The sequence below is a fragment of the Canis lupus genome, chromosome 6, assembly GCF_003254725.2.
Source record: "Canis lupus dingo isolate Sandy chromosome 6, ASM325472v2, whole genome shotgun sequence".
In the NCBI taxonomy this organism is placed as follows: Eukaryota; Metazoa; Chordata; class Mammalia; order Carnivora; family Canidae; genus Canis; species Canis lupus.
The window spans coordinates 40,964,339-41,036,427 of NC_064248.1; the positions used below are offsets into that span (position 1 = coordinate 40,964,339).

The 72,089-nt window shown below is 40.0% G+C and overlaps 2 protein-coding genes across 2 annotated transcripts; one reads left to right on the forward strand and one right to left on the reverse strand.

The window, feature by feature from the left end:
• Nucleotides 1-1,522: 1,522 nt before the first annotated feature.
• On the reverse strand, nt 1,523-55,090 carry LOC112640675 (olfactory receptor 11A1-like). Its single transcript, XM_025417281.3, has 3 exons — nt 54,602-55,090; nt 6,238-6,342; nt 1,523-4,246 (listed from the first exon to the last, which is right to left on the reverse strand). The coding sequence occupies exon 3, from the start codon at nt 4,081-4,083 to the stop codon at nt 3,130-3,132; it is 954 nt and encodes a 317-aa protein (XP_025273066.1). The 5' UTR covers nt 4,084-4,246; nt 6,238-6,342; nt 54,602-55,090; the 3' UTR covers nt 1,523-3,129.
• On the forward strand, nt 18,435-20,054 carry LOC112640676 (mediator of RNA polymerase II transcription subunit 4-like). The gene has a single exon (XM_035718182.2). It carries the CDS (start codon nt 18,441-18,443, stop codon nt 19,338-19,340), a length of 900 nt encoding a protein of 299 aa, XP_035574075.2. The 5' UTR covers nt 18,435-18,440; the 3' UTR covers nt 19,341-20,054.
• Nucleotides 55,091-72,089: the final 16,999 nt, after the last annotated feature.

Below are 72,089 nucleotides of genomic sequence, written 5' to 3' on the forward strand. Positions count from 1 at the left end.
TATGTTTGGTGGGTTCCTGAGTGGCTCAGTCAGTTGAGCATCCAATTCCTGAGCTTAGGTCCGGTCTTGATCTCAGGGTCATGATTTCAAGCCCCGAATTGGGCTCCATCCTGGGTATGGAGCCTACTTAAAAAAAAAAAAAAAAGCCATGCTTGGTGGAGCAGTCTATTCATACTGGACTCCTAGAAGACAATGAACTTAAACACCTTGCAACCTGGAGATTTCATCTGTTGGAAAAGATACCTCCAGAAAGATTCTTCAACTTCACTGGACGTGGTCCTTACCAGGAACTGCTAACCAACCCTTGTGCCACCAAACTCCAAGAAATAGAATCATGGATCACTGTGATGCATATAAAGAAAGCACCAAAGCCTGACTGGAACTTCATGCCATCTGGTGATCTGGAAGTAAAGATTCCTAGGAATTGAAGCAGGCATCTGATGAGAGCTTTTCCAAGGTGTCCAGACCAGGCTTGTATACCTTTTCTTCCTATGCTTCCTCTCTCTTCTTTATGAGAAGACAGTGCCCTGTCTGCATTTCCCAAGCCCTTGCAAAGGGGGGAAACCTTTTATTTTGATTATAGCCTTTTGGAAATAGCCTCATGATCCTGGGACTAATTAACCTTTCACTTGCTTTCTCTGAAGGGTTAGCAAGTTAACAGTTCACAAAAGTTTTCTTTCATCTGAACTATTAACTGACTTAAAAGTCTTTTCCATACTCATGGTCTCTGGATTTTCAACTTTACTGACTGTATTTATTGATAATATATTTGGTCCTAAACAGTTCTTTTGAGATAACATCATTCTTTAAAATGTCTTTGAAGTTTTCAAAAAGGCTCATCAGCTGCTGCTTTACACCTATACTGTGTCTTCCCAAATGCCCTTGGTTAATTCTTTCAGTGTGTTTTCACAATACTTACTATTCTGCTTTTGTGACTTTCAGGATGCATACTATGGGAATTTGCCTTTATAAGGAGAACCTTTTCTCCCATAAGTCAGAATAAGTGCCAATAAATATTTCAGTTGGCTACTTTTCAAATTTAGACTCCTGGTTTAGAACCATCACACAGTTTGGAATTGTTACGTTATGTCTCTTATTTTTCATAATTATTTTACATTTTATATTTTTTTGCCGTCAAACTCTCTAAAAAATGATGTACCCAATAAGCTATCTCAGAGCTCTGAGATGATCTCCAAAACATATGACCTTGACAAGATACAGGCTTTAAGTTGGAGTACCTGAGTTCTTCCCTCCTAATTTTCCTTGTTACTCAAATGTGGCCTTATGTGGTTTCCAACTGCTGTGCACTTTTCCTCTGATGTAGGACGTGACAACCAGGAAAGGTCATTCCTGACACTGAGGGACAAAACCACTAAATATGGAAAACCTGACTCTTGATCAGCAATGCTTTCAAAGAAAGATCTTGATCAAAAGGGGGAAAGGTGAAAATTAACAAAAGAAAATATGATTTAGAATGGAGTTGGGAAACCAGCAGAGAGAGCACTCATGCCCTACCACTCATCAATTGGTGACCCAACAGGGAGAGATGGATCTTGCATATGGATACTACTTTACTACTTCAGCAGGAGGAAAGAAGCTTCTCTTCCTCTCCTGCAACAGTCCAGCTAATGAAAAGCCTCTATACTTTGAGCTCCCAGTTTACTGTCATGGACATTTTGTTTTTCACAACCTTCCCAACTTCCCCCTTTCCTCTGTAAAAAAGCATTCCTCTCCTGTTCTGCACACTTGCCTACAGTTCTGCCATAGCTTGGTTGATCTAGACTGCAATTCTCTGCTATTCTCAAATAAACCCATTTTTGCTGGTAAGATAACTGGCAGTGTTAGTTTTCAGGTAATACCCCACATTTGCAGTCTCCCCCCATTATCAACATTTCCCACCAGAGTGGCACGTTTGTTACAATCAGTGAACCTACACGGATACATCATTATCACCCAAAGTCCATAATTTACTTTTGAGTGCACTCTTGGTGTTGTATACTCTGTTGGTTCTGCCAAGTGTATAATGACAAGTGTCCACTTTGTAGTATCATACAGAATAGTTTCATTGCCCTAAAGTGCTGTGCTCTCTATTCATCCCTCCCCTGACCCTAACCTCTGACAACTACTGATCTTTTTACTGACTCCATAGTTTTGCCTTTTTTCAAAAATCATATAGTTGCAATCATATGATGTCTATGATTGACTTCTTTCACTTAAAAATGTCTATTTCAGGTTTCCTCCATGTCTTTCAGATCTTGATAGCTCATTACTTTTTAACTTTAAATAATATTCCACTGTCTGAATGTACTACAGTTTATTTTTCCATTCATCCATTGAAGAACATCTCAGCTGCTTCCAAGTTTGGGCAATTATGAATAAAGCTGCTATAAATATCCATGTGAAGTTTTTTGTGTGGACATAACTTTTAAACCCATTTGGGTAAATATCAAGGAGTGTGATAACTGGATTGTACGTTAAAAGTCCATGTAGTTGTAAGAAACTTCCAAACTGTCCTTTAAAAGTGGTTGTACTGTTTTACATTCCTGCCAGCAATGAATGAGAGTTCCTGTGGCTCCATGTCTTCCCCAGTATTTGGTGTTATCAGTGTTCTATATTCTGGCCATTCTTTTAGATAAGTACTAGTCGTCTTATCATTTTTGATTTTGAAACACAAGTGTAGTTTTATATTTTATATGTAGTTTTATGTTAGTTATTTGATTAATGTTTGTCATCCCCCTATAGACTGTGGGTTCAGTGAAAGCAGGGACTCTGTTTTTTGTCTGTTTTATCAGCTATCTATAGTACAGTGCCTTGGACATAGTAGACCTTGATGAATATTTGAGTAAATGAGCAACCAGCCTTAGCAGCTCATTTTGCAGGTGAGCTTTTACACAAGGATCCAGATCTACTAAAGATTATGGATCAGACTTTGACCCACTGAGGCCATTCCTGGGATGCTAGTTCACCCAAGGCTGTCAGAACTCGGCAGCATTCACAGCCATGCTCAAAGACATCTGGTGATCTGGCTTTAAAATAACTCCTGATGACAGGTAGTACTTTCGCACAGAATCTAAATTACTCAATCCAGTTCGTCATCCTTGAACAAATATCGAACTTTTCCTTTTTGTATCATCTAAGGAGGAATCCTGGCTTCTTACTCAAGCACATCTTCAGGGCTTCATGGATGTCTCTGTTTCTTAGGCTGTAGATGATGGGGTTGAACATGGGTGTCAGGATGGTATAGAGAAGAGAGAATCCTTTGCGCAAGAGTTGTGAAGAATTGGCTGAAGGCACAAGATACGTGGCAATCAGTGTCCCATAAAACACTGTGACCACGGTGAGGTGGGAGGAGCAGGTGGAGAAGGCCTTTCTCCGACCTGTGCCAGGTGGAATTCTTAGGATAGCAATAAGAATGCAGGAGTAGGAGGCTGCGATGAGGAGAAACGGAACCAGAGTTACTGCCGAAGAGGTGGCAAAGGCGATGGTCTCCGTCAGTGAGGTGTCTGTGCAGGAGAGGTGGACGAGAGGGGTGAAGTCACAGAAGAAGTGATCAATTTCATTAGGTCCACAGAAGGTCAATCTAGATAGTAAGACCATAGTGATTGCTGTAAGAAGGAAGCAGCAGAGCCAAGAGCTGGCAGCTAGCCTAATGCAAAGGGGGCCAGTCATGAGGATGGGATAGTGGAGAGGTTGGCAGATGGCCAGGTATCGGTCATAGGACATCACAGCCAGCAGAAGACACTCTGTTGCAGCCAGAGATCCAAAGAAGTAGAACTGTGCCATGCACCCAGCAACAGAGATAGTCCTCTGTTCAGCTATGGTGATCAGTAACATCTTGGGGACAATATTGGAGGTATAGCAGATCTCTAGAAAGGACAAGTTCACCAGGAAGAAGTACATGGGGGTGTGGAGGTGATGGATGAACAAAACTAGCAGAACAATGAGGATGTTGCCAGAAATGACTAAGACATAGAAAACTAAAAACATTATAAAGAGAAAGATATTTAGCTGTCGGATAGAGGAGAATCCTTGAAGCATAAATTCCACTATGGTTGTTTGGTTTTCCCAGGGCAGGATCACCATGCCTTGGCTTCCTTAGGACACCCAGTGATCAGAAGTGCTAAATGCAGAAAGTCCTAGCTTACCCATCAATGGGCAGCTGACAGTGGGTGATTTTCATTCCCAACTCATGTTTTTGGAAGGTTTTTTTATTTGGGTAGAGGAGTATCATCTTTTCTTCCAAAGCCTGAAATGGGAAAGAAAAGAATTTGCGGTAAGAACTTGTGACCATCCCAATCCTCCTTCTCCTTCCTGTATTTTCATCTTATCAGGAGCAGTGTCAGGCTTTGGGGAAAGCAGGAAATTGAAGAAAGAGGAAAAAGAATACAAACTGGGAGGAAGGACAAAGGAAAAGGAAAGGGAAGGAGAATCATCTGCTCTGTGCTCATCCTGTGGTAGCTTGAGGACTTACAGAATGAAAAGAAGATCTGAAAGGGAGATAGGCACATTCCAAAGAGTATGAACTCTTAGAACCTAGACCATCAAGGGCCAAGACAAAGAACCCTCCCCTCCCTCCTTAAACACTGGTTACGTGCAGGGATATGGTCCCTATCATATCTACTATGAATTTTTCTCCTTTCAGCTTCTCAGTGATTTGAGAAGTGAGTTTCTTACTTCTGTTACAGTTTCCAGAACAATAGCAAGAGAAAATCATGTGAGTGCTCATGCTGGTGTAATTCAGAGGTAGGAGTGCATTCTCACAATCTTAAAAATCAGGTCATCAGGCTTGGGTGGCTCAGCAGTTAGTTGAGTGTCTGCCTTCAGCTCAGGTCATGATCCCAGGATCCAGGATCCAGTCCTTCATCGGGTTCTCTGCATAGAGCCTGCTTCTCCCTCTACCTATGTCTCTGCCTATCTCTGTGTGTCTCTCATAAATAAATAAATAAAATATTTTTAAAAAATCAGGTCATTAAAAAAATTTTATGTTGAGGGGCACCTGGGTGGCTCAGTTGGTTATAAGCATCTGCCTTCAGCTCAGATCATGATCCCAGGGTCCTAGGATGGTGCCCCTAGTGGGACTCCCTGCTCAGCTGGGAGTCTGCTGCTTCTTCTGCCCCTCCTCCTGCTTGTGCTCATATTCAAGCTCTTTATCTCTCTCTCAAATAAATAAATAAAATCTTTTTTAAAAAACTATTTAATGTTAGGCAGCAGTAAATGGAAGAAGATTCAGACCCAAGTGGCCTAAGGCACTGTGTGCAACCAGCCAACTGAGTATAAGGTAGCTTCAGATTCTTTTGAATGAAATAAGAAGACCCAGGCCTCCTCCTCAGTTCCATCCAAGGTCCAAGCCATAGGCCTACCCTGAAATTCAGGACAGATAGAGAACCTGCCCAAAAAATACTGCTATCCTCCGACAGGGCAGAGGCTGAAACCATTTGACTATTCTCAACCACCTTGTACTGGATCCATTCATTACCTTCTTAGATAGTTGTGGAGGGAGCATACTGCTGCAGGTGGAGATGGGAAACCCCAGGTGCAGGTACAGAAAGCACCGGGCCAGGGTAATAATGAGGTAGTTAGCAGGGCATAGCCAGAGAGCCCTATACAAAGCCTAGGGTGTGGCCTTATAAGGGTCAGACTTTGAACAAGTTGTTTAACATCTTTGAGACACAGTTTCTCATCCATAAAATAGGATACCAGGAGGGAGAAGAATTTAACATGTGCCTAGATTATGCAAAAACATAAACACAAAGATCGTGAGATGGCTGGCTTTCCCAGGCTGCCGACGTTATGTAAATTTACCAAGAAATTGCCTTTCCTTTGAAGGGGGCGTTGGCAATGAGTCCCCCAGTTCGTTTTGCCACATCCTGCCAGTGTTTGTGGATGTAACTGTGTGAGTCATTAAGCTCTTCCACCGATCTCTTTTTTTTTTAATTTTATTTATTTATTCATGAGAGACACAGAGAAAGAGAGAGAGAGAGGCAGAGACACAGGTAGAGGGAGAAGCAGGCTCCATGCAGGCAGCTGTTGGACTCGATTCCAGGTCTCCAGGATCACACCCTGGGCTGAAAGCGGCGCTAAACCGCTGAGCAACCCGGGCTGCCCTCCACGGATCTCTTAATCATACTAAGAGCTTTTGGCAGTACATTAATCCCATTTTCAAACGGACTCAGTGTCCTGGGTATCATTCTGTGGGGCCCTAGTTCTGGCTTTCCAAGTGGTTTTCAGAGAACTAACCTGGAATTTGTGCTGAGAGTCCTGGTGCCCAGGGAACACTTGGCAACTGGTGATTTCAGATTCTGAGCCCATGGAGTAGAGCATGGAGAGAACTTCTCTCCATCCCTGAAAAACACAAATGAGGATCTGAGATCTCAGAGGGATGGCTTTGGTTCTGACAGATCACAGCCAGACTCCTGGTTCCTGCCGCTATTCCTGCCAGTGATGAGGATATTATTTGATCCCAGGCATGTCGTAAGTGCTGAAAAAAATGTCACTCCATCGTCACAACAACCCTCTGGTAGGTTAGTACCCTTACTTCTTATCCTTCCTTCCCAAATGAAGTCACAGAGAAGTTAAATGACTTACCCATGGTCATCATCTAGAAAGTGGCAGAGATGAGATTCAGATTTGCCCTCAATCCTTCACTCCTAAGCATGGACACTGCTTTTCATGGGCCCTGAGTACATAAGCTAGTTTGCATAGTCTCACAGAGGCTGGAAGAGGAAAGCTTCTACAACGCAGCCTATCATGAGAGAGGTCTATCTACATTGTTGGCTGTTGAAGGAGCCATCCCTTACAGGGATAGAATAATCTTCTCTACCTGTCACCTGGACTTGCTTTCACACTACTACTTTTGTTTTTTCTTTATAATCTTAAAATATATATATATCAGGTCAGCCTATTGCCTCAAGAAAACAATCCAAGAACACTTTTGAACGTGTGCACTGGGAATTACCACTTCCCTTCTACCACGCCATTACATTTCTGCCGCCAGGATGCTGCACCAGTCGATGCAGTGCAGAGACATGAGGAAGAATGGAAAGCCAGACAAGGGGATGCCTGGGTGGCTCAGTAGTTGAGCATCTGCCTTGGGCTCAGGGCATGATCCTGGAGTCCTGGCATCTAGTCCTGCATCTGGCACCCCACAGGGATCCTGCTTCTCCTTCTGCCTGTGTCTCTGCCTCTCCCTCTGTCTCTCATGAATAAGTAAATAAAATCCTGAAAGAAAGAAAGAAAGAAAGAAAGAAAGAAAGAAAGAAAGAAAGAAAGAAAGAAAGAAAACTAGGCAAAGGTAGGACAGAACTAGCTAGTGATGTCTTACTAAACTCACAGGCTCTAACACTAAACAGGCCTGGATTCCAATCCCTGCCAACCACAGAGACATCTAAGCAAAGGCATTTTATAACCTTTAAGGGAAGAGAAACTCTTCTCTTATGCTCCTCAGGGGGTGCAAATGAGGATTCATAGGGCAGCAGAGAGGTCTGTGATCCTGGCCTCCCCACCCTAGCATGCGGCCAATATCTCTTGCTCTGTCTCCTTAGCAGAAGTGAGGAAATCATGCTCCTCTGTTAACTCTGCTCCTATATACTGATTGACTCTAGAGCCACAAGCCCAAACAACACAATATACCTGTAATTCATTTTGGCATAGGGCTGGGGTTGGAGTCAATGCTCAGTAAGTGGTAGAGCTTTCTCCCTCCCGCCTTCCCTTCCCTCCTCTTCCTCTCTTTCTCTGCTCTTCCCTCTTTTCTCCCCAGTTATGTAAGCACAATTAGTGCTATCTAAATGTAGATTAACTCTTTTAGGAAGATATCTGCTTCCCTTCACTGGAGATGTTCAAGTTATGAAGACAATTAAACAAGACTTAAGGAGACTTATTGTGATTTGATGATTTTTCCGTCCCTTCCAGAGTTGAGGTCCCCCCCACACAACTGGGAAACATTCCATTCCCCCAAGATACACACAAAGCAAATTTGTAGGAAAGCGGGTTCTCATAAAGCAAAAACACTCAGTAAGGAATCTACAAACAAAAAAGCAAGGGGAACAGGAAATGACTCAGATGCTATCTGAATGGGATCCTTTCTCTTAGCTGAATTAAGTGCAACTAACCAATCAATTCAGCCAACATTTGGCTTTTTGATAAGGGTGTTGACTATTGCCAGCTGCTGGTGAATTCAGGAGATCAGTTGGTCAACCAGACAGACAGTTTGATTTTGTTACTAAACTGATAATGGATTTAGTGTGCTAGGGGATTGTACCCCTGGCCTCATATAGCAAAGAAGAGACCAAAACAGGAAACACGGAAGTGTATACCAGCAGAATAGATGAGCTTTACCTGTGCCTCAGAGGGGTCCACTCCTACTTTGGGGAGCCAGGCCACAGAGACAATGGCATACCCACCTCCCCTGGATTCAGAGAATTGGGCTACACAACTGAAATCTTTCTTTTATCCAGAGAGCTACCTCCCTTGACAAAAACTAAATTGGGGCTGTCTTTCCACATGAACCTAGGAGGCCGCTTAAATTTTGCTCCCATCTCAACATTTCTCTGTGTAAACTTGAGTTCCTCTGTGGGCAAAGCCATCACCTCCCCTGATATTGGTGCTCATGGGCATTTCCCAAATGACTCTAGTGGGGAATTGCTGTTTACTTTGCAAATTGTGTGAAACCAGTTTACCTTTACCTTAAAGGAAATCTTTTTTCCTTTGCTTTAAGCTTCTATTTTAATAATGACTATTTGTATTAATATTAGTTGTATAAAGAGCTTTAATTTAGTGATTAAAATGCATAATTATGCTTTGGAGAATGGGTTAAAACAATATTTTGAAAGAAGTATTTAATTTTTTTCTATCCTCTGGAAAAAATTGCTGGGCATGTCCTCATTATGTAGATTTGGTAGAGAACTGAGACATACCTACGATAGCAAACATTTATTGTCAAAACCAGTAATTATGATTCTAAAGAACTTGTGTCATCTTGGATACTTGTTATTTATTAAAAGTTGTAACTAAGGTTAGCCTTGTTCTGGGAAATGTAAGTTTGTGATTGACAACCTTATGGAATTAAAATTATCATCTACTGACAGGCATCACAAACTGAAGAGAGATTTGCTCCAGCTAACAAATTAATACAGCTATCTGATAAGTATAACAAATGAAATGATAAAACAATCAATGAATTGAAATGATCTCATTTGTTCTTTAGAACTGAAGTATTTTTTCTATGGACTACTACCCAGATTTCCTGAAACCTTGGCATTTGCCACTATTTGAACTCATGAATGAACACATATTTGATTATATGAGGCTTTTGGCTAGGATGTCCTCATAGAAATCTACTGCCTAGAAATCTATAGCCTACCAATATATGCCAGGTTTTCAGCTAAGCCTGTACTCCCTATAATCCTTACAACCTTTGTGTTTATTACCCATCTTACAAATGAGGAAATCCAGGCTTTGAGAGATGAAATTACTTGTTCAAAATTACCCAAGCAGAAGAATATGAGGAGGCTGTGATTGGACTGAACGCTCCATGAAAGCAGTGGAGTCTTCACTTTTCTATATACCTCAGAACCTAACATATACTAAGATTTATAAAAACTATATTAATATTTATAAATTTTAATATAAAATATAGATAATATTTATAAACAAACTGAATAAATATGTGAGCAAATGTCTGCCTTCAAATGTAATGTTCTTTCTATTTTAGGAAGCCCCTTCCTCCAGACTGTGCAATGGTGCTGTTACTCCCTCAAGTTTAAAAGGGCAGTCTCTCCCTTGCTGTCCTTCCCGCTGCCCCCTGGTGGTGTATTCGATAAATTTTTATCTTAAAGAAAGGATGGGGATGGAGGGTGCTCTAGTACCTGAATTGAGACTGTGAATAGGTTATGGAAGTAGTTCTTGATGCTAAAAATGTGTGTGGGGGGGGGGTGGTATTTTTTTTTTATTGGAGTTTGATTGTTTTTAAATGGCAAATTATACCTAAAAAAGTAAAAGGCCACTGATTAAAAACAGCAAAGATAACTTTATTTAGAATGAGGTCATTTAGAAGAAGCTTGCTTCAGTATTTAAGCCAATTAGTTATATTGCAGGAAGCCAGGAAGCCTACTTTACAGTTTCTAAGAGGTTTTTTTCCCAAAGATTATTTATTTAGTTTTTTATTTGAGAGGGGGGGGAGAGAGAGAGAGAGAGAGAGAGAGAGAGAACGAGCAGGGGGGAAGGGTAGAGAGGAAGGGAGAAGCAGGCTCCTCTCCGCTAAGCAGGGAGCCCCTGGTAGTGCTCCAGTCCAGGACTCTGGGATCATGACCTGAGTCTTAACCGACTGAGCCTCCCAGTCATCCCTAAGGGATTTTTTAATTCCCTAATGGGATTTTGAACCCATTTTCTACTCTTGAAAAGATACTTATTTTTTGGCAATCAAGCCACTGATCCAAAAATATTCAAGAATACAAGCTTTATAATAAATTATTTCAGTAAAGTTGCAGGACACAAAATTAATACACAGAAATTAGTTGTGTTTTTATACATTAATAGTGAAGTAAAAAAAGGTGAACATTAACAAGACAGGAAACAACGAATGTTGGAGAGAATGTGGAGGAAGGGGAACCCTCTTGCACTGTTGGTGAGAATGTGAACTGGTACAACCACTCTGGAAAACTGTGTGGGGGTTCCTCAAAGAGTTAAAAATAGAACTACCCTATGACCCAGCAATTGCACTGCTGTGGATTTGCCCCAAAGATACAGATGCAGTGAAATGCCGGGACACCTACACCCCAATGTTTATAGCAGCAATGTCAATGTCCACAATAACCAAACTGTGGAAGTAGCCTTGGTGTCCATCGAAAGATGAATGGATAAAGAAGATGTGGTCAATATATACAATGGAATATTACTCAACCATTAGAAACGACGAATACCCACCATTTGCTTCGATGTGGATGGAATGGAGGGTATTATGCTGAGTGAAGTAGGTCAATTGGAGAAGGACAAACATTATATGGTTTCACTCATACAGGGAATATAAAAAATAATGAAAGGGATTATAGGGGAAGGAAGGGAAAATGAGTGGGAAAAATCAGAAAGGGAAACAAAACATAAGACTCCTAACTGTGGGAAATGAGCAATGGGTAGTGGAAGGGGAGGTGGGCAGGGGATGGGGTGACTGGGTGACAGGCACTGAGGGGGGCACTTGAAGGGATGAGCACTGGATGTTATAATATATGTTGGCAAATTGAACCTCAATAAAAAAATACCTCAATTGAGGTATTTTATTGAACATAAATAAATAAATAAATAAATAAATAAATTAATAAATGCAAAAGAGAAATTAAGAAAACAATTCCATTTACAATTGTACCAAAAAGAATAAAATACTTAGGAATAGAAATAAACGTAACCCAAGAGGGTGAAAGATCTATAATCTAAACATTGGATTATAGAAAGATCTATAATCTTAACACCAATAATATAAACATTGGTGAAAGAAATTGAGGATGACACAAAAAATGGAAATAAAAAAACATTGAAATAAAGCATTCTTGAGCCTACTGTATTCACTTTACTTATATAATCAACATATTTGGGAATGTAACTTTTGGCTATAATATAAAATTACCTGCATGTTTGGCTGCCTTTTATTTTTTACTTTTTCTGCTTTGTCCCCATCCTTAGGAACCCCATGCCCCATTCTATCTCAGAGGCTTTGTAATTATTAACTCTGCCTAGAGTCTACACTGTTTTTATGTCGATGTGTTGTGTATCTTTATTTGAATTCAATTTATTTGCTTACTTCTTTATTGACCGTCTCCCCCACAGAACTGTAGGAAACTCTTTCTTGTTTGCAGCTGGATCCAAGTGCAGATGACTGTGTATATCTCCATTAAGTAGATAATAACTAGCACATAGTAAATAATAACTATTTACAGTATAAAGAAAAAAAAAACAGACCCTGAATGGAGTCACTTGTGCTAAGCCCTACCAAGACCTATTATCTAACTCAATTTCAGTTTCAGCTTCTCCCAGGAGTGGAATTTTAAACCAATCATCCTGAATTTCCTTATCAGCACTATTAGATCATCTGTATAATGAGACTCCCTGCTTTTTCCCTACAGAAAGATGACCTTGCCTGAAACAATTCTTTATTTTGCTAATAACCTCCTTGCCCTGCCCAGTTTCTGCTTATAAAATCCTTCCATTTTATACAGCTCATCAAAGGTGCCTTTTATTTGCTAGATGGGATTCCACCTGACTCAGGAATTGTTGAATAAAACGAACTAGATGTTTAAATTTACTTACTTGAAATTTTGTTGTTTAACAATTGGTAGCAGTGAGAGGCGGGGCAAGATGGCGGAAGAGTAGGGTCCCCAAGTCACGTGTCCCCACCAAATTACCTAGATAACTTGAAATCATCCTGAAAACCTATGAATTCAGCTTGAGATTTAAAGAGAGAACAGCTGGAATGCTACAGTGAAAAGAGTTCACACTTATATCAAGGTAGGAAGACGGGGAAAAAGAAACAAAAAGCATCCAAGGGGGAGGAGCCCCCGAGGAGCTGGGCTAAGGCCGTGGCGAATATCCCCAGGACAGGAGAGCCCCGCCTGGAGAAGCAGGAGCTTCACCAACCTTTCCGGACGGAAAGGCGCTCGCAGGGAGGTGGAGCAGGACCCCAGGAGGGCAGGGATGCCCTCAGGCTCCCTGGGACGCTAACAGACATCTGCGCCCCATGGCGAGTGTGCCACACCCCACAGCCGAACTCCCTAAAGGGCTGCAGCCCATGCCCGGCTGGACCCGGGAGCAGCTCGGAGGCGGCTCCAAGTGGAGGGAGCTGCGCGGGCCTGGGAGCAGCTGCGTCTGGCTCCGGCAGAGGCTCTAGGCAGAGACGCCGGGCAGAGACTCCGGCAGAGGGAGCTGCGGGCCATGAGTGTGATTCCAACAGCACAGGCCCGGGAGCACAGGGCACCGGAGACACACAGCCCAGGATCCCTCGTTTCTCCAAGGACGGGCAGAAGCCAGGAGGGCCCAGGACAGCAAGAACGCTCCAGCCTCCGGGCAGCCCGGAGCTGAGCAGATCAGCAGCCCCGCCCCGGAGCATCCAGGCCCCTGCAAACTGAGAGCTCTGTAGTTACTGCAGGAGCTGACTCTAGAGCTGGAGAGCTGGCCACCTCTACTGTTGTTGTTTGTCCTGGGGCCTCACAGGATAAAAAAAACCCCACTGAGCTACACAGTGGCCTCACCAGATAAACAGGTTAAACAACTTTCACCGAGCCCTGCACCAGGCAGGGGGCTGAGCAGCTCCCCCAAGTGCTAACACCTGAAAATCACCACAGCAGGCCCCTCCCCCAGAAGACCAGCTAGACGGATAGGGGAAAAACAAATTATTGACCTTGATTGAGGAAAATGTCACCTCAAAAGAAAGAACCAGAAACAGTCCTCTCTCCCACAGAGTTACAAAATTTAGATTACAATTCAATGTCAGAAAGCCAATTCAGAAGCACTATTATAAAGCTACTGATGGCTCTAGAAAAAAGCATAAAAGACTCAAAAGACTTCATGACAGAAGAATTTAGATCTAATCAGGCAGAAATTAAAAATCAATTAAATGAGATTCAATCCAAACTAGAGGTCCTAACGACGAGGGTTAACGAGGTAGAAGAACGAGTGAGTGACATAGAAGACAAGTTGATGGCAAAGAGGGAAACTGAGGAAAAAAGAGACAAACAATTAAAGGATCATGAGGATAGATTAAGGGAAATAAGTGAGAGCCAGAGGAAGAAAAATCTATGTTTAATTGGGGTTCCCGAAGGCACCAAAAGGGACAGAGGGCCAGAATATGTATTTGAACAAATCATAGCTGAAAACTTTCCTAATCTGGGAAGGGAAACAGGCATTCAGATCCAGGAAATAGAGAGATCCCCCCCTAAAACCAATAAAAACCATTCAACACCTCGACATTTAATAGTGAAGCTTGCAAATTTCAAAGATAAAGAGAAGATCCTTAAAGCAGCAAGAGACAAGAAATCCCTAACTTATATGGGGAGAAATATCAGATTAACAGCAGACCTCTCCACAGAGACCTGCAGGCCAGAAAGGGCTGGCAGGATATATTCAGGATCCTAAATGAGAATAACATGCAGCCAAGAATACTTTATCCAGCAAGGCTCTCATTCAGAATAGAGGGACAGATAAAGAGCTTCCCAGATAGGCAGGAACTGAAAGAATATGTGACTACCAAACCAACTCTGTGAGAAAGTTAAGGGGGACTTTTTTTAAAAAAAAGATTTTATTTATTTATTCATAGACACAGAGAGAGAGACAGAAACACTGGCAGAGGGAGAGGGAGACACAGGCTCCATGCAGGGAGCCCGATGTGGGACTTGATCCTGCGTCTCCAGGATCACACCCCAGGCTGCAGGCGGCGCCAAACCACTAGGCCACCGGGGCTGCCCAAGGGGGACTCTTAAAATTCCTCTTTAATAGGAAGTCCAATGGAAAAATCCACAAAAACAGGGACTGAATAGGTATCATGATGACACTAAACTCATATCTTTTAATAGTAACTCTGAATGTGAATGGGCTTAATGACCCCATCAAAAGGTGCAGGGTTTCAGACTGGATAAAAAAGCAGGACCCACTTATTTGCTGTCTACAAGAGACTCATTTTAGACATAAAGACACCTACAGCCTGAAAATAAAAGGTTGGAGAACCAACTACCATTCAAATGGTCCTCAAAAGAAAGCAGGGGTAGCCATCCTCATATCAGATAAAGTAAAATTTATCCCGAAGACTGTAGTGAGAGATGAGGAGGGACACGATATCATACTTAAAGGATCTATCCAAGAAGAGGACTTAACAATCATCAATATATATGCCCCGAATGTGGGAGCTGCCAAATATATCAATCAATTAATACCCAAAGTTAAGACATACTTAGATAATAATACACTTATACTTGGTGACTTCAATTTAGTGTTTTCTACACTCGATAGGTCTTCTAAGCACAACATCTCCAAAGAAACAAGAGCTTTAAATGTTACACTGGACCAGGTGGATTTCATAGATATCTACAGAACTTTATGTCCAAACAAAACTGAATACACATTCTTCTCAAGTGCACATGGAACTTTCTCCAGAATAGACCACATACTGGGTCACAAATCGGGTCTGAACCGATACCAAAAGATTGGGATCGTCCCCTGCGTATTCTCAGACCATAATGCCTTGAAATTAGAACTAAATCACAACAAGAAGTTTGGAAGGACTTCAAACATGTGGAGTTAAGGACCATCCTGCTAAAAGATGAAAGGGTCAACCAGGAAATTAAGGAAGAATTATAAAGATTCATGGAGACTAATGAGAATGAAGATATAATCGTTCAAAATCTTTGGGATACAGCACAAGCAGTCCTGAGTGGGAAATACATTGCAATACAAGCATCCATCCAAAAACTGGAAAGAACTCAAATACAAAAGCTAACCTTACACGTAAAGGAGCTAGAGAAAAAACTGCAAATAGATCCTACACCCAGCAGAAGAAGAGAGTTAATAAAGATCCAAGCAGAACTCAACGAAATCGAGACCAGAAGAACTGTGGAGAAGATCAACAAAACCAGGAGTTGGTTCTTTGAAAGAATTAATAAGATAGATAAACCATTAGCCAGCCTTACTAAAAAGAAGAGAGAGAAGACTCAAATTAATAAAATCATGAATGAGAAAGGAGAGATCACTACCAACACCAGGGAAATACAAACTATTTTAAAAACATATTATGAGCAGCTATACGCCAATAAGTTAGGCAATCTAGAAGAAATGGACATATTTCTGGAAAACCATAAACTACCAAAACTGGAACTGGAAGAAATAGAAAACCTGAACAGGCCAAAGAGCAGGGAGGAAATTGAAGCAGTCATCAAAAACCTCCCAAGACACAAAAGTCCAGGGCCAGATGGCTTCCCAGGGGAATTCTATCAAATGTTAAAAGAAGAAACCATACCTATTCTACTAAAGCTGTTCAGAAAGATAGAAAGACATGGAATTCTTCCAAACTCGTTCTATGAGGCCAGCATCACCTTAATTCCAAAACCAGACATAGACCCCACCAAAAAGGAGAATTATAGACCAATATCCCTGATGAACATGGATGCAAAAATTCTCAGCAAGATACTAGCCGATAGGATACAACAATACATTAAGAAGATTATTCACCATGACCAAGTAGGATTTATCCCCAGCAAGGCTGGTTCAACACTCATAAAACAATCAATGTGATTCATCACATCAGCAAGAGAGAAAACAAGAACCATATGATCCTCTCAATAGATGCAGAGAAAGCATTTGACAAAATACAGCATCCACTCCTGATCAAAACTCTTCAGAGTAGGGATAGAGGGAACATTACTCAGCATCTTAAAATCCATCTATGAAAAGCCCACAGCAAATATCATTCTCAATGGGAAGCACTGGGAGCCTTTCCCCTAAGATCAGGAACAAGACAGGGATGTCCACTTTCACCACTGCTATTCAACATAGTACTAGAAGTCCTAGCCTCAACAATCAGACAACAAAAAGACATAAAAGGCAAATTGGCAAAGAAGAACTCAAACTCTCCCTCTTCACCGATGACATGATACTCTACATAGAAAACCCAAAAGACTCCACCCCAAGATTGCTAGAACTCATAGAGCAATTTGGCAGTGTGGCAGGATACAAAATCAATGCCCAGAAGTCAGTGGCATTTCTATAAAGTAACAATGAGACTGAAGAAAGAGAAATTAAGGAGTCAATCCCATTTACAATTGCACCCAAAAGCATAAGATACCTAGGAATAAACCTAACCAAAGAGGTAAAGGATCTATACCCAAAAACTATAGAACACTCTGTAAGAAATTGAGGAATACACGAAGAGATGGAAAAATATTCCATGCTCATGGATTGGCAGAATTAATATTGTGAAAATGTCAATGCTACCCAGGGCAATTTACACATTTAATGCAATCCCTATCAAAATACCATGGACTTTCTTCCGAGGGTTGGAACAAATCATCTTAAGATTTGTGTGGAATCAGGGATCCCTGGGTGGCGCAGCGGTTTAGCGCCTGCCTTTGGCCCAGGGCGCGATCCTGGAGACCCGGGATCGAATCCCACGTCGGGCTCCCGGTGCATGGAGCCTGCTTCTCCCTCTGCCTGTGTCTCTGCCTCTCTCTCTCTCTCTCTGTGACTATCATAAGTAAATAAAATTAAAAAAAAATAGCCCAAAGCTACTGTAATATAAAAAAAAAAAAAGATTTGTGTGGAATCAGAAAAGACCCCGAATAGCCAGGGGAATTTTAAAAAAAGAAAACCATACCTGGGGGCATCACAATGCCAGATTTCAGGTTGTACTACAAAGCTGTGGTCATCAAAACAGTGCGGTACTGGCACAAAAACAGACACATAGATCCATGGAACAAAATAGAGAATCCAGAAGTGGACCCTCAATTTATGGCCAACTAATATTCGACACAGGAGGAAAGACTATCCACTGGAAAAATGACAGTCTCTTCAATAAATGGTGCTGGGAAAATTGGACATCCACATGCAGAAGAATGAAACTAGACCACTCTCTTTCACCATACACAAAGATAAACTCAAAATGGATGAAAGATCTAAAAGTGAGACAAGAATCCATCAAAATCCTATAGGAGAACACAGGCAACACCCTTTTTGGACTTGGCCACAGTAACTTCTTGCAAGAAAGGACTTGGCCACAGTAACTTCTTGCAAGATACATCCATGAAGGCAAGAGAAACAAAAGCAAAAATGAACTATTGGGACTTCATCAAGATAAGAAGCTTCTGCACAGCAAAGGATACAGTCAACAAAACTAAAAGACAACCTACAGAATGGGAGAAGATATTTGCAAATGAAGTATCAGATAAAGGGCCAGTATCCGATCTATAAAGAACTTATTAAACTCAGCAGCAAAGAAACAAACAATCCAATCATGAAATGGGCAAAAGACATGACCAGTAATCTCACAGAAGACATAGATATGGTCAACAAGCACATGAGGAAATCTCTGCATCACTTGCCATCAGGGAAATACAAATCAAAACCCCAATGAGATACACCTCACACCAGTGAGAATGGGGGAAATTAACAAGGCAGGAAACCATAAATGTTGGAGAGAATGTGGAGCAAGGGGAACCCTCCTGCACTGTTGGTGGGAATGTGAACTGGTGTAGCCACTCTGGAAAACTGTGTGGAGGTTCCTCAAAGAGTTAAAAATAGATCTTCTGCACCACCCAGCAATTGCACTGCTGGGGATTTACCCCAAAGATACAGATGCAGTGAAACGCCGGGACATCTGCACCCCGATGTTTGTAGCAGCGATGTCCACAATAGCCAAACTGTGAAGGGAGCCTCAGTGTCCATGAAAAGATGAATGGATAAAGAAGATGTGGTCTATGTATACAATGGAATATTACTCAGCCATTAGAAACGACAAATACGGCTTCCGGCCCGCGAGCAGCATGGCGGCGGCCTCAGGTGCAGAGAAGGAGAAGGAGCGGCCCGGGGTGGGGGGTGGGGGGTGGGGGAGCGGCGCGGGCGCGGCGGGCGGGAACAGCACGCGGGAGCGGCTGCTGTCTGCGCTGGAGGACCTGGAGGTCTTGTCGAGAGAACTTATAGAAATGCTGGCAATTTCAAGAAACCAAAAGTTGTTGCCGCCTGATGAGGAAAACCAGGTCCTGGAGTTGTTAATTCATAGAGATGGGGAATTTCAAGAACTGATGAAGTTGGCACTTAATCAGGGAAAAATCCATCATGAAATGCACGTTTTAGAAAAGGAAGTGGAGAAGAGGGACAGTGATATTCAGCAACTACAGAAACAGCTAAAGGAAGCAGAGCAAATACTGGCAACAGCTGTTTACCAAGCAAAAGAAAAACTCAAATCAATAGAAAAGGCAAGAAAAGGTGCCATCTCCTCTGAAGAAATAATTAAATATGCACATAGAATAAGTGCAAGTAATGCTGTGTGTGCTCCACTGACCTGGGTTCCAGGGGACCCACGGAGACCATACCCAACTGATTTAGAGATGAGAAGTGGATTATTGGGTCAAATGAACAATCCTTCCACGAATGGTGTAAATGGTCATTTACCAGGGGATGCACTTGCAGCAGGCAGATTGCCAGATGTCCTTGCCTCGCAGTACCCATGGCAGTCAAATGACATGTCAATGAATATGTTACCACCAAATCACAGTAATGACTTCTTGTTGGAACCTCCGGGGCATAATAAAGAAAATGAAGATGATGTAGAAGTTATGTCAACAGACTCCTCGAGCAGTAGCAGTGACTCTGATTAAAAACATAAAAGACATAATTCATACAGAATTGAATACCATGGGGAGCACTTGGGTGGCTCGGCTGAGTGTCAGACTCTTGATTTTGGCTCAGGTCTTGATCTCAGGGTTGTGAGGTTGAGCCCCGTATCTGGCTCTGTGCTGGGCATGGAGTCTGCTGAAGATTCTCTGAAGATTCCCCCTGCCTCTCTCCCTCTCTAAAAACCAAACAAAACAGAATTGAATGCTGTGGAATTCTGTTTTCTAAAACTATTGTAAACCTGTAAAAAATAGCCGGGTAATACTGGCTATAGCGGAATGGTGCGGCCCATCAAGAATCACTGGACTTTTCTTTTAAAAGCCAGAAATCATGGTTTCAGTTCTAAACCACTAAATGAATATTTAAAGAATAATCAAAATTTATTGTTGGGAAAAAAATTACTCAGTGCTGTTCTATGCCATTATATTCCAGTTATGTTGGACTTGTACATAGTAGGTCTGGAAATACACGCTGAGGGAAGTGACCGCTGTACATACACTAATCAGCCCCTGGAATTAGTTAGAAAAGCATTTTAAATAAGGGCAGTGGATCACTGAATGTCTTTTGTATCTCAGAATAACAAAACCCTCATTTTAAAGTGAAGGCTGGTAGCTTCGGTCACAGTAACGGGGGAAATTGTCTCAATTTGTACTATCTGTAATTATTGTAAGTTTTGTAAATAAACTCTCTTGTTTGTACTCCGAAAAAAAAAAAAAAAAGAAATGACAAATACCCACCATTTGCTTCGACGTGGATGGAACTGGAGGGTATTATGCTTGATGAAATAAGTCAATTGGAGAAGGACAAACATTATATGGTCTCATTAATTTGCATAATATAAAAAATAGTGAAAGGGATTAAAGAGGAAAGGAGAAAACATGAGTGGGAAATATCAGAAAGGGAAACAGAACTTGAGAGACTCCTAACTCTGGGAAACGAACCAGGGGTGGTGGAAGGGGAGGTGGGCGGGTGGTGGGGGTGACTGGGTGATGGGCACTGAGGGGGGCACTTGATGGGATGAGCACAGGGTGTTATTCTATATGTTGGTTAACTGAACACCAATAAAATATAAAGTTATTAAAAAAAAACAATTGGTAGCAGCAACAACATCCAAGCAAAATTTTGACGGCATTTGAAGACAATGAGAAACATAGATGTGGCACCCTGTCAACCCTTTGAATTCACTGTCTTTCTCACTATTTCTGAGGGTCATGGGTGAGTTCTCTAGGTTCTGAGCTCTGTTTTCTTTGCATCAAGCTCCTGATCTAATTGGCTTTCCAGTCAGTGCCCCATTTGATGGGAAACCCTTAGCCCTTGGCTTTGTCCCCAGAGCCCCAGATTCCATATTGGAACTGCTAGTGGTAGCTTCAATTTCCCATTTGTTTGGAATCAGTTCACAGTCCCATTTGTTGAAATCTGCTGATTCAATGGTTTTTCCCAGTCCAGAGGTGTATAGAACTTCATGGTGGTTGCAGGTTAGAGTCAGACTGCGTCTGACTAGGTCCGAGGTTGGACTGGGTTTGACTCCAGCTGGACTGAGTCTAGTAAAGGCTCTTGTCAACAGGGATCTCAGAAGCCAGAAAGCTGCAAAAAAATTGATGGGGAGGGATCCCTGGGTGGCGCAGCGGTTTGGCGCCTGCCTTTGGCCCAGGGCGCAATCCTGGAGACCTGGGATCGAATCCCACATCGGGCTTCCAGTGCATGAAGCCTGCTTCTCCCTCTGCCTATGTCTCTGCCTCTCTCTCTTTCTCTCTCTGTGACTATCATAAATAAATAAAAAATTTTAAAAAATTAAAAAAAAAAGAAAAAAATTGATGGGGAAGTATCAAACATTTAAAGGCTGCTAGAGCACTTGCTACCTCAGGAACACTCCCATAGTAGGATAAGTTGGTCCTATAACTGGTCAGATTAGGTTTCCTGCCATCATCAAGAAAATTTCCATGCAATGAGTATAAAACACCCCACAACTCCATTCCCCACAGCACATCTCACTTACGTCTGAGTTTGCTAAGAGAAACCCAAAAGCCTATCTTAAAACAAATGCGTTTCTTTCTATCCAAAGAGTTGAGTGTGCCACCCTTTAGGTATAAAAACTATGGTCCTGGAGGCTATAGATAATTATGAAAATGAAAAAAAAATCTTACTAAACAGAACCTAGAATTACAGCGCCCATTACAAGGAATCTCCTAATTAAATTAGATACAACCATTTAAGATGTATATTTGAAAGTAAACATTCCCAAATTAAACAGAATGGGATATCTCTTAAATTGTCATGCAGAAGCCTCCAAGAGTTTTCAATATTCCAAAATGGTTTCATTGAAAGTTTCATTGCAAACGGTTAATGAAAAAGAGATAAAAGGTACTGAAAATGAAAGACAGTAAGACTATAAGGAGTAACCCCTACCGTTCCCCTCTACCTTCTTTTGTTTGAGTACTCCTTCTAGGAATCCTCTAAGTTGCTTTTCAATTCTGAAGAAACTATGAAAAAGTTACCCTTTAAAATAAGACCACCCTAGGCTACAGGCAGACCTCTTCAGGTATCTTTTACTCCTTGGTCAAATACCAAACTAAGGGCTTTAGTTAAAGAACTTTTTTCAACCCATGGAGGATCCTCAAATTTTTTTATAAATAGATTACCTCCTAAACCGCATTAAGAGAAGAAAATAAAATTTCACATTTGGCTTTTCTTTCCAAATCCAGACCAATTGATTGTTGATCCTTCTCTCCCAGGATAGCTATTGCCTTCTTGCTTGTCTGATTTTTATGTTCTAAGAACCTGCCTTGGATTTCTGCCTTGGATTTCTGGGCATGTAGGTTGTAGGTTCTGTCTTTGACTCTCTTTGGGAGTGGCTCTAGATCTTGTGAAGATAGTATCTTTTGCACCCTCTTTGAGGATGCCTCTTGGTTCCATACGGTTGTTTTATACAGCCAGGAATATTTCTGTTTGTCTGGGTGAAACCTGACACAGTATTTGAAAGGATTTAAGAACTTTATGATTAAAATTTTTACCAATTTTGAAGCTGGTATTCAGAATCTGATAGAAATATTTTCAGGTCTTCTCTCCTAAGCTAACTACACTGAGGGAAAGAGAAATATACCAACATAGGTGGATGGTGTGTCAGTCCAACTTAGGCAGCATCTCCATGCTTTCAAGAACAATTGTTTTTGTTTTGCAATCTGGTCTATAGAACCAGTGATGTTGCTCCAGAAACAATCCAAAGTCATCAATCACTTTTACCAATCTCCAAACCTTCCCTACTTTTCTCAAAAGACTTGTTAGTATTGTAAAAATTCTGGCCTTTAAGGAGCAAAACTTCTTAGAGAAGCTTGCATTCTTTTCCTGTGCCTTTGATGTGTTAATGTTCTATGTAGTCTCAAAGATTCTCATGAAGACCATCTTTGTTAAGAAAATTTCAAGGAGGTAATTCTTATCAAGAAAAAAAAAAGAGGGCGGGAGGGGTCACTTGAAACTTGATTTGTCAAGAACAAACACATGTCTTGTGTCCATATACATCTGTCTGTGTTAGATTCGAATCCTATTGTCTTTGAGGTCTTCTTACATGCGTATACACTGGACCAGATCCTGAATCCTAGTTTGCTCAACTATCTGGCTAATAACCATCTCCAAAATAGCATTTCCAGTTTTCTCCCAATATGTGACCTTTGGGTCTGGCTTCTTTCACTTAGCATTACATATTTTAAGGATTCATACATATTGTAGCACATATCAGTACTTTATTATTTTTTATGGTCAATTAATATTGTATTATATCGCTATATCATAATTTGTTTATCCATTTGCCAGTTGATGAAAACTTGAGTAACTTTAATATTTCTATCTTAATTCTTTGGCTGTCATAAGTACTGCTATAAACATTTGTGTACACATTTCTGTTTTGTCTTCAAATCTCTGGAATTGCTGGGTATTATGGTAATTCTATTTTTACATTTTGAGGAACTGCTAATGCATTTTGACAACGTTTGTACCATTTTATATTTTCACTAGCAATGTATGAAATTTCCAATTTCTTCACATCTTTGTCAACACTTACTATTTTTTTCTTATCATTAGAGCTATCCCTGTGAGAGTGATATAGTATATCATTGTGGTTTTTATCTGCAATTCTCTAATGACGAATAATGTTGAACATCTTTTCATGTGTTTATTTTTTTATTTTATTTACTATTTATTTATTTATTTATTTATTTATTTATTTATTTATTTATTTAATTTATTCATGAGATACACAAAGAGAGAGAGCCAGAGACATGTACAGAAGGAGAAGCAGGCTTCACACAGGGAACCTGATCTGGGACTTGATTCCCAGACCTAGGATCATGCCCTGAACTAAAGGCAGATGCTCAACCACTGAGCCACCCAGGCGTCCCTTTTCATGTGCTTAATGGCTATTTGTATATATTCTTTGGAGAAATGTTTATTCGAGTCCTTTGTTAATTTTTCAATCAGGTTATTTTTTGGTTGTTGAGTTGTAAGACTTTCTTATATATCCTATATACTAGATTATCAGGTAAATAATTTGCAAGTATTTTATTTTATTTTTTAAAATATTTTATTTATTCATTTATGATGGACATAGAAAGGGTGGGGGGCAGAGACAGAGGCGGAAGGAGAAGCAGGCTCCATGCTGGGAGCCCGATGTGGGACTTGATCCCAGGGCTCCAGGATCACGCCCCGGGCCAAAGGCAGGTGCTAAACTGCTGAGCCACCCAGGGATCCCCTGCAAGTATTTTTAATATGCTTTGCAAATTTCTCTAATTCTGTGGGTTGTATCACTTTCTTGGTGATGTGTTTTGATGCAGAAACATTCTACTTTCATTAAACCCAATTTATCTTAAAAAAATATTTTGCTTTTGCTGTTGTATCTAAGAATCCATTGCTTATCCAAGGTCATGGAGATGCATCCCTATGTTTTCTTCAAAGAGTTTCTATTGTTTACCTCTTACATTTAGCTCTTTGAACCATTTTGAGTTAAATTTTATCTGTGGTGTGAGGTAAGGATGCAACCTCATTCTTTTGTTTGTAAATATCTAATTATTCCATCATCAATTATGGAAAAGTTTATTTCTTTGCTCCATTGAATGGCCTTTGCATGATTCTCAAAAACCAATTGACCATTGATGTAAGGGTTTCTGTCTGCACTCTATATTTTATTTTATTGGCCTGTATATTCATCCTCTTTTATCAAAATAGGCTTTATTTTTTAATTATTTTTAATTAGAATTTTTATTTAAATTTTTAAACCTAATTTTAAATTGTATTTTATTAATTTATTTAAATACCGAATTTATTTAATGAAGTTAATTAAAATAATCTTATATACTAATTTTTAATTAAATAAAAAACTAATTTTTTTCTTTTTAAGTTTTTATTTAAATTCTAGTTAGTTAACAATTAACTAGATAAAGTATAATGTGATATTGGTCTCAGGAGTAGAATTTAGTGATTCATCACTTACATATAACACCCAGTGCTCATCATAACAAGTGCTCTCCTTAATACCCATCACTCATACCCTACCACATCCCACCATCAACCCTCAGTTTGTTCTCTATTATTAATAGTCTGTTATGGTTTGTTTCCATTCTCTTTTCTTCCCCTCTTCTCATATGTTCATCTGTTCTGGTTCCTACATGCCACATGTGACTGAAATCATATGGTATTTGTCTTTCTCTGACTACCTTGCTTGTCATAACATATCCTATCTCCATCCACGTCATTGGAATTGGCAAGAATTCATTCTTTTTGATGTCTGAGTAGTATATTCCATTATATATATATGTGATCTCTCCTTTTTCATGTGTGTTTTTATTAGTTTATTAGTTTCAGTCCTTTCTCTTCCTTTTTGATGAGTCTGGCTAGAGGTTTATCAACTTTATTAGTTCTTTCAAAGAACCAACTCTTAGTTTCATTGATCTGTTATACCGGGTCTTTTTCATTTCTATACAATTTATTTCTGCGCTAATCTTTATGATCTCCCTTCTTCTTCTGGCTTTAGGCTTTATTTGCTGTTCCTTTTCTAGCTCCTGTAGGTGTAAAGTTAGTTTGTGTACTTGAGACTTCTCTTGCTTATTGAGGTAGGCCTTTATTTTTATGCTTTCCTCTTAGGACTGCATTTACTACATACCAAAGGTTTTGGACTGTTGTGTTTTCATTATCATTTGCTTCCATGTATTTTTTTACTTAATTTTCTGGCTAACCCATTCATTCTTTAGTAGGATGTTCTTTAATCTCCATGTGTTTGTGGTGTCTCCAATTGTTTTCCTTTGGTAACTTCTACTTTGAAAGCATTGTGGTCTGAAAATATGCATGATATTCTGTCTTGCTATACTTGATTGGTGACCCAGTATGTGAACTGTTCTGGAGAATGTTCCATGTGCACTTGAAAAGAATGTGTATTCTGCTGCTTTAGGATGAATATTCTGAATATATCTATTAAGTCCATCTGGCCCAGTGTATTTTTCAAACCCATTGCTTTGTTGATTTTCTGTTTATATCATCTGTCCATTGATTTATGTAGGGTGTTAAGGTCCTCTACTGTTATTGTATGTTTATCAGTGAGTTTCTTTATGCTTGTTGATTTATATATTTGGATGCTCCCATTATGGGGGGCATAAATATTTATAATTGTTAGATCTTTCTATTGGATTTTCTCCTTTATTATAGTATAGTGTTATAATAATAGTATAGTATAGTATAGTATAGTATAGTGCTCTTCTGCATCTCTTATTACAGTGTTTGGTTTAAAATGTAGTTTGTGTAGTGATGTGATGCAAGTATAGCTACTCCTGCTTTCTTCTGATGTCCATTAGCATCCCCTCACTTTGATTCTGCAAATGTCTTTAGGTGTAAAATGAGTCTCTTGTAGGCAGCATATAGACAGGTCTTGTTTTTTAATCCATTCTGATACCCTATATTTTTTGACTGGAGCATTTAGTCCATTTACTTTTAGAGTGATTGTTGATAGTTATGAATTTAGTGCCATTGTGTTACCTGTAAGGGTGGTGTTTCTGGTGATGTTCTCTGTTCCATTCTAGTCTTTATAGTTTGGTATTTCTTTTCCCTTCCCCTTTAAGACTTCTTGCAGGGCTGGTTTAGAGGTCATGCACTCCTTTAGCTTTTGTTTCTCAGGAAACTCTTTATCTGTCTATTCTGAATGGCATCTTTGCTGGATAAAGTATTCTTGGCTGCATATTTTTCCTATTTAGCACATTAAATATATCATCCCACTGCCTTCTACGCTGACAAGTTTCTGTGGATGAATCTGTGGTGAATATGATATCTTCCCTGTGAGGTTAAGGACTTTTTTTCCCTTTGTTGCTTTCAGGATTCTTTCCTTGTCTGTGCATTTTGTGAATTTGACTATGATAGGCTGGCTTCTGTTGAATTTAATGGGAGTTCTCTTTGGTTCTTGGATTTCAATGTCTGTTTCCTTCCCCACATTAGGGAAGTTTTCAGCTATAATTTGCTTAAATAAAACTTCTTCCCATTTTCCTTTCTTTTCTTCTTGAGGAACTCCTATGATATGAATGTTATTATACTTTAAGGAGTCATTGAGTTCCCTAAGTCTACATTCGTGATCCAATACCTTTTTCTCTTCGGCTTCATTATCTTTAATAATTTATCTTCTATTTCACTGATTCATTCCTTTGCTTCATCTCTATACTCATTGCCATTGCATCCATTCAGTTTTGCATCTCAGTTATAGCATTTTTTATTTTGGCCTGGCTAGCTTTCAGTTATTTATCTCTGCAGTATGGGATTCTCTAGTGTCTTCTGTGCTTTTCTCAAGCCCAGCTAGTATTTTTATGATATTGTTTTAAATTCTGGTTCAGTCATCTTACTTGTATCTGTATTAATTAAATCCCTGGCAGTGACTTCCTGTTCATTCTTTTGGGATGAATTCCTCCATATTGTCATTTTATATGGGTTGTTTTGTTTTGGTATTATAGTTAAGAAACCATTTTGTATTCCTGCTCCTGAGAGTAATTGCTATACTAAGAAGAGATTTTTTTTTAAAGGAAGCTAGAACCCAGGTGTCCTAGGTATGTTTTGATCTGTTTGTGAAAAGAAGCTAGATCTGGGGTGCCTGGGTGGCTCAGTTAAGTGCCCAACTCTTGATTTCTGCTTACATCATGATCTTAGGGCCAGGCTCCAAGCTGGGTGTCAAGCCTGCTTAAGATTCTCTCTCTCTCTCTCTTCCTCTGCCCCTCCCCTCCAACTTGTGTGCTTTCTCTCTATCTCTAAAAAAAAAAAAAAAAAGCTAGATCCAAAAAAATAAGAAAAAATTTTAAATTAAAAAAAATTTAAAGGAAGCTAGATTCTAGCTGTGTTTTGATCTGCTTGTTAAAAGAAGCTTGATCTAAGAAATTAAAAAATAAAAAATAATACAAAAAAAAAAGAGAAAGAAAGCTAGAGCCTAGGTGTGCTTTGGTCTACTTGTTAAAAGAAACTAGATCTAAAATTTGAAAATTAAAAAAAAAATAAAAAAAAACAAAGGAAGTTAGATCCTATTTCCACTAGAGCTGAAGTTTGGCAGCATTCTGTGAGCAATAGATTTGGCGGCATGGGAGGCGTTTGTGCTGGTCTTCTGGGGTAGGGGCCTGCTATGCTGATTCTCAGGCCAACTTGCTCTAATGGAGATACACCTGCAGGGCACAGCCCAGAAGGGCTTTATGTAAGAGGTTCTGGCCTCCACTTGGTGGCACTGTTTTGTTCACTGAAATTGGTCAATGTCGATGGGCATGGGGAAAAATGAAAACACCTCCCGGGAGTGGGGAGCTCACAGCTGCCACTCCTTAGGAAGCCCTCACAGAAGAGCAAGCAATCACCCCTCCTGTGTCCCCACCTTCTGTCATGGCCCTACCTACACCCTGCCTCTGTCTGAGCCATCCACCTGCCAGGTAGTACAGCCTTCCTGTGTTTTATCTCAGACATGTGGGTGGCTTTCAAAACTCCAAATCCTATTGATCTGCCCAGGGTGGATCCTCTGAGGGAGGGTTTTGCCACACTGTGGCCAGCTTGTCACAGAAAACGGTCTTGTGAGTATGCAGCAGCTCAGAATTGAAGGTAAATCTCAGCAGCGAGTTGCATCAAGGTTCACTACCCTCAGCTGGTGTCCCCCTTCCTGTTACTGAATGGGGCAGCTCAATGGTGCCACGAGGCACTTTGTCCCTAAAATGGCTGTGCCACCTTTCCCAAATGCACTTCAAAAAGGGAAATGTTTCTCCCATTGTGATGCAGGGGATCCTCAGAACATGATGCCTGTTCCTGGGTCTCTGCCCTCCTTTTCCACTGGTGCACTGCTAAACCCACCAGGTGACACTCTTGTGATGGTGTGGACCTCTAAAACTTCAGACTTTGCACTCCATTGCTTATTAAGGCTTACAGTATTCAGACCCTCTTCTTTTCCCAGTGAATGGTTTTAGAAAAGAGTTTTTCTCATGCATTCCTCTGCACGTTTTCTCTCTCCTCTCTCCATGAACAGGGCTCCCTCCCCTCCACAGCACTTGTAGCTCTTTTCTCCCCCAGATCAACTCTGTAGCTCCTACCTTCCACAATGTGGCAGGGTTTTTATTTGACTTGATTTTTAATCTCTAGTTGTGCAGTTTGTTCTCTCAGACCTCAGATCAATTTCATGTGTGTTCAGAATGATTTGCTATTTATCTAGTTGTGTTTAAGGGAGGAGGCAAGCCCAGAGCCCCACTAACTCCTTTACCATTTGTCCTTATGCTAGTGCCACAATATTTTTGATTTACTATGCTTTGGAATAATTTTTGAAATTGGGGGTTGTGTGTCCTTCAATGTTATTATTCTTTTAAAAATTGTTTTGAGTATTCTGAGTCTCTTGTGATTTTATATGAATTTTAGGATCATCTTTCCATTTCTGCAAAAACACGATTAGAGATTTGATAGGGATTGTTATGAATCTGTATATTTCTTTGGGGAGTGTTGTCTTAACAATATCTTAACAATATTAAGTCTTCTGGGACCCCTGGGTATCTCTGTAGTTCAGCGTCTGCCCTCAGTTCAGGGCGTGATCCCAAGGTCTGGAGTTGAATCCTGCATCAGACTCCTGGTGGGGAGCTCTGCCTGTGTCTGCCTCTTTCTCTGTGTCTTTCATGAATAAATAAAATCCTTAAAAAAATAGTCTTCTAACCCATGAATGTAGATAAATTTTCATTTATTAAGTCTTTATTTATTTTTTTAGATTGTATTTATTTATTCATGAGAAACAGAGAGAGAGAGAGAGAGGCAGAGACACAGGCAGAAGGAGAAGCAGGCTCCATGCAGGGAACCCAATGTGGGACTCAACCCTGGGTCTCCAGGATCATGCCCTGGGCTGAAGGTGGTGCTAAACCACTAAGCCACCCGGGCTGCCCTTATTTAGTTCTTTAATTCTTTCAGCCATGTTTTGTAGTTTCCAATTCACAAATCTTATACTTTTGTGGTTAAATTTATTTCTAAGTTTATTATTTTCGATCATATTGTAAATGAATTTTTTCTTAATTTTATTTTCAGATTTCATTGCTTATGCTTAGACATTGATTTTTGTATGTTAATTTCATATCCTGAACCCTGCTAAGTTTCTTCATTAACTCTTAACAGTTATTTTGTGTATGGATATGTTAGGATTTTCTCTATGTAACGTCATTTGCTTATAATAATTTTAGTTCCTCCTTTCCAGTATTGATGCCTTTTATTTCTTTCTCTTGCCTAACTGTGCTGGCCACAACTTTGAGTACAATATTGAATTGAAGAGGCAAGGGTGGACATTCTTTTCTTGTTACTGATCTTTGAGGAAATTTTTCAGATTTCATCATTGAATATAATGATAGGAATGAATTTTTCATATATGGCCTTTATCATGTTGAGAAAGTTCCCTTCAATTCCTGGTCTGTTGTGGGTTTCCTTTATCATTAAGAGTTGTTAGATTTTTTCAAGTGCTTTTTTCCACATAACTTAAGACAACCATTTGATGTTTTTCCTTCATTCCATTGATATATTACATTACATTGATTTTCTTTTTTTTGTTCTTATTTAAATTCATTAGTTAAAATACAGTTATCATAGTAGTTTCAGGTGTACAATATAGTGATTCAACACTTCCATACAACACCAGGTGCTCATCATGACATGTGCACTCATTAATCCCCATCACCTATTTCACCCATCCTCCCAACCACCTCCACTCTGCTAATCATCAGTTTGTTCTCTATAGTTAAGAGTCTGTTTCTTAGTTTGCTTCTCTCTCTTTTTCCCCTGTTGTTTTATGTTTTGTTTCTTAAATTCCATGAATGAAATCATATGGTATTTGTCTTTATCTGACTGACATGGTGGGATTTCATTCTTTTTATGGCTAAGTAATGTTCCATCGTATATATACACCACTTCTTTATCCGTTCATTAGCTGATGGACACTAGAGCAATCCATAATTTGGATTGCTGACAATGCTCCTATAAACATTGGGTATGTCAATCCCTTTGAATTAGCATTTTTCTGTTCTTTGGGTAAATACTTAATAGTGCAATTTCTGGATCACAGAGTGGTTCTATTTTTAACTTTTTTTTTATTTTTTTATTTTTAACTTTTTGAGGAATCTTCTTCCTGCTTTCCACAGTGGCTTCACAAATTTGCATTCCCCAAAACAGCACTATAGTGTTTCCCTTTCTCCACATCCTTGCCAACACCAGTTGTTTTTTGTGTTGTTGATTTTAGCTATCTTGCCAGGTCTGAGGTGATATCTCATTTGAGTTTTGATTCATATTTCTCTGATTATAACTGACATTAAGTATCTTTTCATGTGTCTGTAGGCCATCTGTATATCTTTGGGAAAATGTCTATTTGTATCTTCTGCCCATTATTAAGTTGGAATATTCATTTTTTGGGTGTTGAGTTTTATAAATTCTTTTTTGTAATAAATTTATTTTTTATTGGTGTTCAATTTGTCAACATACAGAATAACACCCAGTACTCATCGCATCAAGTGCCCACCTCAGTACCTGCCACCCAGTCACCCCCACGCCCCGCTTACCTCCCCTTCCACCACCCCTAGTTCATTTCCCAGAGTTAGGAGTCTTTCATGTTCTGTTTCCCTTTCTGATATTTCCCACTCATTTTTTCTCCTTTCCCCTTTATTCCCTTTCACTATTTTTTATATTCTGCAAATGAATGAGACCATATAATTTTGGTCATTCTCCGATTGACTTATTTCACTCAGCATAGTACCCTCCAGTTCCATCCACATCGAAGCAAATGGTGGGTATTAGTCATTTCTAATGGCTGAGTAATATTCCATTGTATACATAAACCACATCTTCTTTACCCATTCATCTTTCGATGGATACCGAGGCTCCTTCCACAGTTTGGCTATTGTGGACATCGCTGCTACAAACATCGGGATGCAGGTGTCCCGCTGTTTCATTGCATCTGCATCTTTGGGGTAAATCCCCAGCAGTGCAATTGCTGGGTCGTATGGCAGGTCTATTTTTAACTCTTTGAGGAACCTCCACGCAGTTTTCCAGAGTGGGTGCACCAGTTCACATTCCCACCAACAGTGCAGGAGGGTTCCCCTCGCTCCATATTCTCTCCAACATTTGTGGTTTCCTGCCTTGTTAATTTTCCCCATTCTCACTGGTGTGAGGTGGTATCTCATTGTGGTTCTGATTTTTTTTCCCTGATGGCAAGTGATGCAGAGCATTTTCTCCTGCGCTTGTTGGCCATGTCTATGTCTTCGTCAGTGAGATTTCTGTTTATATCTTTTGCCCATTTCATGATTGGATTGTTTGTTTCTTGGCTGTTGAGTTTAAGAAGTTCTTTATAAGATCTTGGAAACTCATACAACAAATTTGAAAGTACACCATGTCTTTCTATCTTTCTGAACAGCTTTAGTAGAATAGGTATGGTTTCTTCTTTTAACATTTGATAGAATTCCCCTGGGAAGCCATCTGGCCCTGGACTTTTGTGTCTTGGGAGGTTTTTGATGACTGCTTCAATTTCCTCCCTGCTCTTTGGCCTGTTCAGGTTTTCTATTTCTTCCAGTTCCAGTTTTGGTAGTTTATGGTTTTCCAGAAATATGTCCATTTCTTCTAGATTGCCTAACTTATTGGCGTATAGCTGCTCATAATATGTTTTTAAAATAGTTTGTATTTCCCTGGTGTTGGTAGTGATCTCTCCTTTCTCATTCATGATTTTATTAATTTGAGTCTTCTCTCTCTTCTTTTTAGTAAGGCTGGCTAATGGTTTATCTATCTTATTAATTCTTTCAAAGAACCAACTCCTGGTTTTGTTGATCTTCTCCACAGTTCTTCTGGTCTCGATTTCGTTGAGTTCTGCTTGGATCTTTATTAACTCTCTTCTTCTGCTGGGTGTAGGATCTATTTGCAGTTTTTTCTCTAGCTCCTTTACGTGTAAGGTTAGCTTTTGTATTTGAGTTCTTTCCAGTTTTTGGATGGATGCTTGTATTGCAATGTATTTCCCACTCAGGACTGCTTGTGCTGTATCCCAAAGATTTTGAACGATTATATCTTCATTCTCATTAGTCTCCATGAATCTTTATAATTCTTCCTTAATTTCCTGGTTGACCCTTTCATCTTTTAGCAGGATGGTCCTTAACTCCACATGTTTGAAGTCCTTCCAAACTTCTTGTTGTGATTTAGTTCTAATTTCAAGGCATTATGGTCTGAGAATACGCAGGGGACGATCCCAATCTTTTGGTATCGGTTCAGACCCGATTTGTGACCCAGTATGTGGTCTATTCTGGAGAAAGTTCCATGTGCACTTGAGAAGAATGTGTATTCAGTTTTGTTTGGACATAAAGTTCTGTAGATATCTGTGAAATCCACCTGGTCCAGTGTAACATTTAAAGCTCTTGTTTCTTTGGAGATGTTGTGCTTAGAAGACCTATCGAGTGTAGAAAACACTAAATTGAAGTCACCAAGTATAAGTGTATTATTATCTAAGTATGTCTTAACTTTGGGTATTAATTGATTGATATATTTGGCAGCTCCCACATTCGGGGCATATATATTGATGATTGTTAAGTCCTCTTCTTGGATAGATCCTTTAAGTATGATATCGTGTCCCTCCTCATCTCTCACTACAGTCTTCGGGATAAATTTTACTTTATCTGATATGAAGATGGCTACCCCTGCTTTCTTTTGAGGACCATTTGAATGGTAGTTGGTTCTCCAACCTTTTATTTTCAGGCTGTAGGTGTCTTTATGTCTAAAATGAGTCTCTTGTAGACAGCAAATAGATGGGTCCTGCTTTTTTATCCAGTCTGAAACCCTGCGCCTTTTGATGGAGTCATTAAGCCCATTCACGTTCAGAGTTACTATTGAAAGATCTGAGTTTAGTGTCATCATGATACCTATCCAGTCCCTGTTTTGTGGATTGTTCCATTGGACTTCTTCTTAAAGAGGAATTTTAAGAGTCCCCCTTAAAATTTCTTGCAGAGCTGGTTTGGTGGTCACATATTCTTTCAGTTCCTGCCTATCTTGGAACCTCTTTATCTCTCCTTCTATTCTGAATGAGAGCCTTGCTGGATAAAGTATTCTTGGCTGCGTGTTCTTCTCATTTAGGACCCTGAATATATCCTGCCAGCCCTTTCTGGCCTGTCAGGTCTCTGTGGAGAGATCTGCTGTTAATCTAATATTTCTCCCCATAAAAGAGATTTCTTGTCTCTTGCTGCTTTAAGGATCTTCTCTTTATCTTTGGAATTTGCAAGCAACTATTAAATGTCGAGGTGTTGAATGGTTTTTATTGATTTTAGGGGGGATCTCTGTATTTCTTGGATCTGAATGCCTGTGTCCCTTCCCAGATTAGGAAAGTTTTCAGCTATGATTCGTTCAAATACATATTCTGGCCCTCTCTCCCTTTCGGCGTCCTCGGGAACCCCAATTAAACATAGATTTTTCTTCCTCTGGCTGTCATATATTTCTCGTAATGTATCCTCATGGTTTTTTAATTGTTTGTCTCTTTTTTCCTCAGTTTCCCTCTTTGCCATCAACTTGTCTTCTATGTCACTCATTCGTTCTTCCACCTCATTAACCCTCACCGTTAGGACTTCTAGTTTGGATTGCATCTCATTTAATTTATTTTTAATTTCTGCCTGATTAGATCTAAATTTTGCAGTCATGAAGTCTCTTGAGTCCTTTATGCTTTTTTCTAGAGCTACCAGTAGCTTTATAATAGTGCTTCTGAATTGGCTTTCTGACATTGAATGGTAATCCAAATTTTGTAACTCTGTGGGAGAGAGGACTGTTTCTGATTCTTTCTTTTGAGGTGAGGTTTTCCTTCTAGTCATTTTTCTCAGTGGAGAGTGGCCAAAAACAAGTTGTATTGGGAAAAGGAGAAAAAGAGATAAGAGAAAGAAGAAAAGAAAAAAAAAGAAGAAAATAAAAGAGAAAAAAAGAAAATAAAAGAGAAAAAAAGAAAAAAAGGGGGTGGGAGCAAACAGGAAAAAAAAAACAAAACAAGGGGGAGTATCCTCTGATTCTGTATATTGTAAATCCCTCGACTTCCCCCTGGAAATTTCCAGTGCTGCTTGGTCAATAATTTCTTTTTCCCCTGTTGGTCTAGCTGGTCTTCTGGGGGAGGGGCCTGCTGTGCTGATTTTCAGGTGTTAGCACTTGGGGGAGCTGCTCAGCCCCCTGCCTGGTGCAGGGCTCGGTGAAAGATGTTTCAGCTGTTTATGCGGTGAGGCCACTGTGAGGCTCAGTGGGGGTTGTTTACCCTGTGAGGCCCCAGGAGGAACAAGAACAGTGGCGGCGGCCAGCTCTGGAGCCCGGGATTCAGCTCCCGCAGTAACTACAGAGCTCTCCATCTGCAGGGCCTGAATGCTCCGGGGGCGGGGCCGCCGATCTGCTCAGCTTGGGGCAGGAGCGTCCTTGCTGTCCTGTGCCCTCCTGGCCTCTGCCTGTCCTGGTGAGAGGCGGGATCCTGGGCTGTGTCCCCAGGGCCCTGTGCTCCCGGGCCTGCGCTGCTGGAATGGTGCTCCTGGCTGCACAGCCCCCCGAGCTGCTCCCAGGGCCTCGCTGCGGGAGCTGCAGCCCTTTAGGGAGCTCGGCCAGGGGTGTGGCACACTCTCCTCCGGGCGCAGGTGGTCTGTTAATGCCCCCAGGAGCCTGAGGGCAACCCCGCTCTCCTGGGATCCTGCTCCATCTCCCTCTTTAGCGACTTTCCGTCAGAGATGATTGGTGAAGCTCCTGCTTCTCCTGGATGGGCTTTCCTGTCCTGGGGGCACTCGCCAGCAGCTTTAGCCCGGCTCCTCGGGGCCCCTCCCCCCGATGCCTTTTGTTTATTTCTTTTTTTCCCCGTCTTCCTACCTTGATAGAAGCCTGAACTCTCTCACTGTAGCATTCCAGCTGTTCTCTCTTTAAATCTCAGGCCGAATTCGTAATTTTCAGGATGGTTTGAAGGTTATCTAGGTAATTTGGTGGGGACAGGAGACTAGGGGACCCTACTCTTCCGCCATCTTGCCCCCCTCTGAGTATTATAAATTCTTAATATAATTTGTATACTAACCTTTTATCAGATATATTATTTGAAAATATCTCCTTCCATTCTGCAACCTACCTTTTAGTTTTTTGTTTTTTCACTGTGCAGGAGCTTTTTATCTTGATGTATTTCCAATAATTTATTTTTGCTTTTGTTTCCCCTCCCTCCCATACACACATCTAGAAAGAAGTTGCTGTAGCTGATGTTTAAGAAGTTACTATCTGCGTTGTTTTCTAGGATTTTTACATTTTATGTCTCACATTTAGGTCTGTACCCAGTTTCTTTCGCGTGTTAGTGTCCGGTTTTCACAATACCATATGTTGAACAGATAGTCTTTTCTGCATTGGATATTCTTCTCTGCTTTGTTAAAGATTAATTGGCTGTACAGTTATACTTTCATTTCTGGATTTTCTATTCTGTATCATTGATCTGTGTATCTGTTTTTGTGCCAGTACTATACTGTGTTGATTGCCACAGCTTGGTGATATTACTTGAAGTCCAGAATTGTGATGCCTCCAGGTTTGCTTTTCTTTTCCAAAATTGCTTTGACTATTTGGAGACTTCTATGTTTCCATACAAATTTTAGGATTGTTTGTTCTAGCTCTGTAAAAAATGCTTTTGGCATTTTGATAGGAATTGCATTAAATATGTAGATGGCTTTGGGTAGTATAGAAATTTTAACAATATTCCTTCATCTAGTCCATGAACATGGGATGTCTTTCCATTTATTTGTATCATCTTCTTTCATCAGTGTTTTGTAGTTTTCAAAGTACAGGTCTTTCACCTCTCTGGTTAGATTTATTCCTAGGTATCTTATAGTTTTTGGCACAATTGTAAATGGGATTGATTCCTTAATTTCTCTTCCTGCCATTTCATTATTGGTGTATAGAAACACAACAGATTTCTGTGTTTTGATTTTGTGTCCTGTGACTTTACTGAATTCACTTATCAGTTCTTGTAGTTTGTTTGGTGGAGCCTTTTGGGTTTTCTATATAGTGTCATGTCATCTGCAAATAATGAAAGTTTTACTTCTTCCTTGCTGACTTGGATTCTTTTATTTCTCTTTGTTGTCCGATTGCTTGGCTAAGACTTCTAGTACTATGTTAAGTAACAGGGTTGGGGGGGCATCCCTGTCTTATTCCTGACCATAGAGAAGCACTCAGTTTTTCCCCATTGAAAGTAATTTTAGCTGTGGGGTTTTCAAATATACCCTTTATTTATGTTGAGGTATGTTTCCTCTAAACCTACTTTGTTATGAAAGTTTTTATTATGAATGGATGTTGTACTTTGCCAAATGCTTTTTCTGCATCTTATTGAAATGATCATGTGGTTCTTATCCTTTCTTTTATTAATGTGATATATCACATTGATTGATTAGTGAATATTGAAACACCATTGCAATCCAGGAATAAATCCCACTTAATCATGAGGAACGATTCTTTTTAATGTATTATTGAATTCAGGTTGTTAGTATTTTGTGGAGGATTTTTGCATTTATGTCCAACAGCAATACTGGCCTGTACTTCTATTTTTTTTTTGTCATGTAATTATCTGGCTTTGGTATCAGGGTAATACTGACCTCATAGAATGTGGAACTTTCCTTTTCTATTTTTTGTAATAGTTTGAGAAGATAGCTCTTAACTTTTCTGTAAATGTTTGGTAGAATTTGCCTGTGAAGCCATCTGGTCATGGACTTTTGTTTCTTCAGAAATTTTTAAAATTTCTTTTAATTGGAATTCAGTTTGCCAACATATAGCATAACACCCAGAGCTCATCCCATCAAGTGCCCCGCTCAGTGCCCGTCACTCAGTCACCCCAACCCGCCGCCCACCTCTCTTTCCACCACCCCTTGTTCATTTCCCAGAGTTAGGAGTCTCTCATGTTCTGTACCCTCTCTGATATTTCCCACTCATTTTTTCTCCTTTCCCCTTTATTCCCTTTCACTATATTTTATATTCTGCAAATGAATGAGACCATATAATGTTTGTCCATCTCTGATTGACTTATTTCACTCAGCAGAGTACCCTCCAGGTCCCTCCACGTCAAAGAAAATTGTGGGTATTAGTCGTTTCTAATGGCTGAGTAATATTCCATTGTATACATAGACCACATCTTCTTTATCCATTCATCTTTCGATGGACACCGAGGCTCCTTCCACAGTTTGGCTATTGTGGACATCGCTGCTACAAACATTGGGGTGCAGGTGTCCCGGCGTTTCACTGCATCTGTATCTTTGGGGTAAATCCCCAGCAGAGCAATTGCTGGTCATAGGGTAGCTCTATTTTTAACTCTTTGAGGAACCTCCACACAGTTTTCCAGAGTGACTGTACCAGTTCACATTCCCACCAACAGTGCAAGAGGGTTCCCCTTTCTCCACATCCTCTCCAGAATTTGTGGTTTCCTGCCTTGTTAATTTTCCCCATTCTCACTGGTGTGAGGTGGTATCTCATTGTGGTTTTGACGTGTATTTCCCTGATTGCCAGTGATGTGCAGCATTTTCTCATGTGCTTGTTGGCCACGTCTATGTCTTCCTCTGTGAAATTTTTGTTCATGCCTTTTGCCCATTTCATGATTGGATTGTTTGTTTCTTTGCTGTTGAGTTTAATAAGTTCTTTATAGATCTTGGAAACTAGCCCTTTATCTGATACGTCATTTGCAAATATCTTCTCCCATTCTGTAGGTTGTCTTTTAGTTTTGTTGACTGCTTCTTTTGCTGTGCAGAAGCTTCTTATCTTGATGAAGTCCCAATAATTCATTTTTGCTTTTGTTTCTCTTGCCTTCGTGGATGTATCTTGCAAGAAGTTACTGTGGCCAAGTTCAAAAAGGGTGTTGCCTGTGTTCTCCTCTAGGATTTTTATGGATTCTTGTCTCACATTTAGATCTTTCATCCATTTTGAGTTTACCTTTGTGTATGGTGTAAGAGAATGGTCTAGTTTCATTCTTCTGCGTGTGAATGTCCAATTTTCCCAGCACCATTTATTGAAGAGACTGTCATTTTTCCAGTGGATAGTCTTTCCTGCTTTGTCGAATATTAGTTGGCCATAAAGTTGAGGGTCCACTTCTGGATTCTCTATTTTGTTCCATTGATCTATGTGTCTGTTTTTGTGCTAGTACCACAGTCTTGATGACCACAGCTTTGTAGTACAACCTGAAATCTGGCATTGTGATGCCCCCAGCTATGGTTTTCTTTTTTAAAATTATCCTGGCTATTCGGCGTCTTTTCTGATTCCACACAAATCTTAAAATAATTTGTTCCAACTCTCTGAAGAAAGTCCATGGTATTTTGATAGGGATTGCATTAAATGTGTAAATTGCCCTGGGTAGCATTGACATTTTCACAATATTAATTCTGCCAATCCATGAGCATGGAATATTTTTCCAACTCTTTGTGTCTTCCTCAATTTCTTTCAGAAATATTCAGAAGGTTTTAGGGTATAGATCCTTTACCTCTTTGGTTAGGTTTAGTCTTATGCTTTTGGGTGCAATTGTAAATGGGATGGACTCCTTAATTTCTCTTTCTTCAGTCTCATTGTTACTTTATAGAAATGCCACTGACTTCTGGGCATTGATCTTGTATCCTGCCACACTGCTGAATTGCTGTATGAGTTCTAGCAATCTTGGGGTGGAGTCTTTTGGGTTTTCTATGTAGAGTATCATGTCATCAGTGAAGAGGGAGAGTTTGACTTCTTCTTTGCCAATTTGAATGCCTTTTACTTCTTTTTGCTGCCTGATTGCTGAGGCTAGGACTTCTAGTACTATGTTGAATAGCAGTGGTGAAAGTGGACATCCCTGTCGTGTTTCTGATCTTAGGGGAAAGGCTCCCAGTGTTTCCCCATTGAGAATGATATTTGCTGTGGGCTTTTTGTAGATGGCTTTTAAACATGTTGAGGAATGTTCCCTCCCTATCCCTACACCCTGAAGAGTTTTGATCAGGAATGGATGCTGTATTTTGTCAAATGCTTTCTCTGCATCTATTGAGAGGATCATATGGTTCTTGTTTTTTCTCTTGCTGATATGATCAATCACATTGATTGCTTTATGAGTGTTGAACCAGCCTTGCATCCTGGGGATAAATCCCACTTGGTCATGGTGAATAATCTTAATGTATTGTTAGTATCTTGTTGAGAGTCTTTGCATCCATGTTCATCAGGGATATTGGTCTATAATTCTTTTTGGTGGGGTCTTTGGTTTTGGAATTAAGGTGATGCTGGCCTCATAGAAGGAGTTTGGAAGTATCCACCTCTTTCTATTTTTCCGAACAGCTTTAGTAGAATGGTATGGTTTCTTCTTTAAACGTTTGATAGAATTTCTTTGGGAGATTTTTGATTACAGATTCCATCCTAAAGTTTTTGCACCATTGTATTTTCCTTTTCATTTCATTACGTGTATTTTTTAAAATTTGTTCTTTGATTTCCTGGTCCCCCCCCCTTTTTTTTGTTTAGTATTTGCTTTCCAATTTTTTTTCTTGTTGTTGACTTCTAGTTTCATAGTGTTGTGATTAGAAAAGGTGCATGGTATGACTTTAATCTCGTATTTGCCGAGGACTATTTTGTGACCTTATATGTGATGTCTTCTGGAGAACATTCCACGTGCACTTGAAAAGAATGTATAATTCTCTGGGGCTGAAATGTTCTGAATATATTTGTTAAGTCCATCTTGTCAAGTGCATCATTTAAAGCCATTGTTTCCTTGTTGATTTTCTGTGTAGATGATCTGTCCATCCATAAAATTGGGGTATTAAAGCTCTATACTATTATTATTTTATTAACAATGAGTTCCTTTATGTTTGTTATAAATGACTTTATATATTTTGGTGCTCCTATATTGGGTGCATAAATAGCTCAATTGCTATATCTTCTTGTTGGATTGTCCCCTTTATTGTTATATAGTGCCCTTCTTCATCTCTTGTTACAGCGCTTGTTTTGAAGTCTAGGCTTTCCAATATAAGTATTGCTACTCCAGCTTTATTTTGACATTCATTTGCATGATAAATGTTTCTCCATCCCATCATTTTCAATCTGCAGGTGTCTCTAGTTCTTAAATGAGTCTTGTTGGCAACATGTGTGTGGGTCTTTTTTTAAAATTTATTTTGTCTTCTTATGACTTTTGATTGGAATGTTCAGTCTAGTTACCTTCAAAGTAATTATTGGTAAGTGTGTATTTATTGCTATTTTGTTGTTTTGTAGTTGTTTCTGGAGATTTTCTCTGATCCTTTCTTGGCTTTCTCATGTTTTGCTGATTTTCTTTAGTGATATATTTGGGTTTCTTTCTCTTTACTTTTTGCATGTTTATTCGTGGGTTTTGCTATATGGTTATCTTTATGTTTGTATATAACCTCTTCTGTGTATGACAGTCTGTATTAAGTTGATGGTCATTCAAGCTTGAACTCATTCTTTTTTCCTCTCTTCCTCCATGTTTTAGGTATATATTGTTATATTTTATATGCCTTTTTGTAAGTTTCTTGGCCAATTTTTTTACAGAAATATTCGTTTTTACTGCTTTATATTTCCTGTCTTTATACTGTCACTTTTGGTCTCTACTTTCTACTCAGAGTCTCCTTTCATAATTCTTGCAAGGCTGGTTTAGTGATTACAAACTCCTTTAGTTTTTCTTTGTTGGGGAAACTATCTCTTCTTTCATTCAGAATGATAGCATTGCTGGATGGATTATTCTTGGCTGCAGATTTTCCCATTCAGCACTTGGCATATATCATGGCACTCCTTTCTGGCTTACCAAGATTTTGTTGAAAGATATCCTGCTAGCCTTACAGGTTTTCTCTTATAAGTTAAGGATTTCTTTTGTCTTGTTGCTTTTAAGATTTTTTTCTGGGGATCCCTGGGTGACTCAGTGGTTTAGCGCCTGCCTTCGGCCCACGGCGTGATCCTGGAGTCCCGGGATCGAGTCCCACATCAGGCTCCCTGCATGGAGCCTGCTTCTCCATCTGCCTGTGTCTCTGCCTCTCTCTCTGTGTCTCTCATGAATAGATAAATAATATCTCTTAAAAAAATTAAAAAATAAAAATAAAAAATGATTTTTTTCTTTATGGCTATATTTTGCAAATTTAATTACAATATGTCTGGTCTAAGCCTGCTTTTGTTGATTTTGATAATACCTCTCTATGCCTCCTAGATCTGGATGTCTGTTTCCTTCCCCAGATTAGATAACTTTCCAGTGAGTATTTCTTCAAATAAATTTTCTGCTTTCTTTACTCTCTCTTCTTCTTCTGGGACTCCTATAATATAAATGTTAATATGTTTTGTGGAGTCATTGAGTTCCCTAAGTATATTCTCATGTTGCATTCTTCTTTCTCTCTTTTGTTCAGCTTCATTGCTTTGCATTACTTTGTCTTGTAGGTCATTAATTCGTTCCTTTGCTTCTTTCAGCCTGTGTTCATTGCATCAAATTTATTTCTAATCTCATTTATTATATTCTTCATCTCTGATTCTTTTTTAATTCTTTTATCTCTATGGTAAGCGTCTCACTGATGCCTTCCATTTTTTCCCCCAAGTCCCGTGAGTATTCTTATGGTGACTGCTTTAAATTCTCCATCAGGCATGTTACTTATATATCTCTTTGGCTTAGATCTCTGGTTGTGGACTTCTTCCAGTCATTATTGAAAGTGAGGTGTTGAAGTCAAAGACTATTATAATTAAGTATGTGTTTCTCCCTTCAATCTGTCAGTTTTTATTTCAGATATTTGGGGGCTCTATTTTTAGGTGCATATGTATTACATCTTCATGGATGAATCCTTTTATTGTTATAAAATGTCCTTCTATGTCTTTCAAGAGTTTTTGCCTTAGAAGTCATTTTGTCTGATATTAATATAACTACTTCAACTCTCTTTTAGTTATTGTTTACATGGAATATATATTTCTATCCTTTCACTCTTAATCTGTCTGTATCTTGAGATCAAATGTGGATCTCTTATAGACAGCATATATTTGGATCATTTCTCAAACCTATTCTTCTCATCTATGCCCTTTAGTTAGTTTAATATATTTACATTTCTAGTGATTACTGATAATATCAGACTTCTACCATTTTACAATTTGTTTTCTATATGCCTTAAATACTTTTTATTCCTTAGTTCCTCCATTACTGTCTTTTATTTTGGATATTCTCTAACGTACTATTTTGGATTCCCCTCTTATTTCTTTGGGTATAAAATTTCAAGTTATTTTATTGGTGGTTGCCTTGTGGACTACAATTAACTTAATGTGTATAACAATGTAGTTCAAAGAGTACCAACTTAGTTTCAATAGTACACAAATACTTTGCTCTTATATACTTACCCTCCCCCCTTTGATTTTTGTTATTGTATGCCTACTAACTTAAGTTCATAAAATCGTTTTATGTAGTTCTTCCTAAATCTCATAGAAAAAAAGCAAAATTACGAACTAAAAACACATTGATACAGATTTTTATATTTATCTATATAATTAGCTTTGTTGTTCTTTATTGTCTAATTGTCTATTATCTTTTCATTTCAGCCTGAAGTAATTCCCTTTAGCATTTCTTGTAGGGGAGGCTACCAGTCACATATTTCTCAGTTTTTGCCTATTAGGGGATGTCTTAATTTCTCAATTTTTGGAGTATAATTTTGCCAGATATGGAATTATTGTTTAAAAACTTTTTTCTCTTGAGCATGCAATCGGTTTTTAAAATGTACCTGGACTTGTTTTAATCAGGTTAGCAAGAACATAGCCACAGAAGTAACTATCGTGAAGGAAGGAATCTTTACTCACAGTTCCCTAGAATCAGGACACATGGCATGCCATGGAAGACCACACAAGGAAAACAAGCATTGATCATGGTTTTATGGGAAGGAATGGACAAGGCAGGGGTACATGGGATAAGCTGGCTTAAGATTGGCTAGCTGAATAATTTCAGTGGGTTCTAGGATGTAGAGACTGTTTCTGGTTGTCAAGTACCTTAGAGTGATTAGGGAAGGGGAAATAGAGGTTTGTAGTGTAAGAAATCAGTAAAGAAGTTGTGGGGAGATATGGGGGCTTTGGATTGGTTTGTGTATCAGAACTATTCACAGGCAAGTCATTTGCTATATCTAGGAATTAGCTAACACTGGAAGGGGAAGTTTCTCCCAAAATTTGTAAGACCCAAGACCGTGGAGCATCAAGAATACAGAAAATATAGTTAATACTTAATACATTATCCCACTATTTTATAGCCTCAGTGGTTTCTAGTGAGGAGTATGCTGTTAATCTTAGTGAACATTGATTATTTGTGATGAATCACTTCTCTGCTTTCAGGATTCCTGTCTTTGGTTTTCAACAGTTTTATTATAATTGTCTGGTGTGGCTGTTTGAGCTTATCCTAGCATGTATGTTGGTACACTTCCCAGTGTCCCACAGGTCTCTTAAACTCTGTTCATTTTTATTAATTTCTTTACTTTTTCTTCCCCAGACTGGGTAATCTTAATTGGCTTACCTTCAAGTTCTCTGATTCTTTCTGCTGCCTGCTCAAATCTGCTTCTGCTGCTGTTCAGTCCTCTAGTAAACTTTCAATCACAGTTATTAAACATTTTACCATCAAAATTTCTGTTCATTTTCTTTTTATAATCCCTTTTTATTGATATTTTGTATGCATAAGACTTCATTCTCCTAATTTTCTATACTTGTCTCTGTTTTCCTTCTTCCTTCCTTCCTTCCTTCCTTCCTTCCTTCCTTCCTTCCTTCCTTCCTTCTTCTCTCTCTCTCTCTCTCTCCCCCTCTCCTCTCTCTCTTTCTGTATTCACAGTTTTTTTTCTTGTGACTGATTTCTAGTTTCATAGCATTGTGGTCCAGAAAGGATGTATGGTATGACTTTGATCTTTTTGAATTTGTGAGTCTTGTTTATGTCCTAATATGTGATCTCTTTTGTAGAATGTTCCATGGGTACTTGAAAAGGATGTGTATTCTGCTGTTTTAGGATGTAATGTTCTGAATTATATTTGTTAAATCCATCTGGTCCAGTGCATCAATTAAAGCCACGGTCTCTTGTTGATGTTCTGTTTGGATGGTCTTTTCATTGATGTAAGTAGAGTATTAAAGTATCCTACTATTATTGTATTATTATTGGGTTAGTTTCTTTATGATTGTTATGTTTTGTATATGTAGGTACTCCTATCTTAGGTGCATAAGTATTTATAGTTGTTAAATCTCTGGTTGGATCATCTCCTTTATAATGATACAGAGCCCTTCTTCATATCTTGTTACAGTCTTTGATTTAAAGTCTAATTATCCAATGTAAGTATTGCTACTCTGGCTTTCTTTTGATGTCCATTTATATGATAAATGTTTCTCTGTGCCCTTGTAAATTTAATCTTATTTATTTACTTTTCATGCCCATATTTCCTTTTATTTTAAATTTATTTAAATTCAATTTAGTAAAAAATAAATAAACAAATAAATAAATATTCAGTTTAGTTAAAATATAGTATATTATTAGTTCAAGGGGTAAAATTTAGTGATTCATCAGTTGTATATAACTGTTGCTCATTCCGTCAAGTGCCCTCCTTAATGCCCATCACCCCAATTACCCTATCCCTCCTCCAGCAACCCTCAGTAGTATGTTCCCTGTAGTTGAGTCTTTTATGGTTTGCCTCCGTTTTTTTTAAGATTTCATTTATTTATTCATTAGACACACACAGAGAGAGAAAGAGAGAGAGAGCGCACCAGAAACATAGGCAGAAGGAGAATCAGGCTCCATGCAGGGAGCCCAATGTAGGACTCAATCCTGGAACTCCAGGATCATGCCCTGAGCCAAAGGCAGACGCTTAACCACTGAGCCACCCAGGCATCCCTCCCTCTCTGTTTTCATCCTATTTTATTTTTAATTTTTCCTTCCCTTCCCCTATGTTCATCTGTTTTGTTTCTTGAGTTCCACATATGAGTGAAATCATATGATATTCATCTTCCTTTCACTAACTTATTTCACTTAGCATAATATCCTCCAGTTCTGTGGCAAGGTTTCATTCTTTTTGATGGCTGAGTAATATTCCATTATATATATATATATATATATATATATATATATATATATATATATATATATATATATTCCACATCATTATCCATTCATCAGTTGATGGACATCTGGGTCCTTCCATATTTTGGCTGTTATGGACATTGCTGCTATAAACATTGGGGTACATGTGCCCCTTCAAATTGTATCCTTTGGATAAATACCTAGTAGTGCAATTGCTGGGTTCTATTTTTAACTTTTTGAGGAAACTCCTTACTGTTTCCCAGAGTGGTTGCACCAGTTTGCATTCCCATCAGCAGTGTGAGAGTCCTCCTTTCTCTGCATCCTCACCAATACCTGTTGTTTCCTGACTTGTTAATGTTAGCTATTCTGACTGGTGTAATGTGGTATCTCATTGTGTCTTTGGTTTGTATTTCCCTGATGCCAAGTGATATTGAGCATTTTTTCAAGTGTCTGTTAGCCATTTCTATCTTTTTTTAAGGAAATGTCTGTTCATGTCTTCTGCCCACTTCTTGACTGCATTTCTTGTTTTGGGGTGTTGAGACTGATAAGCTCTTCTTAGAGATTTTGGATACTAGCCCTTCATATGATATGTCATTTGCAAATATCTTCTCCCATTATTTAGGTTGCTTTTTAGTTTTCCTGATTGTTTCCTTTGTCTGTGGAAAAGCTTTTTATCCTGATGAGGTCCCAATAGTTCTTTTTTCCTTTTGTTTCCCTTGTCTCTGGAGACAGGTATAGCAAGAAGTTGCTGTGGCCCAGGTCAAAGAGGCTGGTGCTTATGTTCTCCTCTAGGATTTTGATGGATTCTATCTCATATTTAGGTGTTTCATCCATTTTGAATTTATTTTTGTGTATGGTATAAGAAAGTGGTCCAGTTTCATTCTTCTGCATGTGGCCGTCCAGATTTTCCAACACCATTTGCTTTTCCATTGGTTATTCTTGCCTGCTTTGTCAAAGATTAGTTGACCATAGAGTTAAGGGTCTATTTCTGGGTTCCATCGATCTATGTGTTTGTTTTTGTGCCAGCAGCATACTGTATTGATGACTACAGCTTTGTAATACAGATTGAAGTCTGGTATTGTGATGCCTCCAGCATTGCTTTTCTTTTTCAACTTACCTCATCTATTCAGTGTCTTTCTGGTTCCATACAAATTTTAGAATTGTTTCTTCCAGCTCTGTGAAAAATGCTCGTGGCATTTTGATAGGGATTGCATTAAATGTGTAGATGGCTTTGGGTAGTATAGATATTTTAACAATATTTGTTCTTCTAATGCATGAACATGGAATGTTTTCCTATTTATTTGTGTTTTCCTCAATTTTTAAATAAGTGTTCTATAGTATTCATACTATATCTTTTATCTCTTTGGTTAGGTTTATTTCTAGGTATCTTATTTTTTGGTGCAATTGTAAACAAGATCAACTTCTTGATTTCTCTTTCTGCTACTTTATTGTTAGTGAATACAAATGCCACAGACTTCTGTGATTTTATATCCTGTAATTTTGCTGAATTCCTGTATCAGTTCTAGCAAATTTTGGTGGAGTCTTTTGGGCTTTCTACATAGAGTATCATATTGTCTGCCAAGAGTGAAAGTTTCACTTCTTCTTTGATGATTTGGATGCCTTTTAATTATTTTTGTTGTCTGATTTCTGAAGATAGGACTTCCAATAGTATGTTGAACAATGATGGTAGAGTGAACATCGCTGTCATGTTCCTGAACTTAGAGGAAAAGCTCTGTTTTCCTCAATTGAGGATGATGTTAGTTAGCTGTGTGTCTTTTATATAAGGCCTCTTTGATGTTGAGATATGATCCCTTTTCCCCTACATTGTAGAAGGTTTCTATAAAGAATGGGTGCTGAATTTTGTCAGGTGCTTTTTATTTATCTATTGAGAGGATCATATGGTTTTTATCCCTTCCTTTATTAATATGGTGTATCATACTGATTGATTTGTAAATGTTGAACCAGCCTAACAGCCCAGGAATAAAACCACTTAATAGTGTAAATAATTCTTTTAATATACTGTTGGATCTGATTAGCTAGTATCTTACTGAGAATTTTTGCATCTGTATTCATTAGAGATACTGGTCTTTAATTCTATTTAATGCAGTTGTCTGATTTTGGAATCAAGTAATACTGGCAACATGGAATGAGTTTGGAAGTATTCCTGCCAGTTCTACTTTTGGGAACAGTTTCAGAAGAATAAGTATGATTTCTTCTTTAAAAGCTTGATAGAATCCCCTTAGGAAGCCATCTGGCCCTTGACTCACTTGTTGGGAGACTTTTTATTATTGATTCAATTTCACTGCTGGTTATGGGTCTGCTCAGTTTTTCTATTTCTTCCTGTTTCAGTTAGTAGTTTACATGTTTCTGGGAATTGATCCATTTCTTCCAGATTGCCTAATTTGTTGGCATATAATTGCTAATAATATTCTCTTAAAATTATTTTTCTACGGTGTTGCTTGTGATCTCTTCTCTTTCACTCGATTTTATTTATCTGGGTCCTTTCTCTTTTCTTTTTGATATTTCTGGCTAAGGATTTATCAATTTTGTTAATTCTTTCAAAGAACTAGAATCTGTTCTTTGAAAGAACTAATTTGTTGATTCTTGATCTGTTTTTTAAAATTTCTGTATCATTGATTTCTGTTCTAATATTTATTATTTCTCTTCTCCTGCTGGATTTAGGCAGCAGGATTTATTTGGTGTTCTTTTTCCAGCCTCTTTAGGTGTAAGGTTAGGTTGTGTATTTGAGATTTTCCTGTCTTCTTAAGGCCTGTATTGCTATATATTTCCTTCTTAGGACCACCTTTGTTGCATCTCAAAGGTCGTGAACTGTCATGTTTTCATTTTTATCTGCTTCCATGTATTTTTTATTTCTTCTTTAATTTCCTTGTTGATTCATTCTCTCTGTAGTAGGGTGTTCTTTAACCTTTGTGGTCTCTTCAGCTTTTTTCTTGTGATTGACTTCAAGTTTTATAGCATTGTATCCTAAAAATATGCATAGTATGATCTCAATCTTTTTGTACCAGTTGAATTCTCATTTGTGCCTAGTATGAGATCTATTCTGGAGAATATTACATATGCACTTGAAAAGAATGTGTATTCTGCTGCTTTAGGATAAAATGTCCTGAATACATGTTAAGTGTCATTCAAAGTTCTCATTTCCTTATTGATCTGCTTACATGACCTGTCCATTGCTGTGAGTTGGGTGTTAAAGTTCCCTACTATTATTGTATTTATTATCATCAATGAGTTTCTCTAAGTGTTATTAATTGATTTATGTATTTGGCTCTTCCCCCAAGTTAGGGGCATGAATATTACAATTGTTAGGTCTTCTTGTTGAATAGACCAAGGATATATTATGAAATAGTGTCCTTAATTTCTTATTAGTTATTTGTTTAAAATCTATTTTGTATGATAGAAGTATGACTACTCCAGCTTTCTTTTGATGTCCATTAGCATGATAAATGATTATTCACCCCCTCACTTGCAATCTGGAGGTACCTTTGGTGGTAAAATGAGTCTCTTCTAAGCCACATATCAATGCATCTTGTTTTCTTTTCTTTTCTTTTCTTTTATTTTATTTATGATAGTCACAGAGAGAGAGAGAGAGAGAGAGAGAGGCAGAGACATAGGCAGAGGGAGAAGCAGGCTCCATGCACCAGGAGCCCGATGTGGGATTCGATCCCGGGTCTCCAGCATTGTGCCCTGGGGCAAAGGCAGGCGCTAAACCGCTGCGCCACCCAGGGATCCCTGCATCTTGTTTTCTAATCCATTCTGATAACCTGTGTATTTTGATTGCAGCATGTAGTCCCTTTACATTCAGAGTAATTACTGAATGATATGTATGTGGTGTCCTTGTATTACCTATAAAGTAACTGTTCCTTTCTAGTATTTGTTATTTTGGAGCTCTCGTTCCACTCAAAAGTCTCCTTTAATATTTCTTGCAGGGCTGATTTAGTGTTCACAAATACCTTTAGTTTTTGTCTTGGAAACTCTTTATCTCTCCTATTCTGAATGACAGTTTTGCTGGATAGTGTATTCTTGACTACGTATTTTTCTCATTTAGCACATTGAATATATCATGCCAGTCCTTTCTGGCATGCCAGGTCTCTGTGGAAGGTCTTATGCCAGCCTTATATGTCTACCCTTTAGGTTAAGGACCTCATCCCCGAAGAGCTCTGAGGATTTTCTCTTTATCTTTGTAAATTGCAAGTTTCACTATGATATGTCTTGGTCACCCTATCTTTGTTGATTTTGAGGGGAGTTCTCTGTGCCTTTGGACTTGAAGGCCTGTTCCCTTTCCTATATTAGGGATGTTTTTAGCCATAATTTGTTCAAATAAACCTTCTGTTCTGTTTTCCCACTCTTCTTCTAGAACTCCAGTGTTATGGATATTGTTTTACTTTATGGAATTGCAGAGTTCCCAAAGTCTGCCTTTATAATCTAATAGTTTTCTTTCCTTATTTTCACCTTCATTATTTTCAATATTTTATCTTCTTTATTATTGTTTCACTCTTCTGCTTTGGTCATCCGTGTTTTTATGGCCTCCACTTGGGATGCATCTTGGGTATAGCATTTTTTAGTTCAGCCTGACTAGATTTTAGTTCTTATATCTCTACAGTAAGGGATTCTCTAGTGTCTTCTATGCTTTTTTCAAACTCAGCTAGTATCTTTATATACATTGTTTTAAATTCTAGTTCAGACATCTTACTTATCTCTATATTGATTAAATTCCTGGTCATGAATACTACCTCCTATTCTTTCTTGGGATGAATTCTATCTTGTCATTTTGTCCAGAAAAGAAGAAAAACAACAGCAATAACAACAACAGGAGAAACAGGAACAACAAAAACCTAGATCCTGGGTGTGTTTTGGTCTGCTTGTTAAAAGGAACTATATCCTAAAATAAGAAAGAAGGCATGCATATATATGTGTGTATATATATTTCCTTTATATTTTTTATTTCATATATATATGTATATACACACATATATATAATAAAACACAGTGAAAGGAAATAAAAAATATATAAAAAGCATATATAAAAATTAGAAGTAGAAAAAGAATTGAAAAGAGAAAATTACTGACAATAATTTTAAAAATAAAGGATAAAAGTATAAAGGATGCTAGATCCTATTTCCCTTAGAGCTGAAGCTTTGCAGTCCTCTCTGATCAGTAAACTTGATGTGAACAAGTTGTGATCTTCTGGGAGAGGGCCCTGTTGTGCTGATTTGCAGGTGGACTTGCCCTTGCGGGGCTGTGCTTCCAGGGCACAGGGATGCAGGGCTTGGTGTAAGTGGCTCCAGACTCCACTAGATGGCACTGCTTTGCTCCCTGAAGGCTTTCAGCACTGATAGCTGGGCCTGAAAATTCACACCCCTCACTCTTCTGTGATTTCTCACAGAAAAGCAATCAATCAGTCTTGTCCCTCCTGTTTCCATCAGAAGTCTGCCTGTGTCTGAGCTTTTTTTATATCAGGCACATGACTGAGTTTCAAAACTACAAATTGTAGGGACTCCCATGGTACCAATCCACTCTCTTCCTCCCGGGGAGGGTCTTGCCACACTTCTGCCTTTGCTGAACCTGTCCCAGGAAAGCAGTCACAGGACCACACAGTGGTTTGAAGTTTATGGCAACACAGAGCAGAAAGCTGGCACCTAGACTAAGGTTTCTCAGCTGGCTTCCATGCTCCTATACCTGGTACAGTGCAGCACTTAGCCACCACCAATTCTTGTGACTCAGGGGATCCTCAGAGCATGATGTCACACCTGGGATTTCACCCGGTTTCATCACCTGAACACCCTTAAACCAGCATGACTCCCATTGTAACAGACTTCTAAAAATTCCGATTTTGTGCTCCATTCGGAATACTTTGCAGTAGCCTCCTTAATCAAGCTCCCTTCCCAATGCTGTATCTACAGCTATATCACACCAGATTCAAGTCTCTGCACCTCTTACCCTCCAAAAAATGGTTGCTTTTTGACTTATAGGCTTGCAGTGTTTGTTCTCTCAGACCTCCGATTGCTTTCTTGGGTGTTCAGAATGATTTAATAACTATTTAGTTGTATTTGAGGAAGGAGACAAACTTAGGGTCCCGCAAATCCTCCACCATCTTAATGCCTTACTCTTACTTTCAATATGTAGATAACTTTTTAAGGCTTGCAATGAGTCTCTTTTCGGCAGCATAAAGATGGGTCTGATTTTCTAATTCACTCTGTCATCCTGTATCCTTTGATGGGAGCATTTATTCCATTTACATTCAAAGTAATTATTAGTAGATGTGCTTTTATTGCTATTTTGTTATATGTTTTACGATTGTTTTGTAGTTTTTCTCTCATTCCTTTTCTTGGTTTTCTTTAGTGATATGCTTAGATTCCTTGTTCTTTATTTTTTGCATATATTTAATTTTTGATTTGTAATTTCATTTATTTTATATAAAAGATCTTCTGCATATCATCGCCTGTATTAAGTTGATGGTCACTTAATTTTGAACTCATTATTTACATGCCCCCCTTCCACGTTTCAGATATTTGGCATCATATTTTACATCCTTTTTATTTTATGAATCCTTTAAGTGATTTTCACAGAAATTCTTAATTTACTGCTTGTGTGTTTTTTACTTTTTATATTCTCCTCAATGATCTTTACACTCAAAAGACTTCCTTCCCTTTAATATATCTTATAAGGCTGGTTTAGTGGTCATGAACTCTTCTAGTTTTTGTTTGTCTGAAATATTCTTCATCTCTCCTCCTATTCTGAATCACAGCCTTGTTAGATAAAGTATTTGTGACTGCAGATATTTCCCTTTTAGCATTTTGAATACATCACTCCATTCTCGTTTGCAATTTTCTGCTGAAAAAATCAGTTGACAGTCTATGGAGTTTCCTTTGTATGTAGGTATCTTCTTTTCTCTTACAACCTTCAAAATCCCTTTTAATCACTTTTTTTGCCATTTTAATTACAATGTGTCTTGGTATGGACATCCTTATGGTGAATTTTTGGCAGATCTATTTATTTATTATAGTTTCAAGTTTTATTTATTAAATTTTATTTAAATTCAATTTGCCAACATATAGTATAACACCTATCACTCCATTTCACCCACCTGCCCCCACTTCTATAACCCTTTGTTTCCCAGAGTTAGGAGTCTCTCATGGTTTGTTGTCTTCTCTGATTTCCCCTATAGTTTAGGAAACTTAGTTTCCCTCGTTCCTTTCTTTTCCCTTCTTATATTCCACATATGAGTGAGACAATATGATAATTGTCTTTGTCCAATTGACTTATTTCACTCAGCATAGTACCCTCCAGTTCCATCCATGTTGATATAAATGGTAGGTATCCATCCTTTCTGATGACTAATATTCCATTGTGTGTGTGTATATATATATATGTGTGCATGTGTATGTACGTGTGCATATGCCACATATTCTGTATCCATTCATATGCTAATTGACATCTTGGCTCCTTCTGCAGTTTGGCTATTGTCAACAATGCTGCTATTCACATTATGGTACAGGTGTTCTGTCATTTCACTACCTCTGTTATCTTTGGGGTAAATTCCCAGTAGTGCAACTGCTGGGTCCAAGGGTAGGTCTATTTTTAACTTCTTGAGGAATATCAACACAGTTTTCCAGAGATGAATTCTACCTCTCAATTTCCATCTTCCTTCACATTTTCCTTCCGCAGACACCAATTAAGTTTTTTCTCACCACTTACTATATCCACTAACCATGGAGTCTACAACTTAAAATAGTCGATCTTCCCTAACAGTTCTGTTCCCCTTTTATTTCATGTTGACTAACAGAACTTTAAAAAAAATTGACTTAGTGATAAACTGTTTTGGAAATGTGCAACCACGTACGCCTTTTTAAAAGAAATCCTGGAATCTCCCTATGTCAAATAGGGAGATATCCAACGAGAGAGGGCGTTCTCATTACAGCTGCTTCAAAGACTCTGTTCCCAACCACCGATCTCACGTGGCAATCATTCTACTTTTCTTCCTTTCCATATAAAACTACTATTTAAAATTTACAAACAAAATCCAGGGCCGCCTGAGTGGCTCGGTGGTGGAGCGCCTGCCTTCGGCTCAGGGTGAGAGCCCGGTCCCGGGATCGAGGTCCGCATGGGGCTCCCCGCAGGGAGCCTGCTTCTCCCTCTGCCTGGGTCTCTAACTCTCTGTGTCTCTCATGAATAAGCAAAATCCTTTTTAAAAAAGAAAAGATCCATTCCCTCAGACGAGATCAATTTTTCAGGTTGTGGTTTCATATCCTAAGCATCCCCTGCACACATTCTTCCTTTCCTTCTCACTCCTCTGAAGGAACAGCCGTCCGCACGGGAGGGCCTGCGCCACCTGGGCCGCACCATCTGGGCCGCACCACCTGGGCGGCACCTGCTGGTCCGCGCGCGCGCTGCGTGTTTTCCGGCGAGTGCGCGAGAACCTTCCAGAAGGCGTCCGTCCACGCGGGCGCGCCGGCCATGTTGGTCTTCCTCTCCCGTGGAGAGCTGCTCCGTCGCAGGAGTCGTGCGGGGCCGGGGCGGGCCGAGGCTGCACGTTTCCAGGAGGGGCGCGCTCGAGCGCTCGGAGGGCTCCAGGGCCGTGAGCGCCCCGCCGGCCGGCGCTCGCCCCCAAGGCGCGCCCACTGCGGGGCCAGGGCGCCCGGAGGAGAAGGCCGCCTGGGCACCCTGCTAAGAGGCGGGCCGGGGCAGGCGTGTTGAGGGGGAGTCGCAACCAGTACTTACCACTGCGAGGCGTTGCCCGAGCTTTCCTCTGCGGGTTTCAGGAAGACCCTCTGGAGGTGATTGGACATTTTAGAGGGGCGGGAGGGGCCGGCACCTCCAGGGAAGTGGGCAACGAGGGGCCGAGGGCCTCCCGAGGGGCGAGACCCGGAGCGACCCGGTGTTGGGCTGGACGGCGCCCAACGGGTTCGCTGCGAAAGGAGGACCCCAGCCTTCGGAAGGAGGCGACGCGGCTGCCAGAAACCGGAAGGACCGCAGCGGCTGACGACGCGGCCCGGCCCCGGCCTCTGGGAGGAGCGGCCCGAGTCTCCGCCCCCCGCGAGCCGACGGCGTCGCGCCAGAGCCAATCGGAGTCGACGCGGGAGGCGGGGCCTTAATGGCACCGCCCCCAGCAGCGCTGGGTCCGTGGGGAAGACCGCGCCGGACGGGCTCGGCCGACCCCGCCCACCGCAGCCGCCAGCCGGGCCCAGCTCAGTCAGCGGCTTCCGGCATCGTCACATCCGGTCGCCGAGGTGACTGGCTCGCTAAAGCACCGCCCCGATGCTACGATCCAATCGCAGAGGACGTTTGGTGTCTCTTCTTCCGGATCAACGAACGAATCACGAGAGGATATGCTCAAGATGCCTACGCAAAATAAAACGCTTCCGGGGTCATTGGTAAATTTTCTGCCAATGCGCTCGCCGCTCCTGCACGTTTCTCTTTCCCGCCAGCGCCGGAGGAGACGTCGGCGGCGGCTCTGGACTAGTGCCTGACGCTGTGCGCGCCTCTTAGACGCCTGCCCGTGGGCAGCGCTCTGTTTATTGCCGCTTCCTGCGCTTTCTCGTTCATTTCCTCTTTCTTGAAGTTTTGCCTCTCTTCTTAACCTGACCTTTCCCTCCACCGCGCGTTCATCTCATGCCTCGGTCAAAGTCATCGTCAGAGTTAATCGGCTGGTTCTCTGAAAGTTCGCCCTCCATAGACATCTTTTTTCCTCTTCACTTGGCTCTCCGGAGAAATTCTTTTCAGAAGTCTCCCGGCTCCCGGTGTTGAATCCTGCATCCGAGAGACCGGCCAAGCCCCTGGTGGAAGGGCGGGCGGTGCCGTTCAGCCGGGGCTGCAGGGAGGCGGCGGCAGGAGCGGCCGACGAGGGCGTCTTATGAGGGACAGGCGGTGGAAGTGTGAACTGGCGCATACTGACTGTCCGGCCTCGGGGGCCGAGTCCCCTGGCCCCTCATCCCCTAGCTCCGTGGTAAGCGCAGTGAAACGACAGTGTTCCGACAGGTTAAGAGAAAGCACGACTTCCTGAGCGCGGTGCTCTGTGGTAGTTTCGGTGGCACAGAATCCTGCGTGTGTAGCTGGCGTCTGTCTTTCAGTCGAGTATGTCCCGCACTAAAAGGGGGCGAGGTGCTCAGCCCTTCATAGGGGCTGGGTTTCCGTCATTCTCTGATCTGAATAAGTTGCCCATTCTTGGCTTCTTCCCTGCTTCATCATTTATTTCTTACCTTCCACACTCAATTCTCCTCCTACCCATCATCTCTTCCTATGTACGAAAACTCATTGTCACAGGTTGGTTTCCCTGGGAAACGGACTTTGTCCGGTGTATTTTGGCGTGAGGGAAGTTTATCAGGGATCAGTATAGGGGAGGGGAGGGAAAGGAAGTGAAGCTGGGAAGACGGAGTAGTTCGGTTGTGGTGCCTCCTCTCAACAAAGGCCTTAGCCTATCCCACAGAGACCTCTAGAATACGATGGACTTTCAACGTTTTCCCCAGTAGGAATGCAGGCCTTGCCAAGGAAAGCTGTGTGACCTTAGTTAGGCAAGGAGGTTCTCTTCAGCCAAGGCAATTACTCAAGGAGGCTGGTAGCTGAGACGTGTCTGCTGGCAGCACTCCCAGCAACCGGTGGAATAAGACCTTTATTCCTCGAGGGAGGCCCCAGAAGTACATCACAGCATCCGCAGTAGTCATTAAATCCCTCATTCAACTGTTGTAATTAATTCCATTTATCTCACATTCATTCGGATCTGTACTCAGCAGCACTATTAATTATTCCTTCACTCTGGGTGCATTTGGGAATATGCTTCTTTGGTTTTCCTCCTCCTTTTTCATCTACTTACTCCTCATTCTTTTTTTGGAGGCTTATCCCTTCCTTCTCAGCCATTAAATAAAAGAGTTTCTTAAGTCTTGATCATTGATCCCCTTATTTTCTCGAACTGTTATGTCTCACGTGATTTCAGGCATGCTCATAGCTTCAATCACCACTTCTACGCATTGCTATACTGACTAAACACTTATGTAATACTACGTGCCAATTAAGAGAAGTTAGAGTGTGTTAAAGTATGTATCTTGATAGCAAATGATATTGACAAATTTAAGGAACAACTGACAGAAATGAGAAGATTCATAAGTCAGCACATGTAGAGGATGATTTTACATACATCTCTGAGAAATTAATAGTTGAAGCAGACAAAAAAAGTGGCATAGGTATCAAATTTCTAAACAAAAAATGAGATCAAGCCAGTAGATGTGTAAATAACTCCATTCAAGGTATATAGTTCACTATTATTTTTAAAATTCATTAAGTAATTTTTGCAGCTGAGGTTATGACGTCAGGGTCATGAGCTCGAGTTCTGCATCAGGCCCTGTGCTTGGTGCAGAGTCTGCTTGAGATTCTCTCCTTTTCCCTCTGTCACCGCCCCCTAAAATAAATAAATAAATAAAATCTGTAAAAAAAAAAAAAAGATAAACTGTTAGCAAGATTGATCGAGCAAGAAAAAAAGAAGATACAAGTAAGCAAAATCCAGAATAAAAAGGGAAAATAGCTATAAATACTATAAATACAACAGATTTTTTTTTGCAAGTATTATGAACAGCAGTTATAACACACCACTTGCTGAATCCTGCTACAATGATTAACTACCATTAGCTGCTGGTTCCTTTATCTAACTTACAAAAGAGAAACATTTTAAGAACTAAGACAAATTTTGAAAACTGAGGGAGCTGAAGGCTGTTTTAAAGAAATGAATGTATATGGCAAGGGAAGAAGGTAGCTGCAGTCTGGGGTGGAGAACAGGACACAGTGAAAGAACAGGCTAGAGAAAGGCTGTTCACATTGTCTTGGGACAATCAATGTCTCCTCAGAAGAAATTTAAGGAAATAATCCAGACCTCTGGGAAAGTCAGCAAAAGAAACTGAGGTGAAGCATTGAATAAAATAAATTAATTTTACCAAGAGACTCAGGCATTCATTTTTCTATATCTCTCTTCCTCAAAATCCTAAGACAGATCACAGGGACACAGCCTCTTTCAAATTTCCGTCTTTAAGTCCAGCAATACCTTGACTGGAGGAGTTGGTTTGGGGGTAGGCAGCAAGTGGGAATTATTAACTGATTTGGAGATACCTAGAATTCTGTGTCCTAGAGCTCAAACTCACCCCCTCCATTTTACTAGAAAATGGCATAGATAAAGGTCAGGCCATTGGCCCTTGCCCAAAACACATTACCAGGTAAAGCAGCCAAAATCAACAGGAAACTAGGACATCACAAACCAAAGTAACTAAGAACTGAAGGAGTACAAGCCCCTCCGAAGAAAGAGGTTGGAATGATTGAAACACAATACCACCTGAAAAAGAGTTACTAAACCATACCAAAATTTATAATATGCATTATCAATCAAGATTATAAGGAAAATTAAAGCAATAGGAAACTGCCCCAAGTAAAATACAGAAAAAGAACAAAATGAACAATACAGGGTATAAGACATATGAGTTAAAAAATAAAATACATGATATTAATGGTAGATTGCATACAAAGAAAAACTTAGGAAACAGAGGAATGGAAATGTTGAAGGGCAGTAGGGAAGGATAAAAGGAAGCAAATATAAAAGGAAAAGTTAATATCTGTGTAAGATAAAAGTACAAGTGGAGCAATCGGCTGGCTCAGTCAGCAGAGCATGGGACTCTTAATCTTGGGGTTGTGGGTTCGAGCCCCATGTTGGATGTAGAGATAACCTGGGAAAAGAAAATGTTTAAAATAAAAGATGAAAGTACAAGTGCCAATATCTAGATAATATGAGTTGCAGAAGGAGAAAAAAACAATTTTTTAAGCTCTAAAAACTAATTTTCCAGTATTAAAGAAAGTAGAAAGCTGTAGATGAAAAGAGCCACCAAGAAATGAGTAAGGGAGGGACACCTGGGTGGCTCAGTGGTTGAGCGTTTGCCTTTCACTCAGGTTGTGATCCTGAGGTCCTGGGATCGAGTCCCACATCAGGCTCCCCGTAGGGAGCCTGATTCTCCCTCCGCCTGTGTCTCTGCCTCTCTCTGTGTGTCTCATGAATGAATAAATAAAAGCTTAAAAGGAAATGAGTAAGGGAGATAAGAAAAAAATGTATAAAAATAGTGAATATTTTTAAAATATATATGTCTTAATTTTGTTATTTTTTTGAGGTGGTGTGCAGAGGGAGAGGATCTTCAAGCAGACTACCCATGGAGCACAAGCCTGAGGTGGGTCTGATCCCACTACCCATGAGATCAAAACCAAAACCGAGAGCTGGACACTTAATCAAGTGAGCCACATAGGTGCCTCTGAAAGTAGTGAATATTAAGAATATTAAAGATAAAGAGAATTTTTAAAGCTTCCAGAGAGGAAGAATATGTTAGTTATATAATGCTGCATAACAAATTACCATAAATTAAGCAGCTCAAAAACTCCCACACAATTATTATCTCACAATTTTTGTGGGCCAGAAGTCCAGGCACAGCTAAGCTGACTTACCTGTCTTCAGGTCTCTCACAGAGCTGCAATCAAGGTATCGGCCAAGACTGGGGTCTCACGTGAAGGCTCAACTAGTCAAAAATCCAAATTCAAGCTCCTAAGGTGGTTGGCAGAATTCAGTTCGTTGTGACTGTTGAACTAAGATCCTCACTTTCTTGCTGATTGTTTTGCCAGAGGTTTCTCTCAGTTCTTTGCTATGTAGACTACCAAAAAGATTTTATCCAGTAACTACTGATAGTACGAGAAAGATCTGAAACCCACTCCAATTTGTGCAGAAGTGATTGGTTATTTTAAGAGAGTGTGAGGGAGGGGTGAGTGAAGGCTCAAGCGGGGGGTCAATGAAGTGAAAAATTACAAAAGGTGGGTCAGAGTAAATGCAATTAGGCTAGCCGTGTCTGCTAGCTGGGAACGATCAAAGATAGAATTCTATGCCCCCCAGAGACTGGGAGACAGAGGCCCTATACTTCCTGATTATATCTCAAAGCAGTGACTTTCAGGTCCTGAAAAACACACATCTGAATTGTAGAAGATACATATATATCTCAAAGAGACAGAGGAATGATTCAAAATTGTAAGCCCTTTTTAGAAAATGCTATAAGAGGGAGGCCAGGAACCTTCATTAGATATTGGTTAGAACAGAGAGTAAATTCTTCTGGTAGTATAGCGTTTTCTCAGGCAGGCATTTTAAGGGGTAGTTAAAGTCATCCTGAGGACACAGCTTTGGTTATGTTGTTAAAGTCATACTAGGGTTTGGCTGTCTCCTAGTGCAGAGATTTGGATGGAGTCTTTATGTTCTGAAAGCTCTTCGGCACTCAGAGCCTCCCAAACTGGCAGCTGCTTTACCAAAGTCAATAAGAAAGAGTCAAATAGCAAGATGAAGGTTATAATCTTACTTAGCCTAAACATAGAATGGATATCCCATCACATTTGATGAATTCTCTTGGTTAGAAGAAAGTCACTAGGCCAGCCTATACTCAAAAGGAGTTGATTACACATGAATGTGAATATTAGGAGGTGGGGATCATTGGAGGCCATCATGCAGTCACCTACGAATGAGCAAGCATTAAAAAAAATTGTATTGGCAAAAAAAAATTGTATTGGCATCGGATATCCCGATAGAACGTTGATAAAAAAAAAAAAAACAACAATGTAATTTTGAACTGCTAAAGGACAATTGAAAAGGTGAAACTATGGCTCTTATGCAAAATTAAATGAACCCGTATTTATGATTTCACTTAATTGATTAATTAATAAGGGAACCATTAGGATGTTAAAGTAGATCCAAAACAAAATCCCAAGAACAGATATCTGTTTAGGCAATCGATACTGTTTAAATGCTAATAGATATAATTTAATAATAGGTGTATAACTGATCAATATCCACAGGGCAATAAAATTAAATGTAATGTAACATTTAAACCATTTTAAATCATCTCTTCCACAGAGGCTTGGGGAGGAGCATGGAATCAATTGCACCTCCACCATACAAAATTCATTTGCAGAGGGAGGGGCAAGATGCCGAAGAGTAGGGTCCCCAAGTCACCTGTCCCCACCAAATTACCTAGATAACCTTCAAATCACCCTGAAAATCTACGAATTCAGCCTGAGATTTAAAGAGAGGACAGCTGGAATGCTACAGTCAGAGGAGTTCACGCTTCTATCAAAGTAGGAAGGTAGGGAAAAAAGAAATAAAGAAACAAAAGGCATCCAAGAGGGAGGGGCCCCCCGAGGAGCCGGGCTAAGGCCGGGGCGAGTGCCCCCAGGACAGGAAAGCACCGCCTGGAGAAGCAGGAGCTTCACCAATCTTCTCAGACAGAAAGGGGCTCGCAGGGAGTTAGAGCAGGACCCCAGGAGGGGCGGGATGCCGCAAGCTCCCGGGGTCACTAACAGACACCTGCGCCCCGGGGAGAGTGCGCTGAGCTCCCTAAAGGGCTGCAGTGCGCAAGGCTGGACCCGGGAGGGGCTCGGGCGTGGCTCCACGGAGGGGGCTGCACGGCCAGGAGCTCGATTCCAACAGCGCAGGCCTAGGAGCCCAGGGCGCCGGCGGACACAGCCCAGGATCCGATTTCCCCCCGGGACAGGCAGAGGCCAGGAGGGCCCAGGACAGCAAGCATCCAAGCCCCTGCAGGCTGAGAGCTCTGTAGTTACTGCGGGAGCTGAATCCCGGGCTCCAGAGCTGGCCGCCACCACTGTGGTTGTTCCTCCTGGGGCCTCAAGGAGTAAACAACCCCCACTGAGCCCTGCAGGCAGCGGGCAGAGCAGTTCCCCCAAGTGCTAACACCTGAAAATCAGCACAACATGCCCCTCCCCCAGAAGACCAGTTAGACGGACAAGTTCCAGGGGAAGTCAAGGGACTTAAAGTATACAGAATCAGAAGATACTCCACCGTGTTGTTGTTTTTTTCTTTTTGATTTCTGTTTGCTTCCCCCACCCTTTTTATTCTTTCTTTCTCTTTCTTTCTCTTTTCTCTTTTCTCTTTTTCTTCTCTTTTTTCTTTTTTTCTTCCTTTTTTCTTTTTTCTTTTTTTCTTTTCTCTCCTTCTTTCTCTCCTCTCTTTTTCTCCTTTTCCCAATACAACTTGTTTTTGGCCACTCTGCACTGAGCAAAATGACTAGAAGGAAAACCTCACCTCAAGGTAAAGAATCAGCAACAGTCCACTCTCCCACAAGAGTTACAAAATTTGGATTACAATTCAATGTCAGAAAGCTAATTCTGAAGTACTATTATAAAGCTACTGGTGGCTCTAGAAAAAAGCATAAAGGACTCAGGAGACTTCATGACTGCAGAATTTAGATCTAATCAGGCAGAAATTAAAAATCAATTGAATGAGATGCAATCCAAACTAGAAGTTCTAACGACGAGGGGTAACGAGGTGGAAGAACGAGTGAGTGACATAGAAGACAAGTTGATGGCAAAGAGGGAAACTGAGGAAAAAAGACAAACAAAAGACCACGAGGATAGATTAAGGGAAATAAATGACAGCCAAAGGAAGAAAAAACCTACGTTTAATTGGGGTTCCCGAGGGCACCAAAAGGGCCAGAGGGCCAGAATATGTATTTGAACAAATCATAGCTGAAAACTTTCCTAATCTGGGAAGGGAAACAGGCATTCAGATCCAGGAAATACAGAGATCCCCCCCCTAAAATCAATAATAACCGATCAACACCTTGACATTTAATAGTTAAGCTTGCAAATTCCAAAGATAAAGAGAAGATCCTTAAAGCAGCAAGAGACAAAAAACCCCTGACTTTTATGGGGAGGAGTATTAGGGTAATAGCAGACCTCACCACAGAGACGTGGCAAGCCAGAAAGGGCTGGCAGGATATATTCAGGGTCCTAAATGAGAAGAACATGGAACCAAGAATGATTTATCCAGCAAGGCTCTCATTCAGAATGGAAGGAGAGATAAAGAGCTTCCAAGACAGGCAGGAACTGAAAGAATATGTGACCACCAAACCAGGTCTGCAAGAAATTTTACGGGGAATCTTAAAATTATCCTTTAAGAAGAAGTCCAGTGGAACAATCCACAAAAACAAGGACTGAATAGATATCATGATGACACTAAACTCATATCTTTCAATAGTAACTCTGAACGTGAACGGGCTTAATGACCCCATCAAAAGGCGCAGGGTTTCAGACTGGATAAAAAAGCAGGACCCACCTATTTGCTGTCTACAAGAGACTCATTTTAGACATAAGGACACCCACAGCCTGAAAATAAAAGGTTGGAGAACCAACTACCATTCAAGTGATCCTCAAAAGAAAGCAGAGGTAGCCATCCTTATATCAGATCAACTAAAATTTACCCCGAAGACTGTAGTGAGAGATGAAGAGGGACACTATATCATACTTAAAGGATCTATCCAACAAGAGGACTTAACAATCCTCAATATATATGCCCCGAATGTGGGAGCTGCCAAATATATCAATCAATTAATAACCAGTTAAGACATACTCAGATAAAAATACACTTAGACTTGGTGACTTCAATCTAGCGCTATCTACACTCGATAGGTCTTCTAAACACAACATCTCCAAAGAAACGAGAGCTTTAAATGATACACTGGACCAGGTGGATTTCACAGATATCTACAGAACTTTACATCGAAACTAAACTGAATATACATTCTTCTCAAGTATACATGGAAGTTTCTCCAGAATAGACCACATACTGGGTCACAAATCAGCTCTGAACTGATACCAAAAGATTGGGATCATCCCCTGCATATTCTCAGACCATAATGCCTTGAAATTAGAACTAAATCACAAGAAGAAGTTTGGAAGGATTTCAAACACGTGGCGGTTAAGGACCATCCTGCTAAAAGACGAAACGGTCAACCAGGAAATTTAGGAAGAATTAAAAAGATTCATGGAAACTAATGAGAATGAAGATACAACCATTCAAAATCTTTGGGATACAGCAAAAGCAGTCCTGAGGGGGAAATACATCGCAATACAAGCATCCACTCAAAAACTGGAAAGAACTCAAATACAAAAGCTAACCTTACACATAAAGGAGCTAGAGAAAAAACAGCATATAGATCCTACACCCAGCAGAAGAAGAGAGTTAATAAAGATTCGAGCAGAACTCAACGAAATCGAGACCAGAAGAACTGTGGAACAGATCAAAAGAACCAGGAGTTGGTTCTTTGAAAGAATCAATAAAATAGATAAACCATTAGCCAGCCTTATTAAAAAGAAGAGAGAGAAGACTCAAGTTAATAAAATAATGAATGAGAAAGGAGAGATCAATACCAACACCAAGGAAATACAAACTATTTTAAAAACATATTATGAGCAGCTATATGCCAATAAATTAAGCAATCTAGAAGAAATGGACGCATTTCTGGAAACCCACAAACTACCAAAATTAGAACAGGAAGAAATAGAAAAGCTGAACAGGCCAAAGAGCAGGGAGGAAATTGAAGCAGTCATCAAAAACCTCCCAAGACACAAAAGTCAAGGGCCAGATGGCTTCCCTGGGGAATTCTATCAAACGTTTAAAGAAGAAACCATACCTATTCTACTAAAGCTGTTTGAAAAGATAGAAAGAGATGGAGTACTTCCAAATTCATTCTATGAGGCCAACATCACCTTAATTCCAAAACCAGACAAAGATCCCACCAAAAAAGGAGAACTATAGACCAATACCCCCGATGAACATGGATGCAAAAATTCTCAACAAGATACTAGCCAATAGGATCCAATAGTACATTAAGAAAATTACTCACCATGACCAAGTAGGATTTATTCCCGGGACGCAAGGCTGGTTCAACACTTGTAAAACAGGGATCCCTGGGTGGCGCAGCAGTTTGGCGCCTGCCTTTGGCCCAGGGCGCGATCCTGGAGACCCGGGATCGAATCCCACATCGGGCTCCTGGTGCGTGGAGCCTGCTTCTCCCTCTGCCTGTGTCTCTGCCTCTCTCTCTTTCTCTCTGTGTGACTATCATAAATAAATAAAAATTAAAAAAAAAACACTTGTAAAACAATCAACGTGATTCATCATATCAGCAAGAGAAAAAACAAGAACCATATGATCCTCTCATCATATGCAGAGAAAGCATTTGACAAAATACAGCATCCATTCCTCACCAGAACTCTTCACAGTGTAGGGATAGAGTGAATATTCCTCAACATCTTAAAAGCCATCTACGAAAAGCCCACAGCAAATATCATTCTCAATGGGGAAGCACTGGCCGCCTTTCCCCTAAGATCAGGAACAAGACAGGGATGTCCACTCTCACCACTGCTGTTCAACATAGTACTGGAAGTCCTAGCCTCAGCAATCAAAAAACAAAAAGACATTAAAGGTATTCAAATTGGCAAAGAAGAAGTCAACCTCTCCCTCTTCGCTGAGGACATGATACTCTACATAGGAAACCCAAAGCCTCCACCCCAAGATTGCTAGAATTCATATAGCAATTTGGCAGCGTGGCAGGATACAAAATCAATGCCCAGAAGTCAGTGGCATTTCTATACACTAACAATGAGACTGAAGAAAGAGAAATTAAGGAGTCCATCCCATTTACAATTACACCCAAAGCATAAGATACCTAGGAATAAACTTAACTAAAGAGGTAAAGAATCTATACCCTCAAAACTATAGAACACTTCTGAAAGAAATTGAGGAAGACACAAAGAGATGGAAAAATATTCCATGTTCATGGATTGGCAGAATTAATATTGTGAAAATGTCAATGTTACCAAGGGCAATTTACATGTTTAATGTAATCCCTATCAAAATACCATGAACTTTCTTCAGAGGGTTGGAACAAATCATCTTAAGATTTGTGTAGACTCAGAAAAGACCCCGAATAGCCAGGGGAATTTTAAAAAAGAAAATCATAGCTGGGGGCATCACAATGCCAGATTTCAGGTTGTACTACAAAGCTGTGGTCATCAGAACAGTGCGGTACTGGCACAAAAACAGACACATAGATCAATGGAACAAAATAGAGAATCCAGAAGTGGACCCTCAAGTTAATGGTCAACTAATATTCGACACAGGAGGAAAGACTATCCACTTGAAGAAAGACAGTCTCTTCAATAAATGGTGCTGGGAAAATCGGACATCCACATACAGAAGAATGAAACTAGACCACTCTCTTTCACCATACACAAAGATAAACTCAAAATGGATGAAAGATCTAAATGTGAGACAAGAATCCATCAAAATCCTAGAGGAGAACACAGGCAACACCCCTTTTTGAACTCAGCCACAGTAACTTCTTGCAAGATACATCCACGAAGCAAAAGAAACAAAAGCAAAAATGAACTATTGGGACTTCATCAAGATAAGAAGCTTTTGCACAGCAAAGGATACAGTCAACAAAACTAAAAGACATCCTACAGAATGGGAGAAGATATTTGCAAATGACGTATCAGATAAAGGGCTAGTTTCCAAGATCTATAAAGAACTTATTAAATTCAACTGCCAAGAAACAAACAATCCAATCATGAAATGGGCAAAAGACATGAACAGAAATCTCACAGACGAAGACATAGACATGGCCAAAAAGCACATGAGAAAATGCTCTGCATCACTTGCCATCAGGGAAATACACATCAAAACCACAATGAGATACCACCTCACACCAGTGAGAATGGGGAAAATTAACAAGGCAGGAAACCACAAATGTTGGAGAGGGTTCAGAGAAAAAGGGAACCCTTTTGCACTGTTGGTGGGAATGTGAACTGGTGCAGCCACTCTGGAAAACTGTGTGGAGGTTCCTCAAAGAGTTAAAAATAGATCTGCCCTATGACCCAGCAATTGCACTGCTGGGGATTTACCCCAAAGATGCAGATGCAATGAAACACCGGGAACCTGCACCCAGATGTTTATAGCAGCGATGTCCACAATAGCCGAACTGTGGAAGGAGCCTCGATGTCCATCGAAAGATGAACGGATAAAGAAGATTTGGTTTATGTATACAATGGAATATTACTCAGCCATTAGAAACGACAGATACCCACCATTTGCTTCGACGTGGATGGAACTGGAGGGTATTATGCTGAGTGAAGTAAGTCAATTGGAGACGGACAAACATATATGGTCTCATTCATTTGGGGAATATAAAAAATAGTGAAAGGGAATAAAGGGGAAAGGAGAAAAAATGAGTGGGAAATATCAGAAAAGGAGACAGAACATGAGAGACTCCTAACTCTGGGAAAGGAACTAGTGGTGGAAGGGGAGGTGGGTGGGGTGGTGGGGTTGGCTGGGTGACAGGCACATGACGAGATGAGCACTGGGTGTTATTCTGAATGTTGGCAAATTGAACAGCAATAAAAAATAAATTTATTTTAAAAACTCATTGATAATAGTACATAATAGTAGGGGACTTTAACACCCCACTCTCAGCAGTGGACAATTTATTAAGCTGAAAATCAACAAGGAAATAATGGCTTTGAGTGATATACTGGACCATGTGGACTTTACAGATATATTCGGAACATTCTTTTTATTGTATATATATTTTTTCTACGAGGGTCAATCTCAGGATTCTGGGATTACAACCCAAACCAAAGGCAGACACTTAACCAACTGAGCCACCTAGGTGCCCCTGAAGATTGTTTTTTATATCTTCTGCCTACTTAGAAATATTTACTAAAGATTGTATGGGAGAGAAAGTGACAAAGATGCATGAAAGTTTTAATGCTTATTTTGTTAGTCAGGTATTTGTGTAATTTTTCAATCTAGCTTTGTTTATTCTTGGGAAAAAATGATTATTTTGGCAATACAGAAGTAAAAATATAAGAGGTTAAAACATATAAAATATTAAAAGCAGGGGCACCTGCATGGCCCAGCGGTTAAGGCCTCTGCCTTCAGCTCAGGGTGTGATCCTGGAGTACTAGGATCACTTGCCATCAGGGAAATAAAAATCAAAACCACAATGAAATACGACCTCATACCAGTCAGAATGGTGAAAAGGACACGACAGGAAACAACAAATGTTGGAGAGGATGTGGAGAAAGGGGAACCCTCTTGCACTGTTGGTGGGAATGTGAATTGGTGCAGCCACTCTGGAAAACTGTGTAGAGGTTCCTCAAAGAATTAAAAATGGAATATTTTTAATGATTTTATTTATTTATTCATGAGAGACACAGAAAGGCAGAGACATATGCAGAGGGAGAAGCAGATACCATGCAGAGACCCCAATGTGGGACTCAATCCCAGGACCCCAGGATCACAGACAGACAGACGCTCAACCACTGAGCCACCCAGGCTGCCCTATTCGGAAAATTTTATGCTAAAGCAGCAGAATACACATTCTTTTCAAGTGCACATGGAACATTCTCCAGAACAGATCACATACTAGGTCACAAATCAGGCTTCAACCAATACAGAAGGACTGAGATCATACCATGCATATATTCAGACCACAATGTTATGAAACTTGAAACCAACCACAAAAATAAATTTGAAAAGGTGTTAAATACATAGAAGTTAAACTTCTTTCTATAGAATGAATGAATCAACAAGGAAATTAAAGAAGCAATAGAGAAATACATGGAAACAAATTAAAATGAAAAACTGACAGTCCAAAACTTTAGCAATGCAGCAAAAGTGGTCCTAAGAGGGAAAAATATAGCAATATAGGCCTTCCTCAAGAGGGAAGAAAAATCTCAGATACACAACCTAACTTTACACCTAAAGGACCTAGAGAAGGAACAGTAAATAAAGCCTAAAGCCAGCAGAAGAAGAGAGATAATAAAGATTGGAGAAGAAATAAATGATATGGAAACAAACAAACAAAAACCAGTAGAAAAATGCAGTGTAACTAGGAGCTGATTCTTTGAAATAACTAATAAAAGTGATAAGCCCCTAGCCAGAGTAACAGAAGAGTTTTCTAACAATAAAACAATTTGTTTTATGAAACAAATAAAATCAGAAGTAAACGGAAGAGATCACAGCACTATAGAAATACAAACAACTATAAGAGAATATAATGAAAAATTATGTGTCAAAAATCTGGGCAACCTGGAGGAAATGGATAAATTCCTAGAAACATACAAATTACCAAAACTGAAACAAGAAACAGAAAATTTGAACAGGCCCAATCATCAAAGACATTGAATGATAATCAAAAATCTGCCAACATTTATAGCAGCAATGTCCACAATAGCCAAACTGTGGAAGAAGCCTCGGTGTCCATCGAAAGATGAATGGAAAAAAAAAAAAAAGAAAGATGAATGGATAAAGAAGATGTGGTTTATGTATACAATGGAATATTACTCAGCCATTAGAAACGACAAATACCCACCATTTGCTTCAACGTGGATGGAACTGGAGGGTATTATGCTGAGTGAAATAAGTCAATCGGAGAAGGACAAACATTATATGTTCTCATTCATTTGGGGAATATAAATAATAGTGAAAGGGAATAGAAGGGAAGGGAGAAGAAATTGGCAGAAAATATCAGAAGGGGAGACAGAACATAAAGTCTCCTAACTCTGGGAAACGAACTAGGGGTGGTGGAGGGGAGGGGGGCCGGGGGGTGGGGGTGAATGGGTGACGGGCACTGAGGGGGGCGCTTGACGGGATGAGCACTGGGTGTTATTCTGTATGTTGGCAAATGGAACACCAATAAAAATAAATTTATTATTTTTTTAAAGATTTTATTTATTTATTCATAGACACAGAGGGAGAGAGGCAGAGACAGAGGCAGAGGGAGAAGCAGGCTGCACGCAGGGAGCCCGACGTGGGACTCGATTCCGGGTCTCCAGGATCACACCCCAGGCTGCAGGCAGCGCCAAACCGCTGCACCCCCGGGGCTGCCCCAAAATAAATTTATTATTAAAAAAAAATCTCCCAACAAACAAAACCTCAGGGCCAGATGGCTTTCAAGGAGAACTCTACCAGACACTTAAAAAAGTTAGTACCTATTCTTCTCAAACTGCTCCAAAGAAAAAAAAAGGAAGGAAAATTTCCAAACTCATTGTACAAGGCCAGCGTTACTTTGATTCCAAAACCAAAGACCCCACCAAAAAGGAGAATTACAAGCCAATATCCCTGATGAACATGAGTGCAAAAATCTCAACAAGATACTAGCAAGTCAAACCCAACACTACATTAAAACAATTATTCACCACTATCAAGTGGGATTTATTCTTGGGCTGCAGGCATGGTGCAATATTTCCAAATCAATCAACATCATGCACTGCATGATTATGTTTTTTACGTCAGATTTTCCAAATTCTTAATTTCTTGTGTATATTTTTTATTGAAGTTCGATTTGCCAATGTATAGTATGACACCCAGTGCTCATCCAGTCAAGTGCCCCCATCAGTGCCCATCACCCAGTCACCCCATCACCCCTGCCCACTTCCCCTTCCACTAACCCTTGTTCCTTTTCCAGAGTTAGGAATCTCTCATGTTCCGTCAACCTCATTCCCTGTATGAGTGATACCATACAATGATTGTCCTTCTCTGATTGACTTACTTCACTCAGCATAATAACCTCGAGTTCCATCCACGTTGAAGCAAATGGTGGGTATTTGTCATTTCTAATGGCTGAGTAATAGTCCACTGTATACAGAGACCACATCTTCTTTATCCATTCATCTTCCGATGGACACCGAGGCTCCTTCCACAGTTTGGCTATTGTGGACATTGCTGCTATAAACATTGGGGTGCAGGTGTCTTGGTCTTTCCCTGCATCTGTATCTTTGGGGTAAATTTCCAGCAGTGCAATTGCTAGGTTGTAGGGTAGCTTTATTTTTAACTCTTTAGGAACTTCCACACAGTTTTCCACAGTGGCTGTACCAGTTCATATTCCCACCAACAGTGCAAGAGGGTTCCCCTTTCTCCACCTCCTCTCCAACATTCGTTGTTTCCTGTCTTGTTAATTTTCCCCATTCTCACTGGTGTGAGGTGGTATCTCATTGTGGTTTTGATGTGTATTTCCCTGATGGCCAGTGATGTGGAGCATTTTCTCATGTGCTTATTGGCCATGTCTATGTCTTCGTCTGTGAAATTTCTGTTCATGTCAAAAGACATCATCTTCATCATTTCATGATTGGATTGTTTGTTTCTTGGCAGTTGAGTTTAATAAGTTCTTTACAGATCTTGGATACCAGCCCTTTATCTGATATGTCATTTACAAATATCTTCTCCCATTTCGTAAGTTATCTTTTAGTTTGTTGACTGTTTCTTTTGCTGTGCAGAAGCTTTTTATTTTGACTAAGTCCCAATAGTTCATTTTTTTCCCCTTGCCTTCATGGATGTATCTTGCAAGAAGTCACTGTGGCCGAGTTAAAAAGGGTATTGCCTGTGTTCTCCTCTAGGATTTGGATGGATTCTTGTCTCACATTTAGATCTTTCATCCATTTTGAGTGTATCTTTGTGTCTGGTGTAAGAGAATGGTCTAGTTTCATTCTTCTGCATGTGGATGTCCAATTTCCCCAGCACCATTTATTGAAGAGACTGCCTTTTTTCCTGGATAATCTTTCCTGCTTTGTTGAATATTAGTTGACCATAGAGATGAGGGTCCATTTCTGGATTCTCTATTCTGTTCCATTGATCTGTCTGTTTCTGTGCCAGTACCACACTGTCTTGATGATCACAGCTTTGTAGTACAACTTGAAATCCAGCATTATCAAGCCCCGGCTCTGGTTTTCTATTTCAGTATTTCCCTGGCTATTCAGGGTCTTTTCTGATTCCACACAAATCTTAAGATGATTTGTTCCAACTCTCTGAAGAAAGTCCATGGTATTTTGATAGGGATTGCATTGAATGTGAAAATTGCCCTGGGTAGCATTGACATTTTCACAATATTAATTCTGCCAATCCATGAGCATGGATATTTTCCATCTCTTTGTGTCTTCCTCAATTTCTTTCAGAAGCGTTCTGTAGTTTTTAGGATATAGATCCTTTACCTCTTTCATTAGGTTTATTCCTAGGTATCTTATGCTTTTGGGTGTAATTGTAAATGGGATTGACTCCTTAATTTCTCTTTCTTCAGTCTCATTGTTAGTGTATAGAAATGCCAGTGATTCCTGGGCATCGATTTTGTATCCTGCCACACTGCCAAATTGCTGTATGAGTTCTTGCAATCTTGGGGTGGAGTCTTTGAGTTTTCTATGTACAGTGTCATCTGCAAAGAGAGAGAGTTTGACTTCTTCTTTGCCAATTTGAATGCCTTTTCTTTCTTTTTGTTGCCTGATTGCTGAGGCTAGGACTTCTAGTACTATGCTGAATAGCAGTGGTGTGAGTGGACATCCCTGTCATGTTTCTGATCTTAGGGGA

What these genes read in the sequence shown, in the direction of transcription:
- LOC112640675 (XM_025417281.3), bottom strand. Translation starts at nt 4,083, where the DNA reads ATGGTGATCCTGCCCTGGGAAAACCAAACAACCATAGTGGAATTTATG.
- LOC112640676 (XM_035718182.2), top strand. Translation starts at nt 18,441, where the DNA reads ATGTATACAATGGAATATTACTCAGCCATTAGAAACGACAAATACGGC.